The sequence below is a fragment of the Myotis daubentonii genome, chromosome 12 (assembly GCF_963259705.1).
Source record: "Myotis daubentonii chromosome 12, mMyoDau2.1, whole genome shotgun sequence".
Lineage (NCBI taxonomy): Eukaryota > Metazoa > Chordata > Mammalia > Chiroptera > Vespertilionidae > Myotis > Myotis daubentonii.
In genome coordinates, this window is record NC_081851.1 from 61,317,962 (window position 1) to 61,390,050 (window position 72,089).

General features: G+C 44.9%; 2 protein-coding genes across 2 annotated transcripts; both read left to right on the forward strand.

The window, feature by feature from the left end:
- Positions 1 to 42,972: 42,972 nt before the first annotated feature.
- Positions 42,973 to 43,388, forward strand: LOC132213462 (cytochrome c-like). Its single transcript, XM_059660082.1, has one exon. The coding sequence runs from the start codon at positions 42,973 to 42,975 to the stop codon at positions 43,273 to 43,275; it is 303 nt and encodes a 100-aa protein (XP_059516065.1). The 3' UTR covers positions 43,276 to 43,388.
- Positions 43,389 to 53,293: 9,905 nt separating this feature from the next.
- Positions 53,294 to 60,128, forward strand: LOC132213463 (cytochrome P450 1B1). Its single transcript, XM_059660083.1, has 3 exons — positions 53,294 to 54,258; positions 54,688 to 55,731; positions 58,801 to 60,128. Exons 2-3 carry the CDS (start codon positions 54,689 to 54,691, stop codon positions 59,387 to 59,389), a joined length of 1,632 nt encoding a protein of 543 aa, XP_059516066.1. The 5' UTR covers positions 53,294 to 54,258; position 54,688; the 3' UTR covers positions 59,390 to 60,128.
- Positions 60,129 to 72,089: the final 11,961 nt, after the last annotated feature.

Here is a 72,089-nt window from a genome sequence, read left to right on the forward strand (position 1 = left end):
TCCATAGAACTGATCTGTTAATGGCTCATAATGGTTTAATTCTGTTAAAGCAGTTACATTGCATCTGACAGAGCTCATGGGAAAAGTTTAGGCACCACCAGGAGTCACTGAGAAATTTACTTTTGACCAATGGTAGTCATTATCAGTGATATTGCTACTATTTCTTGGAAGCTTATCTCCGCAGTGGTCGACTCAATGTTTTCTGATATTTGAAGAAAAATATGCCAGGAGCTATGTCTCCACAGGTCAAACATAACTTCCATCAACAAAAACCAGTCCAACCAGTAAGCTGAGGAAACTGACCAGATGTTAGCTACTCCGAGGCAAACTGCCCAGCCCATAATGAGCTAGTCAGGATCAAACCAAGATCAGGAGTCCAGGGTTTGTTACAGGCAGCAGAGAGGGGGTCATACCATATTTCCAGGAACAGTATCTTCACTCAGCTTCAGGGGCCACACTTCTCAATCTTTTATTCTTTTCTGTTCTTCTTCCTTCGTGTTTCTGTGAAGAATGCTGTCATCCTGTCTGTCTGTATTCATTTTCTGGGGTTGCCATACAAATGGCTACAACCCAGTGGCTTAAATCAACAAACATTTATTCTCTCACAGTTCTTCAAGCCAGAAGTCTCAAATCATGGTTCCAGCGTGGCTGGTTCTTTTGGAGGTTCTGGGGAAGAATCCATTTTATACTTCTTTCCCTAGTTTCTGGTGGTTGCCGACAATCCTGGTGTTCCTTGGTTTGGGGCTGCATGACTCCAACCTGTACTCTTTGTGGGCTTAGGGGACATGCCTTGTGTCTTTTCCTTGTTGGAATGCACTCTCTTTAGAGGTTAGTATGTGTCTGGGCTGCAGGGACCATGATATCCTCCTCTGGGTCCCAGGTGCCTCCAGCAAGTGCTTGGCTGCCCCACACTAAGTGAATGTTTGATAAAATAAATCTTCGATGGCTCAGTCTAGGTGATATAGGTTCAGCCATGCCAGGTTCCCACTTGACCAAGCAGCTCCCTCTTGGAACCCAAAGTCAAAGCTTTGTGAGGCAATGGATACCATTAGCGTTCAGGGCGTGGCTGGGCCAGCCTGCTCTGCCTCTTGAGAGGCAATTACATACATCTCTTCCAAACTCTGTATTCAGCGACTTCACATTAATAGCTTGGAATCAGACATGGTGGGAGTATTTTCAACACGGATATTGGCAAACCCTACTAATCAGGACTCCCCGCCCCTGGAGAACTAGCTGTTAACCATGTACCTGCACATCACTGTTATGTTGCTAATCCAATGGTCAATTCCCAGCCCTCCTCCTGCCTGACTTCTGGACATGATGGCATAGTTGATCAGTCTCTCTTTTGCGGGACAGTGTCTTTACTCACTTTCCAGGAGACCACACTTCTCGACCTGCTTTGCTCATTCCTTCTCTTTTCTCTGATCTCGTAAGAGGGGGTGCCCCAGGATTTCAATCTTGGACTTCCCTTCCCAACCTACACTTATTCCTTGGTGGTCTCTTTTTCAGTTTAACGTCTCTAAATTTCCCCCATATGCTGAGGACTTCAAAATGTGTATTACCAGCATGGACTTCTCTGAGTTCTAGCTCTGCATTCGCAGTTGCCTACTCTATAGCTCTACTTGAAAATCGAATAGACATCTCAACTTAGAATGTTTAGACTTGAAACCCTCCAAAACATGCTTCATCTATAGTTTCACCCATCTATAGTTTTATAGTTAATGGCAACTTCGTCTGTGCAGCTGCTCAGGCCCAAATCCCTAAAGTCGTGTTTGACTTCACTATTTCTTTTCACTTCACTTTTAACCCTCCAGCAAATTCTGTTAGCTCTGCCTTCAGAACATATCCACAATCTGACCACTTCTCCTAACTGACCACAACCATTCTCCCAGTTTAGATTTTTGCAACAGTCTTCTAACTGTTCTCCTGTTTCCACCTTGTCTGCTTAGTCTCTCACTCGTAGTGGAAGCTCCAGCCATTGCAATGGGCCAGCAGGCCCTTGAGCTGACCTTCCTTACTTCCTAATGACTCCGCTCCAGGCACAGGAGCCCCTCCTGGTTTCTACAACATGTCAGGTATGCTTCCGCCCGAGGCCTGTGTCTGCTTTCTGTTTTCTTTCCCCGAATCTCAGTCTGCATGACTATACCACCATGTGATTAGCCTTCAAGACAAGCAGCGTGACTGCAGCTTATGACATCACCCTTCATCGATCAACTTTTCTTCATAAACAATCTCACTGCACCGGGGGAGGGCTGTGCAAGGATAAATTGTTTCTCAGGCAAAGACTTTCTGGGAAATTCCCAGAGCAGGGAGTCTAGCTGAGAAAAATTCCAGGCCAAAGCCACCTGGCTCTGGTTCTAGGTCAGTGTTGGGTGTGTGTGTCTGGGAAAGGGGCCTGCACAGTTCAGGGAGGCCTTGCTGGTGATGCAGGACCTCCAAAAGGCCGAGGCAGGCCAGGCCGTACCCAGACGCGTGAGTCCAGGGGAGACCAGGTCCTTTCCTGGCAGCTCAGAGGGAACCACCTCTTGCTGGCTCAGCTTAGACTTACACACGAGTCCATCTGGTCAACCCTGGACCTGACAGGCTCAAAGGATGGTCTTTGGGAACAGGAAGTGATCAGAAACCTGGTCAGGCCCCTATCTCTGCAGGCTAGTCCACTTTAGGGAGGTAAATGGGAAAATTTTACTTTTTGGTTCATTTACCTTGATGTGGCACATTATTATTAGGCCAAAGGCCTTCTGAAGTATGCATGTGCTAGATTTTTTAAAAAATTCTCTTTTGTAGAACTGTTAACCATGATTTGGATGCAAGGCAAGATGGTCCACTCTGTGGTACCAGAGGTGGGTGAGAAAAGAGGCTGGGATCCAGCACAAGACTGAAAATCACTGTGGCGACTGACTCCAGAGGGCCAGCTGGGTTGGCTCTGAAGGGGAAGGCTACCTGTTCTGCTTGTGCAGCAGGCAGGAGTCCACAGGGTTCCCATCAGCTGATATTGGGAAAGGGTTTCAGAGGCAGCACTGGGACAGGGAGAGGGAGAGGACAGACTCCTGAGAGGCATGGAGAAGGGTCTCTAGCCATCAGCCTGAGGGTCAGGGAGGGCTGGGGAATAGTGGGGTTAAACAGGTCAGAACAAAGGAGTAGGCACCATACCATGGGTTTGGGGAATGAGAGAGAATAACATCACCAACAGTTCATTTAACATGGAATTAACACAAAATTGAGCTATTTCTTTACCATCCAGGGTAAGTTACCCCAGGCACAGGGAGCAAATAGGGCAGGAATGTTTCTTTTGCTGCCTCAGATGTCTACTTTCAGAGGCCCCATGTAGCTCCCCATTCAAACTTTATCTTACCCCCTCTTCTTTCTCCCTCTTCCTCTCTCTCTTCTTCAAATATTTATTGAACACCCACCCCGTGTCGAGGGTTGAGCAGAAAGTCTCTGATCTCATGGATCTTATAGTCTAGTCTGGAGAGCCATACTACAAACAAACATATAACTGTTAAACACATCAAATGATAATAAAAATCGCTGTAAAGGAAAACACAGTAGGAATAGGGTATATGCAGGGTGTCCAGGAAAGATCTGTCTGCCAAGATGGCATATGAGCAGGGTCCTGAAGTGAGGGCACCAGCCGTGGAGATATGTGGGCCAAGACCAGGAGGCCAAAGGCTGTGAACTAGGCACCTATTTGGCTTTTGAGAATCAGCAAGGAGGCCTGTGTGGCTGCATCCCAGTCAGGAAGAGAAGGGAGTGGGAAGCGATGAAGTCAGATGTAACTACAGGCCAAGATGGTGTGGTAACAGCTAGCTCTCATTCAGCTTCAGGAATTTGTCTACCCAGGATAAATTTTTTACTCAAATTCTGAAGAAGCATTAAAACTTATAGGAATGATTCCGGAGTATCCTTGCAACATCCGGAGGAGAAAGGCTTCAAACCCACCACGAATATCTGCTGCTCACAGCCTTGTTTCCCTTCTCCTCTAAAAATTGCTTCCAGGCTGAGGATGTGGGGGCGGCAGGGGAAGGGGACTTCCTGCAGCAGGAACAGAAAACATCAGACTGTGTTCTCTGGCAATGGGCCTCCTCCCACCCAATGGATGTCTTCGGGGATGACCACAGGGCAGGCGGGAAAGGGGTGAAACACCAGCTTCCCTGTCCTCCTCATGTTGCGTCTCATCTTTAAAACCTCTCACATGTCAACTGGTTCTTCTTCCTAAAGCAAGGTCAAACCTCAGGATTCTGTGAGCCTTAAAAGGAACGTGCTCCCCTAGCTAGTTTGGCTCGGTGGATGGAGCGTCGGCCTACAGACTGAAGGATCCCAGATTTGATTCTGGTCAAGGGCACATGCCGGGGTTGCGGGCTCGATCCCCAGTAGGGGGCATGCAGGAGGCAGCTGATCAATGATTCTCTCTCATCACTGGTGTTTCTGTCTCTCTCTCTCCCTTTCCTCACCTCTCTGAAATCAATAAAAATATATTAAAAAAACAAACAACAACAAAAAGAAAACTTTTAAAAAAATATGCTCACCAAACAGGGGGAAAAAATAAAACTGTATCTAGGATTATAATACTATCAAGTTGTTGGCAAGTAAGGACAAAAAGAAAAAATGTAAAGCAACCAGAGACTAAAAGGCACAGACACACAGAGATAAGAGTAACTCCAGACTTCTCAGTGGAAACAGTGCAAGCTGAAGACTGGTGTAACATGTTTAAAGTGCCGAAAGAAAAATTCTCAGCTCAGAATTCTATGCCCAGGAAAAATAACTTCCAAAAATAAAGGCAAAATAACTGGAATACTACGCTGCTATAAAAAGAAAGGAACTCCTTCCATTTGCAACAGCATGAATGGACCTGGAGAGCATTATGCTAAGCGAAATAAATCAGTTGGAGAAAGATAAATATCACATGATCTCACTCATTTGTGGAATATAATGAACAACATAAACTGATGAACAAAAACAGATGCAGAGACAAAGAATCAACGATCAGAACATCAAACCTCAGAGGGAAGGTAGGGGAGGGTGGGGGGAAAGGGGAGAGCTCAGCCAAAGGACTTGTATCCATGCATATAAGCCTAACCAATGGACACAGACGCTGTGGGGGGAGGGGGGAGGAGGGCACAAGCGGGGTTTCGGGGGTTGGGAGGGCAATGGGGGGATAAGGACAGATATGTAATACCTTAATCAATAAAGAAAAAAACCAACAAGTGTTCATACAAGAGACTTCATTGCCCATAGATATATACTAAAATAAATGTTTAAGCAAAAAATAAGTTCTTAAAGCTGAAGAAAAATGATGCCAAATGAAAATGCATATTCACACAGAGGAATAGAGAGCACTGGAAATAAAAATACATCTGTAAATATAAAAGCCTTTGTGTTTTTTTGTTTGTTTGTTTCTTAACTTATAATTTACTGACCTCCAGGTATGGACCACAATGGTGGCTGCTTGACTTTGAATCACCCCATACAACTTAAAAATAAACCACACAAAACAATCCCAAACCCCCAAACTAAAACCCCATAGACTAAATAAGGAGAGAAAATGGAAAATAACACCATGCTTTCAGCATTACTAAGAATCAGAGAATACTACAAGCTCCAAATTATTATCAGGTAGAAAAATGAACCAAATTCCAACAATCTCAATCCCAGAAAGAGAAAGTCCAGCTAAGTTAAAAAACACTGGACGTGACTTGGAACTTGATAGTTCACAACACCAGCTACAGGGAGGGAAATGGAAATGAGTCAGATAAGATTAGAGCCTTGGAGAAGTGTTGTTTCTTGGAGAGAATGAGGAAAAGCGGTGAAATCCTCTGAAAAATAGCAGTAAAAGGAAAGAAGGAAATACATGGATAAAAAGCAATAATCTTGGGGGAAAAAAGACACATTAAACTCTTTTCTCCTTCCTACTCTCACCATCAACATCGTGGATAAAGGCATCTGAGCAGAAAAAGGCAGAGGTGATAGCAGATGCTATCCTACACTAGAGACCTCCTTCACAAAATGAATAGGAATAAGAACAAGAGATCATATCCGAACAAAATCGTTGTTTAAGAAATGTGAATCAAAGAAATTCAGCTGAGGAAAATATCCTACCCCTCTCAAAAAAACCCACGAAGCTTAGGAAAAGTGTAACAAAATATGCCAATAAAAATTAATTATCTTTTAAAAAGAATGTAGAGATGTATTAAAACCACCTTGAATCACAAATATAAAACCTAACAACTCAAATGGAACAAAAAAGAAAAGAGGGAGAAATGAAATACTTGAATATAGGAAAAGATACAAGAAAAAGACAAAATCGTCACAGAAATGAAAACTAAATTACAAACCCCCAGGAAGAATACATTTAAATAGAGATTTAATCAAAGGCACTGAAAAGCAGGAAAACAACCAAGAGAGTCAAACTGAGATAAAGAAAGAAAAGGGTCAGAGGAAAGTAATTGAAACGGAAGACAGCAAAACACATCCAATCGGAGTCACTGAATGAGAAGATCGAAACAATGGCTCAGAACTAATATTTAAAATTCTAAACCAAGAAAATTTTCTAGAAATAAACCCCAAACTGAATCTACACAGTGAAGAGGCCACTTGATAAAACTGACCTGAAATGGTCATCTCAGAGATATTTCTGGTAAATGTGTGTGGCTTTAAAGAGAAAAGAAAGAAAAAACTCCATAGAGCCTCCCAATGGACACATGAAATAGCTTGAAAGGAGGAGAGGATTAGACTCGCATTAGATTTCTCACCAACAACATACAAAGCTAGACAAGAACAGAGCAGCAGTTTTAAGAAACTTGAAGAAAATGCAAAGCAAGAACTTTAGATACAGCCAGTCTAGTATCAAGGATGTAGGAAAACAGTGGTGTGTGTGTGTGTGTGTGTTTATTGATTTCAAAGAGGGAGGGAGAAATAGGAACATCAATGATGAGAGAGAATCATTGATTGGCTGCCTCCTGCATGCCCCCTCCTGGGGATGGAACCCGCAACCTGGGCATGTGCCCTTGACCTGAATCAAACCCGGGACCCTTCATTCTGCAGGCCGACACTCTACCCACTGAGCCAAACTGGCTGGGGTGGAAAAGAATTTTGAATATGCAAGAACTCAGGAATACTGCGGTCATATACCTTTCCTGATGAATCCTTTCCATCTTCCAAATGTTTCTGGGTGTCAGATTGATGGCAGCGGTAAGGGCATATTCTGAAACCATTTCCCCTCCCAGTAATCTCTGACGTCTAACTTCTTGATGGGATTATACTAAGAGAATATGAACATCCCCTTATAGTATAGGCTGTAGTTCTAAAAAGGCTCACTTCTAAACCATGTTCCCTTGCAGACCAGGAGAAGGGAACAGGAGAAGGCATTGAAAGGGGGTCTCAGAAGAGGCTGGCAGTTGCATCATCTGCAGGACCTCAAGGAGGCCTCATGCCATGTTGTCCTGGAACAAGACACCTGAACGCCGCGCAGCAGGGACCTACATGGCCTAAAATCTGGAGGTCGTCAGCCTTTGGAGGACCTGTTAAATCTGTAGGCAGATTGGCATCCCAGACCGCTCACGTCTGACGTCACCCTGCTTCTTTGGACGCTTAGCACCAACACACATTTCTCAGATACACTGTTGTGTGCACACTGCTCTGCAGACTGAGCTCTGAGGCCCCTGTGGCGTTTTGTCTTGTTCTCCCCGCAAACCCCAGGCCGCTGCACCCTGCCCTGGCCTCCACCCAGCCCCGCTGGAGGCCCCACCACGTCTGCCACAAACCAGACAGACCCCCAGAGTTTGGCAAAGTGTCCTGCACACGCTAGTTTGCGTCAGTGGCGCCTGCCCACGCCCCCCCACGCCCAGCATCTGCAATGTCTTGGAGCTTATTAATGAATTAATGTATCTTACACATGCATAATCCTGGCGAATTCACGGGCTCAAGGAAGCTTAGTGTGTGTGTTTTCCACTGGGCGTTTCACCAGTGCCCTGCTGCAGGCCATTGCATTGACCGTCATCGGTAGGGCGGCTGGCCAGAGCAAGGATGGATCAGTACGTTCCTGTCCTTGGGTTCTGCACAAACAGTTCTGTGAAAGTAAATAATGAACTTAAAAAAAAAAGAACTTAAAAGATGATTTCTACCCCCTTTCATCTCTGTTCTAATGCTACAGAGGTTTGTTGTATTTATCGCATCTCTGAGCATCATTTCTGTGCAGCGGGCCTGGCTTTCATTCATTCAACCTGTTTGAAAAGTAAACACATTGAGGGAGGCCTCTGGCTGAGCTCCTTAGCGCCCTAGCCTCAGGGTCTTCCCTGTAGAAATAGTTGAAACGATTCATTGAAATCTTGCTGAAAATGTTTTGAAATATGGAAGCTTCAAGGACATTCTTTAAAAGAATATATGCCAAACTGGCCTTCATATTGGCTATTTTGTTGCTTTTTTAAAAAGATTTTTTTTTTTTAGAGAGAGAGGAAAGGAGAGGGAGAGAGAGAAACATCCATGTGAGAGCGAGACATCGATTGACTGGCTGCCTCCTGCATGCCCTTTACCAGGGATCAAGCCCGCAACCTGGGCATGTGCCCTGACCTCGAATCAAACCGGAAACCTTTCGGTGCACGAGGCCACGTGACCAACTGAGCCACACCAGCCAGGGCTCTTTTGTTGCTTTTTTGAACTAAGCCCCTGGAAGAGGGATTCCAAACAGGGGGTGATCCCCCAGCCCACATCACAGCGAGGGAGGCAGCCCCTGGTGGAGCCAGGTGTATAGGTCAGAGGCCTCCTGGAGATAAGTGGTGGGAAGAGCAGAGGTCACTGCTGGGCAAAGACAGGTCCAGGCAGGTTGAAGGAGAGATACAAAACAGGACAGCTGCCTGTCTGCCATAAGGTCAAGATCGTGCTCTGAAAATGCTGACACAATCCCAGCTGGCAGGAAGAGGCTCCTGTTGTTTCTCTTTGAGGGAGGATGATAATATACATATGGTGACACAGAGACGTGGGATTTGAAAGTTGCTGAGTGCCACTTAGCACTCTTTCCCCTGTGCTAGACCCGAGCTGAGCACGCACAGTGATTTCTCACCACCCACTGCTACTGCCAGCCCCACCCCAGAGCCAGGGGCCGGCCTGGCAGCGTACCTGTGGCTGCCAGGCTTTCAGTCAGAAAGCTTAGGGGGTTATGACCAGTGGTGCCACTGTGGAGGGTGAGGCTGTGGAGGGCTCTGGGGGCTCCCATTGTCTGACTCTGATTCCCATGACCCTTTTCATTCCGGGGCCAACCTGTGGCTGGCCCCCAAGACCTTCCTGAGGACCAACACGGACACAAGTCATTTAGGAGGCACCCGTTATCAACAGTGTGAGACTTGCCTTCCCTTATTTTCTGGACCAATTTACAAGCAAGGAACTCTCTAGTCCATAAAACTCTCTAGTTCTTGCAGGGACTGACAGCCTATAGCCTGTGGGATATAGGCCAAGTCTGACATTCTCTCTCTCTCTCTCTCTCTCTCTCTCTCTCTCTCTCTATATATATATATATATATATATATATATATATATATATATATATGTATATATTCTGATGACTTCTTGCAAATGGCAGAGTTCAGTAACTATGCCTGAAAGGCCTGAAAATGCAGACATATTTAAAACCTGACCCTTGGCAGAAATAGGTTGCTGGCCTTTACTTTAGAGTAACACCAGTTGTGGGGACTAGGGGTTGTCCTTGCTCTTACCCAATGCCCCTAATAGGGTAGGGGTGGGATAGGGAGTACATGTCTCTAGTTCAGTGGTTCTCAACCTTCCTAATGCTGCGACCCTTTAATACAGTTCCTCATGTTGTGGTGACCCCCAACCATAAAATTATTTTCGTTGCTACTTCATAACTGTAATTTTGCTACTGTTATGAATCATAATGTAAATATCTGATATGCAGGATGTATTTTCATTGTTACAAATTGAACATAATTAAAGCATAGTGATTAATCACAAAAACAATATGTAATTATATATGTGTTTTCCAGTGGTCTTAGGCGACCCCTGTGAAAGGGTCGTTCAACCCCCAAAAGGGTCGCGTCCCACAGGTTGAGAACCGCTGCTCTAGTTGGTTCTCATGAGCAAAACCTGGTGGTCCAACTGGGATGTCTGAACCTTTAATGCTTGGGCCATCAGTGTCCCCAGTCATTCCATGGAGCTGGAATCGAAGATGCTCACAGTAAGGCCCCTTGACTATTTGGAGGCCACTATAACATAAATTCAGTTACCAATACTGTTAAGCTGATTACCAGTCACTTTGACGTGGATACAGCTGTGATCACATTTGGGCACATATGATTTAGAACTTCCGTGGAACAGGCCCGTGCCTTCCATCAGAGGTAGCCCAAAGGACAAAACTGCAACCTTTGCATCTGCCCGGGCTCAGGAGATATCAAAATAACCTTAAACCCTATTGAGCTTCTGCATATTTACTGTGCCTGAACCTTGGTGCAAAACTCCAAACCCAAATCATGGCAGGTAATTGCCATTATCATATGTTTTTCCAAAAGAATCATGTGTTAGAAGAGGATACTTAATATCTCAAAACTCATTGGTACCAATTCCTGTGTTAGCAACAGTGGTCTGGGTCAGTGTTTAGAACTGGCGTGGGAAGATGTTTTCAAACCCAGCTCTGTCTTTGTGGTAATTTGTGTAACAGCTCCAGTATGGAGAGTCACCACAAATGTATGCTCTCCTCTCATGCTGCTGAGGCACTTTATACTCTGGAGGAAGGTGGATGGTTAAAGAAAGGCAAAGTAAAGAGGGGTATTTTAACAAAATTTTTATATTTGTCTCATCGCAGCATGGGGCCTTCATTTTTTCCCCAAAGAGCATTTTAGCAATAAATATTTTTTTGGCGTGCTACAAAGGGGTGTGTTGATTGGATTACTTGTAGGTTATAAATCATGCTGATATAACAACATTAGAGTTCAGTGGGATCTCAAGAGGTCACTGGGCAGTTTCCTCTTTTACAGATAAGGAAACAGAGCATCACAGAGGCTGTGAAACCAATTACGATCATACCACATCCTCCCCTTCCATCTCCTTCCAAATGCTTAGTCTGGTGGAAGAAAATGGAAAAGATTTCTTTCCTTAGGAGTTTACTTCTTAGACTATATTGACTGTATGAACAGGATTCCAGAAGCAACTCTTAGATTCAAACTCTTTTTGCTTATTCCCACCATCGTACTCCGCCAGCCATGTGACAAGAGTAATGTGCAGTCAGTAGGAAGAAAAGATAGAAATGGGTTACAACAGCCTCTCTACACTCTCCTGCCCTCACTCCCTTGGGTGGCCTGCAAGGTGGTGAGTGGCCACACTAGAGAGTACCCCTCTCTCCAGAGGTGCCTGTGGCCAGGATGGCTGGGATTCCTCATCCTTCTCTATCTGTAGCCCGGATTCTTCCCTCTCCCTAACTTCCATGAGAATGCAATTGTAGATCAGAACTTCCCCTAGTGAACAGGACTTCACAGCCCACCCGGAAAAGGTCCTGGGAATGGTGTAAATCCTACCGTGGGCGAAAACCAAATCCAATTAGAGACAGGAAGGGCACACTGGAAGGGAGTGCAGAAGTCACAAAGCAGTGTGGGTGGGGAACTGGACTAGTTACGCCAGTCATTTTCTTCCCACCACATTCCCTTCTTTGAGAACCTGAGGGCAGCCACATGACCGATGCCCTCAGCCATCAGTAACTAAACCAGGAGTAGACATCTGGCCCAAATTAGAACTTGGTGTTGGGACACCCAGAAGCAGGCCTGGTAGTTGTCTGTGAGTGCTGGACTCATATGGTCCTGTGGCAGAATCCTGTGAAGCAGGCAGTCACGTGCAAATGAAGGAAGCTTGATTAGAGGGAGAAGATGGGACAGATGCTCAGAGGCACAGACAATTGAGAGAAGGGGGAGCTCAAGCTCTTCAGTGACTCAGGAATAATTCTCAAAATTGGGTTTCATAATATTCCCTTATAAGTAAATGCACAAGCAATCCCATTTACTTCAGTTAGTCTGAGTGGGTTTCTGGTTGTAGCAACTGAAGCTCCCCCATCCTAAGAGGAAATGTCTGGGGTGGAGGTGTGAGGGCTGGGGGTGAGAGAAGGAGCCAGGAGAAAAGATAACTCTGGTCACTTTTCTGGAGAGAATAAATCTGTGAGTCCAAGTACATGCACAATATGCAGACATTCAAATTTTGAGACAGCCCCCTTTCCAATGTGTTACCTTGCCCAAACTTCTGTTTAGAGAAATAGGATATTTAAATATATAATCTTGGCATTGGAAGGGCCTTTCTAAGTGAGACACAAATCTGGAAACTATAAAAAAAAGGCTGACAGATTAGACTACCCATCTTCACATTTTAAATAACCTTTGACAAAACTCAAAGTGAAGGATCTCCGTGACAGCTGGGAACCCCCTGCACTGGTGTAGATTCCCTCCAGCTGAAGATCAGACACTCCGTCGAGGCTGCTAGATGAGGGTCCACCCATCCGTGGCTTTGTGGTTGCCATGACTACTGAGAGTGTCACAACCATGGGCAGCAAGACTATGATCTCGCACTGTCCCAAAATGAGAAAATGAAAGGGAAGAAGAGGAAATGGAATGTAATGAAAACTGCATGAGAACAACAGGGAGGGGGCAAGAACATTGCGAAAGATGAAAGAAATGAGCGGTTTATCTCTCTTCTGTTCCTGGGCCCTCTCCTTTGTGATTTCATGGTGATGCATTAGCTCACAGAGCTGTTATGTCAGTCATGGGCTCACTGGTCATGCATTAACTCACGGAGCTGTTATCTCAGTCATGGGAGTTGTGGAAACTAGCAGTAACTGAGTGGTTATGGTGGTGGCTTAGGAAGGCAGCCCACTCCATCTGACCCCCAGCCCAAAGGGTAAATTAAATTTATTGATTATCCAAAAGGCTTCTGAACACAATCTTTAGGTCTAACATTTCCTTCCCATTCTTATCATTTCCTCTTCCCCTAAATTCCCTTCAGTCTTACCACCCACCAGAATGGAGAATTGAAATTAGGTTCTTTTACTTAATAGCTTGCCAAACGATAAACAACTCTCTCAAACTAAGCCACATTTCATGTAGGGAGAGGGCAATAAAAATAATGATCTATGTGGTCAAGAGTCCTCTGAGACATTTTTATAGCATCGCAGATGGCTTTCCAAGTTGCAGAGCAGCTTTCTTTCTTTCTGTATATCTCAATTTCTCAGGCGATAATTTGAAAATAATACTAGCTGCCTGCTGCCTATTTCTCGGGTGATTAGATCTTGAGGGTCTCCACATAAAGCACTTTGAATTTTAGAGAGAAGTGGAAAAAAATCATATGGAAGCCTCGTATAAAGAGAAGGCTGGGCACATTGCAATGTTTGGGGGGAAATGATTTGGCCCAGAGAACATTTAACTCCATGCAGCATAAGGTGCTTAAGAAGACTCAAGTCTAAGCAGTGCACTGTCATTTCAGATATGTCTTGGATAGTTTTAGAGCTTCAGTGGTTACAGGAAGCGCCTGTTTAGTAAGAGATGGGTGGGGTGGTAAGAGAAAAGAGATTAGCATTTACACCCAAATCCTATCAGTATTAAAAACAAAGCTGCTTCACTTAGGTTTTCATCTTGGTGACTTTCTGGCGTTGGCTTCTGCACAGAGTCTATGTTCCAATTCAACCCTAGGTCTCCTTATAGCATAGCCTTTCCTTCTCCCCAAACCAAGGGCACTGGGGCCCTGAGCCTTGACAATCCAGATCAGAGGTAGCACCAATAGTGTTGAGAACAGCAGCCCCAGGGAAAGCCTGCTTCTCTGATCTGGTCCATCTCCTCATCTGTAAAATGGGCATGATACTAATAAACACACTCAGGCTATTGGGATAATGACACGAGATAGAGTCCCCCAAATACTTCAGCACACTGCTTGGTGTGATAAACAACAAGCCTAATTTTTATAGGCACATTGTGAAAACCATGGTGGAGATGGGCAGGGTATAAATAACTGAGCCTGGCCGATGTGGCTCAGATGGTTGACCTATGAACCAAGAGATCACAGTTTGATTCCTGATTGGGGCACATGCCCAGGTTGCGGGCTCAATGCCCAGATTTCATGCTCGATTCCCAGTGTGGGGTGTGCAGAAGACAGCCAACCAATGACTCTCTCTCATCATTGATGTTTCTATCTCTCTCTCCTTTTTCCTTTCTCTTAGAAATCAATACAAATATATTAAAAAAATAATTTGAGTTGACCACTGTAGAAAACAGGGTGGCAGTTCCTCAAAAAGTTAAAAATAGTATTACCATAAGATCCAGCAATTCCCCTTCTGGGTATCTACTCAAAAGAACGGGAAGCAGGGTCTCAAGTAAGTGTGTGTGTGCCCATGTTCACAGCAACATTGGAAGCAACCTAAGTGTTCATTGAAGGATGAATGAATAAGCAAAACATAATCGATATATATATATTATTCAGCTCTAAAACATAAGGAAATTCTGACACATGCTACAACATGGATAAGAGGGCATTGTGTTAAATGAAATAAACCAATTGCGAAAACACAAATACTGTATGAAGTACTTAAAGTAGTAAAAACTCATAGAGACAGAAAGCAGAATGTTGATTACCAAGGGCAGTGGGGGAGGGAAGAATAGGCAGTTTTGTTTAATGGGTACAGAGTTTCAGTTTCACAGGATGAAAAGAGTTCTGGAGATAGATGGTGGTGATGGTTGTGCAACAATATGAATATACTTAATGCCACTGAACTGTACACTTAAATGGTTAAGCTGGTAAATTTCAGGTTGTATGTATTTTATCAGAATTAAAAATTTTTGAAAAAATATTGTTAGTGATTCCACAAATGGCATTAAATTTTTTTTTTTTTCTTGCAGGAAATTTGCTCCTTTAAGTTGAGGCCAAACAAAGAATTACTACTCATGGTTTTACAATTTGCATGGCTGAATGAATATACTTTTGATAGTTTTATCATGTTTCTGATTGTTACCAAAAATATTTCTTTTTTTTCTAGGATTCAGGACATTACAGTAGAAAATAGTTATTAAATTGATATATGGCAGAGATCATGGCATATAGCCTCTAAAATCCGTCTCCCCTATGCTTTTATATTATACTAGAGGCCCGATGCATGAAATTCAGAGTGGGTGGAGGAGGTGTCACTCAGCCCAGCCTGCACCCTCTCCAATCTGGGACCCCTCTGGGGATGTCCAACTGCCGGTTTAGGCCCAAAACTGGCAGTCGGACATCCTTCTTACAATCCAGGACTCCTGGTTCCCAACCACTTGCCTGCCTGCCTGCCTGATTACCCCTAACTGCTTCTGCCTGCCAGCCTGATCACCCCCTAACCACTCCCCTGCCAGGCTGATTGACACCTAACTGCTCCCCTGCCGGCCCGATTGCCCCCAACTGCCCTCCCCTGCTGGCCCGATTGTCCCCAACTGCCCTCCCCTGCAGGCCACCTTGTGGCAGCCATCTTGTGCCCACATTGGGGGCGGCCATCTTGCTGTGAGGGCATGATGGTCAATTTGCATATTACTGCTTTCTTATATAGGATTTACATTAACCCATATCTTTGAACTTGGAACAAATCATAAGATCCTCACATCTCAGAGTTCTCAGGAAAAGAACATACTAATTAAATATGTATTGAACATTGTCTGTAGCTGTGTATTGGACTAACTGCTTTCCATGCACTGTCTCATTCAATCCCCAACCCTTTGAGGCAAGTACTATCATTAGCTCCAATTTACAGATGTAAAAACTGAGTCTTAGAAAAGGAATTGCCATAGGTCACACATCTAGGGAATGATGGAGTCAACATTTGCACCAAGGGCATCTCAATGTAGAGCTCATGTTTTAGCACCTTTCTGATGCTTTAATATGGCAGCTGCAGGCCTGCATGGGCTAGCCTTGGGCTCTGAGTTGCTGCCATCCCTCAGTGGTTTACAGGTTCATGTGAGGCCACTGGCAGCTGGTGCCGAACAACCAGGTGCGGTATCTGCTTTGAGTCTGAAGTTGGTATGAAATCAATGGCATGTGGGATAGATGAAGAAAGATTGTATCAGATGGAATGTGCGTGTTCAGAATATATCTATGCATTTAAAAACATACAATGCCTAATTTAAAAAAATTTTTAAATCATCACCTGAGGACATGTTTACTCATTTGAAAGAGAGAGGAAGGGAGAGAAAGAAAGAGAGAAAGAGACACACACAGAGAGAAAAACGTCGATCAGTTGCCTCCCATATGTGTTCCAACTGGGGATTGAACACCAAACCTAGGTTTGTGCCTTGACCTGAAGTCGAACCCACATCCTTTCAGTGTACTCCAACCAGCTGAGCCACACCGGTCAGGGCCAATGCCTAATTTTTAAACAAACTCTACATGCAGAAAAAATGCATGTGGGAACATAAGTTAGCTAATTCATTCCTTTTTCTTGATAAAATGGTTAGAATTTGCTTAGAAATGCCTTTTATCATAAAATAGAAATTGTCAGCATTAACCTTCTCATTCATCACTTACTCTGTTTCTTCTTTGTTTCTTATATTCTCATCCAGTTCTTCTCTTCCTTTGCCTCTTCTCTCACTCTACTCTTCCATACGAATTTAAGCTACTCATTTAAATGTTGAATCAGATGTTCTTCCTCTTGGATAAAGATCACTTCCCTCCCCTCCATGACTGGCTGGGCCTGTTATCCTTGGGTAACAATTTTGCCAGAGATGATGGAGAAACATTTCTACTTAGAAATCCAGCCTGTGTGACATTTATGATCCCACAGTGGCTTTATAGAGGCCTACAGGCTAAGCTTATTGAGCGCTCACTAGTTATTAGACATGGTGTACTTGCTTGCCCAAGGTCACTAGTATGTGGCAGATTCATGTCTGTCTGACTTCAGAGCCTACACTCTTAACCACTACCCTATAGTATTTTTCTAGTCAAGATCAGGCTCCATATATTCCTCTAAGGAAACTTTCTCTAGGTGGGTAGACAGTCATGATAGAGCCACTTGGTGTCACCTGCTTCTGGCTCTTGGAGAAGGCACCAGACTGTGGCTGGGCTTTCTGCTCCTTGGGCAAAAAGAAATGAGGATAATGAGGAAGGTTCTATTTGTACAGGCTGGAGGAGACAGCAATCCCAAGACTTAGGGAGAAGAATGTGTTCAAGTATGTGGAATCTGATCATCGTATTTTAGAGCTGAGCTGGACTTTAGAGACGATCTCTATTTTCAGTTGAGGATGTAGAAGATCTGAGAGGTTAAGTGAATTGTCTAGGGACACACACCCAGTTGGTTAGATGGAGAGCCAAGACCCATTTTTTTAAAAAAATTCAGAATATACTGCTTCTTCCACTCTACCTTCACTCTGCTTGTTATTAAGAAGTCCCAAAGATCAAAAAATTAAATTGCTTTTAGCAATATAATTTCATAGTATACAGTTTTGCTGAAAGTAATTGTAATAATACTTCAAGCAGATCTCCAAATCCACGGGTTCCAAAATGTTTCTGCCTTTTGCTAAGGTAATATATAGAATTCCAAGGCTATATTTATACCACACGAAGTTTCCAAAGAGCTGGGCAATTTCCTATAAAAACTCAGTTGTGTCCTGATTAACTGGAAAACTCAGGGTTTTTTGGCAATTCCCACTCTCCTGGTGCTCAGGGAATGCAAACTCCTCAGCAAACAGACTCTCCTGACTTCCTCCACTGCGGCCCCTTCTGATGTTACTGCTTACCTCTCTCAAGAGCCTACAGTTTTGCCTCAAACACTCGTTAGTTGAATAGCCTTAAATGGTAAATGACTGGGATGAAGGCTTCACATGCCTCTCACACCAGAAGGATTCTTGGACTGGAACTCAGGCAAACTCACTTCCGGTCCTGGTTCAAAATGAATCAGTACTTTCAACTCCCTGGCCCATAGTTTCTTCATGGATAAAACATGGGCAAAAATCCCTACCTATCTACCTTACAGAGTTGTTCTGAAGATTATGAAAATTAGAGATTCCCAGAATCATGGGGACAACTGGAGCCTGCTGAGTCTAGCTGCTCATGTTAGAGGTGAGAACACGAGACTCAGAGGTTCCTCCCTCCCCGCCCCCACACTCAAGGTCACCAAGGATGTGGTTCATGGCAAATCAGGACCAAGCTACAGTCCTCCCCAGATGTTCTTGTACTACTCAGTGCTGCCTGTGATGATAGATATGAAAGCATGCTTATAATTATAAAGCATGAGACTGCCAACATGTAATTATTGAGGTATTAATTAATAGACTGTGTACAGAGTCAGCACTAATCAAAAATTTTTTTCATGCCTTAACAGGGCTGTAGATTGTCAGGAATTTCTAAAGATGGCGAGAACATCGTGTCCAAAGACAATTCCTTCCCCTTCCAGTAAATACAAGAAAACAGCAAGTTTAACCAGAGATATTTACGCTCTACCTCTTCCAACGGCCATCTCTTGTTGCTGTTTAAAAATCTGATATTATTGAGATGAATTCACATACCATAAAATTCACCATTTTAAGGTATACACTTCAGTGGTTTTTAGTGTATTCACAAGGCTGTGTCCCATCACCACTATCGAATTCCAGAACTTTTTCATTATCTTGCTATACTCATCACATGCCAGTCTGGTCGGGTTGAGTGTAGCTTCGCTGACTTGGCTCTTAGATCAGGCGTATAACACCCAGCTGTCGTGTCTGAGGTGATCAGATATCCCAAGCTTGCTCTCTGTTTGGAGAGCTCCGTGTCTGCTAAAGGGCTGACTCCTTAGAGATGGGCCAGGAGTAGGACTGAGGTAAGCACCTAGCCTCCCAATGAGACTTAGCGATGAGTCTCAGGACTTGAAAAGCGAAACTCAGCCATCAAGGCTGATTGCCAGGGTTGAAAAAGAGACCATTTCCCAGGCCTACAGTAGACCCGAAGTGGGAAGAGTGATTGTTTTAAAGATTCAGGGTTCAGGTGGTTCATGCCTCAAGCTTTTATAGGTGCTGAAACATCCGCCTCGATCCCCCTCTTATTACATGATCTAAGCCTCCTGGGATCCCTGAGCACTTCCCCTGCCAGAGCCCTTCTTGCCCTTGTGAAGTGGAATTACCAGCTCACATGTCTGCGTTCCTGAATAGACCATAAGCTTGGAAAGGGAAGAGCTCCTGTCTTTTTTTATTACCTACCCAACCTGTGCTCAGCATCCTCTGGCACCATGCACACAGATATCGTAAACAAACTATTAATTTGTCCACAAACGCAAATCTCTCTTTCTAGCTATACTCCCCTACTACTCAAATTAAAATTGAGTGCCAGGAATGTACCCAAACGTCCCATGATTTTTCAACGTGGACACGCATAGCATTAATGATCCTGGGTCGAAGCGGCCTTCCTGTAATTTTCACTGAGTAGCCCTCATTCCGGTCCAGAGAACAAGAGGGAATAACTCTGCTCTCTTCTCTGTGATAGCACTTCAAACATTTGAAATGAGCTGTCGTGCCCTATCTTTTATTTTCCATTTTAAACACATGTGCTTACATCAACGGTTGAGCATAAAATATGGATGCATTTACACACTCATTCATTTAACAAATATTTCTGAGTGTGTTCCATGCAGGCACTGCGCCAGGGGCAGTGGGTACAAGAGAAGACAAGACACATACCCGGCCCTAAAGGAGTCTGAAGTCCATGCAGGTTGCAACATACTCCCTAGGGTTTCTCTAACAGGTCAGCACCCCTTTCCAAATGTCCAAATGTGGTTTCCACTATTTTATTACTTCATGATAAGGACACTCTGCTTCCAAGAATTTTGATTATTTATATTATCCTTAGGAAGTGCTCATGTGTAGTAATGTAGTGAAAGAGAGAGAGAGGGAGAGAGAGAGAGAGAGAGAGAGAGAGAGAGAGAGAGAGAGAGAACTTTTGTTAAAAATTGTTAACACTGTCTGCTCTTTGTGATTAAAACCAAGTGTGTGGTTGTATTTCTGATGATAAAGTTCAAGTGAAGCACATTCCTATCCTGAAAACACACACACACACACACACACACACACACACACACACACACACACACACAGGAAACACCACCCCAGAGGAATAAGCAGATTGCAATCTTCGTATCAGACTGAACTCATAAGGATGAATGAATTTTTTTTTTTTTTTAAAGAAAAGGACATTTCACACCGTCACTAATGGTCCTTTATGATGTTTCTGAAAATAATTGAAAGGGAAGCATGGACATCTGGCATGCGAATAAAGCTGTTTCCAATTAGGGGGGGCTGTCTGCCTTCAAAGCAGAGCAGACAGTGGGGTACCCTTGGATGTGCTCCTTTAATGATACTAGCTCAGGACCTGGCAGCCTTCCCCAGTCACCTATTTGAAGAATGTGGGGTGGGTGGGCCACTTCATTTTCGCATCTGCGTTTGGTCCTTAAATGCCTTCAGGCTTTGGGATCCCCCCCCCCCACACACACACCCCTTTTTCTTTTGTGTTTTGCTTTGAGGCTGGAAATGTGGGATTTTGGTTGTGCTGTTGCTTGGGTATTTTCCATACGTACAGGACACAGAATCACGGGGGCTAGAAGGTAAACAGAAAAGAAAGTACTTCTCATCTGTGACTACTGGGATGAATGTGGGAGAACGCCACAAGACTTGGGTGGTCAGGAGGCCCAGGAATGATTCCAGAAAAAGCAGAGTGTCTGAGAGTCCTTCAGGCCTCGACCACAATATAATCTGTAGCAGGCGTGGTGCTGAGTCTTTATAAATTGCTAATTTCACCGTTTAATATTTTGAAATCCATTTTCTTGGCCTAACATCTCTCCATTAACTCAGTATTTATTAGGCACTGAATATGTGCCAGGAACTTTATTTTTTTTATTTTATTTATTTATTTATTTATTTATTTATTTTTTATTATTATTTTTTTTTATTGCTTAAAGTATTACAAAGGGTATTGCATATGTATCCATTTTATCCCCCCGCCCTATACAGTCCCCTAGCCTCCCCTATCACCCAGTGTCTTCTGTCCATTGGTTATGCTTATATGCATGCATACAAGTCCTTTAGTTGATCTCTTACCCCACTACCTCCTGCCCCCCAACCCTCCCCGGCCTTCCCGCTGCAGTTTGACAATCTGTTTGAGGCAGCTCTGCCTCTGTATCTATTGTTGTTCAAAAGTTTATAATGGTCTCTATTGTCCATGAATGAGTGAGATCATGTGGTATTTTTCCTTTATTGACTGGCTTATTTCACTTAGCATAATGCTCTCCAGTTCCATCCATGACGTTGCAAATGGTAAGAGTTCCTTCCTTTTTACAGCAGCATAGTATTCCATCGTGTAGATGTACCACAGTTTTCTAATCCATTCATCTACTGATGTGTGCCAGGAACTTTAAACTTCAGAAATAACTGTTGTCATGAGTGTTGCATTAAGAAGAATCTGGAGCATTGTGTTGTCCCCAGGATTCCTATGTAAAGCTCATACCTGTGCCTCGCTCAGGCCACAGATACAGTGACCACTCTTTGATGCAGTTGAGGGTAGAATTTCTAGAATCCTCCCAAGTGATGTTTCTTACCCTAAGATTTCATCAGCATTTAGGATACGTCTGAGGAGGCTGTTGCAGGGGCCATGGTGAGGGCTGTTGCCATTCCCCCTGACTCTGTTTCCAGAAATCTTTCGTGGAACCCTCTGGGACCTGACAGCTACGTCTAAAAATCAGTGTTCTAGTGAAAAGAAATTATTTATTTATTTATTTATTTATTTATTTATTTATTTATTGCTTAAAGTATTACAAAGGGTATTACATATGTGTCCTTTCCCGCCCCCCCCCCCCGGCCCTTGACAGTCCCCTAGCCTCCCCTATCCCCCAGTGTCTTATGTCCATTGGTTATGCTTATATGCATGCATACAAGTCCTTTGGTTGATCTTTTACCCCCTCCCTCCTGCCCCCCAACAAGAAATTATTTAATTTAAAAAATATTTTTACAACTAGCAGACAGTTTTTCTGATTATAATGTTCTCACCAAAGCAATCCTTTGTTATATATTCTCACTGAAGGCATTTGGAAAATAGAAATGAGCACAAAGTAGAAAATTAAAATCATCTATGACTCCACTGTACAAGGATAAGCACCAGAAAAATGTTGGTGTACATATCTCTTCATCTATCCAGGTCTGCTTTTCTTTCACAACACTTTTCTAGCCCAGCCTGCTTTTGTGTAACAATATATTGTGAACATTTTTCCAGGTCACTGCCTTTTCTTCTACAATATAATGGTAACAGCTGCATGATATTCCATTGTATATATCTACTATCATTAGTTTAACTAACTGCATATTACTGGGCTCTTAGATTGTTTCCACTTTTAAGGATAGGTAGGTAGGTAGATAGCTAGCTAGATAGATAGATGGATGGATAGATAGATAGATAGATAGATAGATAGATAGATAGATAGATACTGGAACAAACATTCTTGTCTCTCTTTATTCTTATTTTCCCAATCATTATTTTCTTATAATCATCCTCAGAAATAGACTTTCTGGATAAAAGGATAAGTCAAAATTTTAAACCTTTTGGAATGTACATAGAGAAGCCCTGGGTTCTGAGTAGTAAGGTCTTTGTCCTGAGTTCTAACCCAACTGCGTGACCTTGAGCTTAGTTACCACATCTGTAAAATGGGGAACATGGTCACACATTCCATTGTATTTCAAAAGACAATTTTAAAAAGAATGCGGTTAAGACTTTTGAAATACAGCATACGGTAGGCACACTGATGATTGTCTTCTCAGCAGTCATTCTTACTTCATCATTCCAACAAATCTTGATTTTTTTCCAGGTATTCACCTCTCCCCATTGTAGGCCTTGTACCTTATGGGTAAGCCTAAATTGTCTAGGCATAATGTCATCACACCTGCCAGTGGCAGATTCAGAAACAAGGTGTATAAACCAATTCAGCTTCATGAGACTCAAGGGGAAATTTGCGGGGGCTTCTGGAAAATTCCCCACCCTTAAGAGAGAGAGCCTTAGAAAGGGAGAGTCTCTCTTCTTAGACACTGTCATGTGTCAGTGTCAAGCTTGGCAACATTGCTGCACTAGCCACATCACCCCCAGCCTGAACACAGGCATCATGGGGAAGTGGGGCTGGAGCCCCTGGATTAGTCAACCTTGAAGCCTGCCCCACCTCTAAACTTTCAGTTATGAGCCCCAATTTTAGCGGTGTGCACTCTTGGAATCAGTCCAACTTGAATTATAACTCCAATTCTGATGGCTGTCCTTTTCATTTTGTTCCTTAATTATAGGAAATGTTTTTTAGCGTCTTACAGGTTTCCTCCCCATCCCCATTTTCCAAAAAAAAGAAAAAATTAGGCCTCAAGGGAATGTTTGAGTGAAGAGGATGGTGCTTATGCCAACAATTCAGAAATGACTCATTTCAATCTGCTGAGCTGAAAGAGCCCAACCCTGGCCTTCCAGTTTGGTCATGGAATTCGATTTTCGAGTTGGAAGGAACCTTGGTCCTTAACACGGAAACTGAGGTTTGGAAAGATTTATGATAATTGGTACAAAGTCCATAGCAGCTGATGCTCCCCAGATAGCAGCTGTAGGAAACTTACCGGAGTGCCAGTTTGACTGCTGCTGTGTTTCAGTAGGGAATTCAAGCCAAAACATATCACAAACGGCTCTTCCTACTCTGTGTGTCTTGGGAAATCAAAGTGTCCCATTTGTAGCAAGAACCCAAAGAACAATGCTTCTCTCCACCATATTGGAAATCCAGTCTTTTAAAAAGTCCAATGATTTTTCTAGAAGCCCCAGAAGAGGTCTCATGAATAAATCCAGACTTCTGCATGCAGCTGTACAGTGCCTCTGCTCTTGGTCTTCACCTCTTGCTGCTCTTCTGCTATTTTGACTATTATTTCTCTCTACTTCTGGGTTACAACCCGTTCTTCAGCCAAACTCTCCTGCATGTCATTTTTGTTCGACCCATGAGTCATTGTCCATGCTCTTTTGGACTGTCCCTGGATTGCCAACTACTCCAGTTCTTCTTCCTCTCTAGCCAATAAGACGACTCTTGTGTTTCATGGCTGCTGATTCTGAATGGGTTACCCTCAGAACTGAGATCTCTATTGGGCAGTTCCTTTGCTCTTCTCCTCTTCCTGCTCCTCCCTAGACAACATGTGCACTCTGGGAATGGGTTTGCCAGGGCTGGTCCTGACACATCATCACACTGTGTGTGGGACCACATCTCCCTCCAGCATCCAGCTCTGTTAGGCTGCTTCTTCACATGTAGTGTTTCCCAGAAATATCACTTCCGAATTATGGGGTGGGGCGAGAGCAAGAATTCTCACTCTATGAACTTCGGGGTGGGCATGTGTTGGGCATCCACAAACCCTTTAAAGCTGTATTCAAAATAATATTAGATAAGACAAAAGCCTCTAATTTTTATCAGAGTGCCAAGGGGTCTGTGACTCTATAATGGCGAAGAACCACTGGTCTTCAAACCAGTTGGTCTCTAAAGCTGTTTAAGTTCTACTACTCTGGACCCTGTGATTCCATAACGCAGCCTTGTAGCAAACACAAAATCTTTGGGCCATTATTCCAAATGACTTTATTACATTGCTAAGTGGGTACAAGAGTTTATGAGAGAATTTTTAGCCTTATTTGCACTGGAGATGTTACATTGTTTAAAGATAGTAACAAAGGATTAGGAATTGAAGCTTTTATTAGCAAAGTATTAGTACTCTATCCCATACAAAGGCTATTTATTTTAACCTCAAGTGATATAAATATTGGGAGATCTCGCTTTTCATAGCAGCAAGATCCTGGGAACTGTACTAATTGGAAGAATTGTGGGAAATGGATGGTGCTTGGGATTGCCTACTTTTCCAGGATCTCTTTCCCAGTAAGGAATGGGGGACCTGTTAGCCAGGGGGCCTTCCTCCTTCTCCTCTGCGTGGCCTGTAATTCCACAGTTGACCCCTAGGTGGTGTTCTAAAGGGTCATGGGAACCCCCTTATCGGAGTGCTTGTGGTGAGTGATGGCTGAAACTGTCAATTGGTCATATAATAATAATAAGTGAAATATAGGTGATTTTTAACCATGACTGGAAGACAGAACTGGAAAAGTGACACACAACTCTTCCTAAACTACTTATTTGGAAACAGCCTTAGCCCAGTCATGGAAAATATGATTTAAGTGTGATAGTTAGAGGAACCTGCCAATTTTAAAAATTTTTAAATTGGGCTAAAATACACATAACATCTAATTTGGCATGTTAACCATTTCAAGTGTACAGTTCAGTAGTTGTACAATGTACATTGTACAACCAATCTCCAGAACTCTTTCCACCTTGTAAAACTGAAACTCTATCCCCATTAAACAGCTCCCTATTCTCCCCTCCCTCCAGCCCCTGGCAACCTCCCTTCCACTCCCTGTCTATAAATTTAATCACTCTAGCTACCTCATCTACTAGTAAATGAAATCAGTAGCAAATTTGTCCTTTTCTACTTGCTTCTTCCACTGAGTACAATGTCCTCAAGTGAAACCTGTCAACATTCATATACAAATTATTTTTAGATTTGTAAAGAGAAGTTGGTAATTTAAAAATATGACTGGACTTTGGACTCATGCAGATAGCTAACAGAAAGATGTTCTTGTTCAAACTACTAAAAGTCAAAACATCACCTGCTACACCCACCAGGGTCTTCTAAGGTCCTACCACACATGGAGACTCACAAGACTGCCCTGCCACACTGGGCACCCTTGGACTCAGAGAAGTCAGAGGCCAGGATGCAAAGTATGCCGACAGGGCACATCTGGCTTTGCTCTTCTGCAAGACCTTGAAGTCGGAAGTTATTGTCTTCGGCTCCCAAGTGATGACTCAGGTGTGAAGAAATGCGATTGACATCGGGAGGGTGTGGAAGTCACTCTGGGTTCATACTCCACAGACACTCATATCTTTTGGAGAAACTCCATGGGCATAGCTTCTGTGGTCCACACTGGATCATATCAGCTACAAGAGCCACCATAGTAAGCGAAATCCAAAGATAGGGCTACCAATGTGTATTCACAGTTATCCCAGTCCATATAGAATTCCCTACTTAGGGCTATTTTTATCAGGTTTCTAGGGAAACAGAGCTAGAAAGTTAATAAAAAAATCAAATGGTTATACCGAAAGGGAAAGGGCGTTGTTAATCCTTTACTTGCAGCCCTTCAAATGGTTACATTATAATTTCTGACAAAGCGTCTGGTTAAACAGCAAGGTGTCAGAATGGCAAACTTACATGAAGAACTAATTTACACAATAAAACCTGTCATTTTTATTGATTATGGTTCTGTCCCCCAACTCATAGGTTGATAGGGATGGAGCTAGAATTAGAATTCAGGTCCCTGGCAACATGCCCGTCAAATATCACATTCTTTCCTAAGAGAAGGGAGAGGAAGCATGTGAGAAGGGAAGAAAAGGGATGCTGATCTATGGAGAAGACAGTAGAGAAAGGGAAAGGCACCCAGGCATTTCCTCCTGGCGGTGGTGCTCCTGTCCAGACACCCTCACTCACGAGGGGAGCCCCACAGGGAAAGACGTTTCTGCTTTGTCACCCTAGTCCCTGGAGGTGCTTAGCACTGAGTGAGTTATTCAACACGGCTGAACAAAGGTGGTCGGTAGGGAACACTGCTTGATGCCTCACATTAAGAAACCAGTTTCCCCCCAATTTTTCCAGAATATTCTTAACTTCTGACTCATGGCCCACCAATGAGCCCTGATGTTTTAGTTTAGAAAATGTTCTTGCTCTAGGGATGTAAAGAGCCATGGAGAGGCAGTCATAGGGTCTTTGGGTGGTGAAAACACATGTGGCATTTGAAGGCAGCAGGAATCTCTTGCTGTGTGTGTGTGTGTGTGTGTGTGTGTGTGTGTGTGTGTGTGTGATTGCTCGCACACACAGATCTTCCTGGGACCCTGTTCCATTTGTTGTTTTAGCTCGGTGACATCTGGCAGCGTTCAGTCTCTCCTCCAAGCTAGTGCTCGAAAACACTAAGGTGACCCAGTGTCACTAAATTGCCACCAGCTGTGTCTGGCCTTACGATCTGTTATTAATATCAGAGCTGAATGTTACTTATTAACCAAACACTGCTTATTAATCGTTTGCAGGTATGTGGTGATGGTTAGAGTGGCCCCCGAAGACAACGCCCTGGCAGTTACGGAATTTATGAGCTTTTACAGAGAGAATAACAATGGAACGGCAGTTAAAAGGACGCAAATGGAGAAGGGCATGGGAGAGTCCAACCCTTTGCCTCATACGCTGTGCTATTTAAACTGCCCTTTAAAGGGCTTGCAGAGAGGGAAGGCAGTACCCACTGAGGATAGGAAGCAGTTCAGAGACCCAGGCCTCTGCCACTGCAGGATCAGGCAGTTAGTCCTGGCTTCCTCCCTCTACTGGGCGCCAAGAGCCTGAGGGTGCTGGTCAGGCAGAGTCTCTCTTTTCTCACAGTTTTCGGGGTCAGCTGAGAGGTGTCATCTCTAAAGCCTATAGAATGTGGCACCCGTGAGCCTTTCTGCCAAAGGGCATATAAACAGAGCTGCAGGTCAGCAAATCGTGGTGCTCCTTCTCTTTCCCCTCCTGCATCCCCAGAGAGCGACAGTGGAGACCAGACACAGTCCGTGGGGGCCCTATGGAAGGTGGACTGGGAGTAACCACCTACGAGAAGGTTGGGGGTACAGTACTAGGAGGTTGTCCCTCCAGAAATGTGGTCTGAGGTTACACAGGATTTGAGAGCTAACCAGAGACAAAAAGGATCCTGGTTGAGAAGGAAGGAACAGCCCAGAGCACTGGAACACTCACACACACGCGCGCGCGCACACACACACACACACACACACACACACACACACACCCCGTGTTTTTATACCACCTATGCGTGTGAATGGACATTTGTGGAGAAGTGTTCACAACCAGGGAATCAGCTCATCTGACCAAACTGTGTTCTTGTAGTTCTTGAGTTCTATTGCTCAGATTCCAGTAGGACAGTGATCGGCAAACTGCAGCTCGTGAGCCACATGCGGCTCTTTGGCCCTTTGAGTGTGGCTCTTCCACAAAATACCACATGCGGGCGCGCATGTACAGTGCGATTGAAACTTCATGGCCCATGCGCAGAAGACGGTATTTTGTGGAAGAGCCACACTCAAGGGGCCAAAGAGCTGCATGTGGCTCGCGAGCCACAGTTTGCTGACCATTGCAGTAGGAACATGTGATCATTGTAGAACAAACAAATTAGAAAAGCGCAAAGAAAAAATACACACACACACACACACACTAGGAGAAACATTTGGCTTTTTGTGGCTGGTATTCTGGTCTTTTCATTTGACACACTGAGAGTTCTTTATTTTGTTTTTCAAAATTGGGATCCTGCTCAAATACCGTTTCATTCACGTTAGTGATGTAACTGAAACTATCGGAAGCTCAGGATGTAAAGTGACCATTCCCCATGTTCTCATGAGTTCCAGTGTTGGTTTAGGATTCCATGTCTGGTTGTACCTAACCAGACACTTTAACTACAATCAGGCTACACATGTTTAGTTCTCTTTACCTTGGCTCAAGGCATAGGTAAAAGTGAGTAGCGCTCTCCTCAGGCCCTATAACCTCCAAAGTCCCACAACACCAGTATTTTCCTGAGGGTGGGGTGCAATCTTTCTCATGAGTGTTTCTGGGAAGAGAGATCGTCTTCTTCTCTCCTGTGACTGGATTTGTCTTCTCTCTCTCTCTCTCTCTCTCTCTCGCTCTCTCTCTCTCTCTCTCTCTCTCCCCCCCACCTCTTCACTTGGGGTCTGCTGTTTGCCAGACACGCCCCCAGGGGCACCCTGTCTGTTGTTTTAGCATTTCTGAGTTGTTTAGAGCCATAGGGGTGATGGGGTAGCTTCAGCACTTAGGGAAACACAAAACCTTCCCTCCGAGTGCCTGTCAGTCATTCTGCAGGCATCCTGGGTCTGAAAAGCAGCCTGGCCCTTCCAGAGCTGGTGGCAGGGAATAGCAATAGTGAGCCAGGGCATCCTGGGGGTGGGGGTGGGGGGGGTAGGGGTTGGGAGCCTTCACTCCGCCTCCTATCTGCTACCATTTAGAATCATCTGGGGGCAGGGGGGGGGGGGGGGCGGGTAATTTGCTCAGCCTTCAACTTGTGTGACCACACATGTCCTTTAAAGAGATGTTTACTCGCTTCCCAGGAAAAGAAATTCTCCTTAGAAACGTCCAAGAAAATACTGTTTCCTCCTCTCCCCCTGACCTGACTCTAACAAAAGGAATGTTGGCCTCTGGGACTCTCACCTGGGCTCTGGCTTCTCTCTCCCAACGTCCTCTCCGTCCTCTCCGTGCAGTGAAATTCTGTTGCCCCAGGTGGCTTTGCTTCCTTCCCTGATCTAGTTCCAAGGTTATCCAGGGGCGGGTCTCAGTCCGGGAGAAGGGAGGAAGAGAGGGCTGGAGTCCTTCAGGGGGTCATTCTCCTGACCCTGGCAGTCCAGGCTCCTCAGCCCTGGCCTGGGGGAGGGAGCCCAGATCTCAGCGAGCGGACAGGACCCGCTGCGGAGTGTGCACATGGCCAAGAAAAGCACCAGCCCTCTTCTTTTTTAGAACCAGAACCGGCTTTTCCTTCTTATTTCTCCCCTGTGTCGATGACCCAGGAATAGATAGATGGGGAAAGAGAAAATGTGACTGTTCAGGCCCAAGGAAGGTGAAGACAGGCCGGTTAGGAGCAGATAACATAATGATGAATGACAACACATTGCAGTCCATAGTCCTTGGGTTTACAGAACAATGTCATACCCCTGCTCTCATTAGCTCCTGAAGAGGAATACACAACAGGCATTGCCAGTGTGGTTATCTCTGTAACTATAGACTAGCAACTGCAGGACTGTGATGGATGCTGTGATGTGCCACCCAAGGACCCCTCAGGACAGAGGCCCTCACTCCCATCAGCTGTGGGGAGTGTGGGCTGCTGATGCCACCACTGCGTCCTCTCTGGGGATTGCCCTCCACTGAAGGGATCTGCCCCACTCAAGCTCTCCCTCCCTCCTTGGGCCATCCCAGCTCTAGAATGCCCTTAGGGTCAACTGAGAACTCTGTAGCAACTGCTTCAGAGTTCAACAGAGTGGGTTTTACTCTTTATACTGCTTTTAATACTGCCTTTTTTTTTTTTTACTCAAGTCATCATGTCATCAATCCGTATCAATGAATGTAAATATGTAGTCTTTAATAGCTGCAAAGTATCTCATTATATGGACGTCTCAATTTATTTATCCAATCCCTTATTGTTGAATATTTAGGTATTTTCCAATTACTTGCAATCAATTATAAATACTCTGTTGAACATCTTTGTATATACTTCTTCTCAAACTCATCCACCCATCTTTAGGATGAATTCCTAGAATGGGATTGTTGGGTTGAAGGATATGGCCCTCCAGAAAAGTGGTAACAATTTACATCCCGCCCCCAAGTATTGGAAAAATCACCAAATTCATCTATCTCAATTCACACTGATGATGACAAAACTCAAGTGAAAAGCTTAGCACTGCAATTCTACCATACATCTCTACTGTTTGCTTTTTTCAAGATGATTCTTTTAAATCTCTTTAATTCTCCTTAACTCTGCACTCTGCCTCCAATTCTTCATTGCCCATCTACCTTCTACTGACTCCCAGTGAGTCCCCATCATGGACTCCAACTGCTCTTGTCTAGATCATTGATTCCTTTCATGTTGCAAATCTAATGGACATATTCCGGTCCTCATCTTAATTGATTTTTAGAGGCAGTGGCATTGTCTACAACTGACCACTCTTTTTGAAACACTCCCCCATCTTTCTCCTGAGATAATACACTCTGCTGGTTTTCCTTCTACCTTACAGGTTTCTCCTACTCACACTTGTTTGCTAGTTCCTCCCTTCTACAGGAACCCTGAACCCCAAGGCTCAGTCTTTGGCCCTCTGAGTCCATCCCCTCATTCCCTCACCACTCTTCTCCTTCTCAGTAATTGGCACATAAAACCAAAACCAAAACGTGACACAGAAATCCCAGAGAGAAAAAATAAAGATCAGTGTTGTATCATTTGTTCATTTATTCGACACATATTTATTGAACACTTTCTATGTGGCAGGCACTGAGGGAAGAGAATGGTGAAAAAGACACACAAGATGTCTGTTCTCGAGACTTAAAATCTAGTGACAGAAACAGATACAATCAAGAAACAAGATAAGCATATTGTAATGGATGCCGGCTGGGAAAGAGAGGTGATAGGCTTGATAGCAATGGAGTGGGGTGGGGCCCTGCCCCAGAGAGGAAGGGAAGGAATGATGCGCTGAGAGGACATACATGATGAAGCCAGCCATGCAAAGATCTGGAAGAACTTTTCAGGCAAAAAAGGACAGCAAGACCCAGAACTGTGATGTTTGAGATCCTGTAAGGAGACCAGTTCAGCTGGCTCGTGGTGCATGAAGCAAGGTAACAAGGGTCCAGGTCGGGTAGGCCTTGGTAAGGGGGTGGGATTCTATTGTAAGTCCATTGGGAACACATTAAGGAGTTTAAAACAAGATGGCTTGGAATTTCATTTTTAAAAGATTTGTTGAGCTAACCTGAATTGAATTTTAAGGAAATTCAAACTAATTGGAAAATGGTCTTATTATTATTATTTTTATATTGAGTCATATGGAAATTCAATAATACAATGCTATATTCATTTTTAAAAAATAGGATCCACCTAAAAGGAACATACCATGAAGTGCAAAAAATGATTTAACTACACATGAAGGCCTTTTTCTTTTTATTTAACCATTGGCTTTATTAGGTTTTTTTTTTGTTTTTTTTTTTCAAGGAAAAGGGAAAACCAGGCTTATGCCTCTATAAAAATTTTTGGCACAGGTTCTAAATAAACACACTAAAGATTCTCTAATCTTCTTAGATTCATAAATGAGCTATTTCCTTACTTAAATACAATTAGGAATGGCTTATTTTCTCAATTTTAAGTGAGTTTCTGAAACGTACCATATGACACAGCAGATGAGTGGAAATTAGAAGCTGTTGCTGCTCTTTCTAGGTCATCAATCATACCATTGTGCTTTTCCTCTATGCCTGGCTGCGAATAATGCCTGAAATCTAAGACTACCGCCATGAAGTAACTTACAATTCAGAGTTAAAAGGACATTACCCAACTCAGCACTATGGGTGATTGCTTGTATCATGTGTTTGTGATAAGCTGGGAAATCCTTTGTGTATTTAAGATCCTCCTCTCAGAACATTTGCTGTCCATGTAACCAGTGCTTTAGGATAAAAATGAGATGGGGGTAGGGATTGATCTGGAGCTGTTTTCAGATAACTTCATTCACATTTGCACTAAATACTAGGAACTGTTTTTGAAGTGTCTGATGGTGCGTCATCATGAAGCAAAATTACTTTGCCGTGTGTTCTGGCCCATTCTGGTGGTTTTACGATCAAAGCGTGGTTCAAATTGACTATTTGTTGTTGGTAGCGATCAGTATTAACGGTTTCACCTGGTTTTAGAAGCTCACAATACCACAGCTTCCTGATCCCACCAAATGCAGAGGATTGTCTTCTTCCGAAGCAACTTGGCTTTGCAGTCGATGTTGATGGTTGATCTGGACCAACCCATGATTTTATGCAGTTGGGAGTCTCAAAATAAGTCCACTTTTCATAGCCAGTCACAATTTGATGCAAAAAAGACTTTCTTTTGTGCCGTTGAATCAACATTTTACTGATGACCTTTCGGTTTTCCATTTGTCTTTCATTGTTCAGTTGATGTGGCACCATTTTCCTTCCTTTAAAATCGTTCCCATTGCTTGTAAATGATTGAAAATTGTTTGCTGAGCAACGTTTAATCTTTCTGCAAGTTGTTTTTGAGTTTGACACGCAACTTCATCCAATAATGCTTGTAACTGTTGGTCTTCAAACTTTTTTGGTTGACCTGGACGTTCTTTGTCTTTCACATCGAAATCATCACTTTTAAACCATTTAAACCAGCGTTCACAAGTATCTTGAGATGAAGCATGTTCACCATAAACTTCCCGAAGTATACGATAACTTTCAGCAGCACTTTTCTTCAAAATAAAGTAATGAATTAAAACTTCCTGCAAATGCTCTTTTTTTGGGCACAAAATTCGACATTTTTAAGCGTAAAAATATCTATAATGTTAACACCTTCAGAAAATTTGACATATGAAGTTTTGAAGTTTGTTCTCAATACAACAAAATAGCATACATATCAAATCGCATATATATCAACATATGTGTAACTCCGTCTATTGAAAAAAATCCGCATTATTAACCGATACACCTAGTATGTAGACAAATATCATGTATTTATACATGTATAAATGATTCCACCCCCAAACAGCCACGGTGATGAACGTGTTTGCATGTATGCACACTTAGTCTACTGGCTTTCTGGCTTTATCTTTCCCTTCCCTTCAGACTTTGTGGGGCCCATTGTGTGGACACCTTGACTCATGAATTTTCTAGACTGATTATTCCAGCAGATCCAAGCATTGGGCATTGAGGCTGTGGTCGGTGCTATTCTTTCCCTAATATAAAGATTTTCTCCCATTTCCCTATGCTCAAGGTCTCTATGGAAAGGGTTTTAACTTCAAGAAGTGCCTCCTCCTTCAAACATATTCGAAGAAGAATCTGAAGTTTTTAACTTCAAGAAGTCCTCCTTCTCCCATGTCCCATACACCCTAGCAGCCTCCCATTACTGCAAATTGTTTGGCAGAAATTTGCAGACAGAGCCAATTTCATATAGTGTTGGTGAAACAGACATGTATCTAATGGCATTTTTAGAGCTGAGGCAAGGGACCCTTATGCACACGGTGTCACAATGTTGTAGAGATTATTGTGGGAGGTTATAGGGTCAGATATCACATAAACTGTTGGCATTCCTGGTGGCTTTCCTTTCCCTCGCCCACAAGGAAGTTCCCTCCTCAGATTCAGAAAGGAAAACGACCCCCCTCTCCCCCATGCCCTTTCCCCAAAGTTCTTCTGGCTTCCCCTCTCTGATCTATTGACCTGAACGCTTAGCATCCTTCCACTGGAGCTGGAAGTTCTCGTTCTTCCTCCAGCTTCCTCCAACTACCGGCTTCGAAGTGCCACGGCCTTTCCTATTCCCCTTCTGCCATGTTTGCCATCATTTCTAAGATGTCTTATTAAGAAATAAAAAGTCCCGACCCTTCCGTTTTATCTAAGCCAGCATCCCTGCCTGGCTGGGAGGGGAAAGGTCAGTGTTTAGCTGCCTCACCCCTCTGGGACAGGAGATTTTAGTCATTTCTCCTCCATTTGAGGAATGTTGCTTCTCCAACTCCATTTTTGGTAGCAAACAGGTGTTATCTGCTTTGGGTCTCAAGCATTTATGTAACTTGTCTTGGTCTTCTGTAGCTCTCTTCGTCACTCTCCGAGGATGGTTTGTGAAGTTGCCCGTGCCGTGCTTACCCCAATTATTAGAGAAAAAGGACATAGCTACCATCCATTGGATTCCCAGCGGAGCCTCTCCTGGTCACCCAGCCTCCTCTGGCTCTAGTGAGCCTGGGAGTCAGGAAATTCCCAACTCCCTTTTTACTCTTGACAACTGCATGCTACAACCACACAGATTCTACTTCTTCAAATATCTTTGGTGAGATAATTCACATATTTTAAGAGAAAAAGCACCTCCAAGGACACAGTTTTCTTAGTGAATAGGTCTTTCAATATTTTTACTAAGGTGATCAGCTTTATAATTAATTTGATCCTTTTCGGAAGAAATAGTTCAAAATTTGCAGCATCCATGACAACATCTCTCTTGACAGGGCAACAATCAAAGATGAATTTTAGAATCTGTTTTTGTTTGCTTGTTTGTTTTTGCCACTTTTCATGACAATGTTCTTTTGTTTGCTCCTTTCCACTGAAAAAAGCTTTACTGAACCTAAAATCGCCTTTCCAATAAGATAGCTCTCCCAGTGTGTTTAAAAGCACTTTTCTTCGTTAGGCCCGAGTTTCAAATCCTCATTAGTTTTAAATGAGAATCAAAGTTTTTGCAAAATCTCTACCCAGTAAACATCAGGGAATTTGTTTGAAATTAGAATTTACCTTTAGCAAGAAAAAGACAAGCCCATACAGGGCTTGAGGGCTCCAAACATGACTTTACACCAAAGGCAACAAAGGCATAGATGCATTGAAGGGTCTGCCTTGGGGAAAGGGTAGGGCAAATGGAAATGCTCGTAAGGGAGGTGCCATAGGCGGGAAGGAAGAGCCTGTGACAAATAAACTGAGTAGCAGTTTTTCAAAAAAGTTTCAGAAATCCTCCCAACTAGTGTGAGTTGGGTGCTATTTATAAAACAGGAGGGTCACTGGGCTGTTTCTAAGCCTGGCTAAGGAGAAGAGAACATTTAACTCCTCTTACCAAGTGAGGCTGGACCAACCCTTGCCTACCACTGAAAAGCCATCTTTCTCCAGGACCCCCCAGTGTATGCTCCTGGGACCCCAGAACAGCAGCGCCCCAAGCCCACAGCCTCCTCTGATCACCAGCCTAACAAGGCTGCCTCCAAGGGTGAAGATCAGAGCTGCTCAGCCCTGGCTGTGAACTCCTGAACCAGAGAGCATTCTGATCCCATGTGATGCAATTCACAGGGCCCAAAAATTCAATGCTTCTATGAACAGTGACTGTGTACCAGGTGCTGGGGGAGGGAGAGATGGAGGAGGACAGAGAAGCTGGGTTGTACAGATGACCCAGTCCCCACTTTCCAGGTCCTGAGGGTCTCGTTGAGCAGAGATATATTGGAGAGAAAACAAAAATAACACCAGATAGAATGAAGTCAATGGAATAATAGTGCAAAGGGCTCAAGGGATCCAGAGGAGAAAATTCATTGCACAATCGGGGGAGAAAAGGAAGAGATTTTTCACGGCACAGAAAGGGAGGGGGGATTTGGGACTGCGGGAACAGCTTTGACATGCAGGTGTTTAGAGACCCTTTCGCTGTCCGGCGTGACTATGGGGCTAATTTGATAACTCAGTGAAGAATGAGATGGACACAGAACTCCACCTCAGATCCTTTCCAATTATGTAGGTCTTGTCTCTCTCTCTCTCACTCACTGTGTTTAAAAGCACTTCATCTAAACACTTCTTCATCAGATGAACTTTTCAAATCCTCATTCATTTAAAAACGAGAATCAGGTTTTCTGCAAAAATCTCTACCTAGTAAAAAAAAAAAAAATCAAGCCCTGGCTGGTTTGGCTCAGTGGATAGAGCGTATGCCTGTGGACTGAAGGGTCATGGGTTCGATTCTGGTCAAGGGTACATGCCGGGGTTGCAGGTTCAATCCCCAGCAGGAGGCGTGCAGGAGGCAGCCAATCAATGATTCTCTCTCATCATTGATGTCTCTATCTCTCTCTCCCTCTCCCTTCCTCTCTGAAATCAATAAAAAAAAATATTTAAAAAAATCAAGGAATTTGCTTTAAATTAGAATTTACGTTCAGCAAGATAAAAACAAGCCCACACAGGGAAGGGCTTGAGGAGGGAGTGGGAGTGGTAGGAGGGTGATAGTGGCTAGAATCCTACTTGTGTCACGTGAGTTAAGCAAATAAAAGTATTTTTGAAGAAGAATCTTAAAAGGATTTGCCTGGCCAGCGAAGTCTTTGGGATTATGGCAGAGAATCACAGATAATAATAACAGTCATAGTTATAATAATCGTAGCTGTTATGATCATTATTTTGTCAAACTGGAAGTGATTTGGGACACACATCGTCTTTTAGAGCTGAAGGAACTTGAAAGACCATCTCATTCAACTCGCTTATTTTACCGATGACGAAATTCTCAAATCCACGGCTAGTTAGGGGCAACGCAGGGTTGGAACACAGATCTCTTTCTTTCCACAAATCACTTTCCACGAAACTGTGACCATCTGCACCTCTCCCGGCTGCTTTTCAGAGGAGAAAAAGCAGTGGTTGGAGGTTTAAGAGGTTTGCCTGTAGTCCCAAGCTGAGATGGAATCCAACCCAGGGCATTAGGGAGATCGAGGCAAATTAAACCCATTCACGAGGGACGAAGCGCGAGACAGAAGAGCGAGCGTGCGGTTAAAGCTCACGGTGCGCGTTTCTCTGCTCATGACCTGGGTGAGACACCCCGGGGCGGCCGGGAGTCTGCGTTGCCTCAGCTGCCACCCAGCCTAACGCCGCAGCAGCCAAGCTGCAGGCAGCTCTTTCCTCACCAGAGGCTTAGCTGCAATGTGGTTTAAATTAGACATTTCTTGCCTGAGTAGAACAAATTACTTAGGTTATATGCTGACAAAGAGGGAACAGTCTGCGTGCTTGGAAAGCTTAGGGGGAATTAAATCATGTGCTGTCACTGCCGGGTTGTTCCTCTGTCCTCTCCACCACCACCTCCTCTCAACTGCCCTCAGGAGTCCTGCAGCCTTGCGTGCAAGCCGAGCCATAACCCAAGGCTTAACATAACCGTCGGGCTCACAGGTCATTGGGAAATAACAGGTATATCCGGTTGAGCCTTTTGTACTTGTCTGCACGCAAATGAAAAGCTGGTGCGAAGCTGAACTCCTTAGAGCCTCTGGTTAGGGAGAAGGGAGGATTCCTTGGAAGAGAATTGTCACACGATGTTTGTTTTCTCAGGGAACAAGGGATAAAGCCTGTTTATGGGAAGTTCGCACCTCTGGGAGGCTGAGCTCAGAAGGGGCAGAATGTGGCCTTGGCCTTGTGCCCGATGGTCTGCTGGGAGCGGGGCTCCAAAGGACCCCAAGTCAGACCTTTGAATGGGTGTCATTGTAGACCTTCAGAGAGGGGCTGGAGGTGGCAGTGCCAGTTCCCAAACTTCCTGGCTGCTGGCAGCAATGGTAAGACAGCTTGCAGGACAGAGCTGGTGGGGAGGAACCTGAAACCAAGGGGCCAGGCACTGAGAACTGTCACCTCCCTGAGTCTTGTGCTGATGCCAATACAATTCAGCTCTGAAGTCTTCAGAACACCCTTGGCAAACGAGAGGCGTGTCCACCTTGTCCCCATGTTTCATCCAATGGGAAACAGTAAACCTGAGTTCAAATTTTGGCTGAGCTGCCACAGAAGCTGTGTGGCCTTGGTTAATAACTCCAACTGCTCCTGCCTTGTTTTATGTGTGGAAAAGGGATTATGGTAATAGTTACCTCAAAGGGTTGGTTGTGAGGGATTAATGGCATGATTTACATCGAGTGCTTGGCACGTTGCCTGCCTCAAAGTGCTCAATAAATGGTAGTTCTCCCATTATTTGTGGTGTATGATTATTGTCACCATTGTTATTACTGGCAGAGCAGCCATCCAAATAGCCACTGAGATTTCAGGCTGTGGATCTGATGCTCTCCTGGCCCCAGCCCTGAGCAGGATTCCACCCCCCTCCCCAATCTCTTCCACTGAGTCCGGTTCTCCCAGCCAGCCGCCCCACCCAGACACTGCCTGAGCTCTGGGCAGCAGCAAACTGGGTACCACTCTGTTTGTCTCTTCCTTCTGGCTCGGTTTGAGCGTGAACGTGCATCATCCCAGCCAGACACGTGGAGGTGGCACCCGCACAACGGGGTGGCGGTTCTGTTTGAATGTGTCCACACTTGTCTTGGGGTCTTTGCTCCTAAAATCACTCCCTCTGAAACCTACCCCTACTCCCACCAACTTCCTACATCAAGACTATAGCCCTTTAGATTTATCTTGGCTGGAGAGACTCTCCAAGAGGGAAATCACAGTTTTAAGCTTAGAGAGTGGTACTCAAAGTGTGTTCTAGTGACTCAGGGAGGGTGATCCCTGCGACCCTTTTAAGGGATCCAGAAGGTTAAAACAATGGTCGTAGGCTTTTTTTCCCTCTCTCTCTGTCCTTCTCGCCCAAGTTTACCAGGGGTCTCTCAGGGGCTACATGACATTTGATATTACTACAGATTGCATGCAGAATCAGATATGAGTATTCAGCTGTCTTCTATTAAGTCAGAAATTAAGGAAATTTGTGACAATGTAAAACAATGCCACTCTTACTATTTGTGGTTTCGGAAAATACAATTTTTCATAAAATGCTATGTATGTCAACATGTATTAGGTTTATTATTTTAAATGAATAAATATTTCAAATGTGTTCCATTTTCATTTCTGAAATTGTAAATATTGACAGATGTGAGTTAGGTTAAGCAATAGCTCTCTGGGTTCTACAGTCATCTCTAAGAGTGGAAAGAGGTCTTGAAAACAAAACATTTGAGAAGCATTGAGCTCAGATTTTGGCATGGGGGCCTATGAAATCATCGCTTTGCTCACTTCTAAAAAAAAAATCACAACACCCTATTATTTCTGGGGATTTGGAATAGTGTGAATTTTATAGTCATTTCAATATAATGGGCTTGAGTGGAGCAGATCTGGTCACGAAGCTCGTGTGGAGGAGTCACTCCAATTCTCTGCATGTTGCAGCCACTGTTTTAAAGGAAAAGGTTCTAAACTCTCCCAAGACTGGGTGATAAATTACAGAGATTGAATTGTGCTGGGCAGATACCAGGGTCCTCTCCACTGGGAGGGGAGGGAGGGCATGGGAATCGCATCCTGCAGGGGACCAGCGGCTTTGCCTGTTGGGTGCCTGGCCCCTGGAGGGAGTCAGCTCTCCTGGCTGCGGACAGCCTTGGTCGCCTGGACCCTTAACAGGCATAATGGTACCAGGGAGGCCTATAGTTAGTGTAGATTAGAAGGAGGGGCTTCTGTAAGATTCACGACCACAGGCAATAAGTTAATGAGCATTTACCGGTGTGAAGCAGGTGGGCTTTGGAGTCTGCAGATCTGAGTTCAAATCCCCGTCACTTGCAACTTATGTGACTTTTGGCAAATAGTTCACCATTTCTGAACCTTAATCCCCTTATCTGTATTTAATGGAGGCTACTGGTAAAAACACCCATACTTTTAGGATGATAGGGAGAAATAAATGCAACCAACACTAGGTGTAAAGCATAGAATACAGTGTCTGGCTGATGGCAGGGAATATCAGTCTTTTCCTTCCTTGGTCCTGACTTGCTCTGTGGTGTCAAGCACCCTAAGAAAATGGAGGAGCAACCCCTGGCCTTCTGGAGATAACAGTGCAGAGGCCCATCCTCCCATTATGCTGGGCACAGGGCTCTGCACGGGGCACTCTAAACCAGCGGCTCTCAACCTGTGGGTCGCGACCCCTTTGGGGGTCAAACGACCCTTTCACAGGGGTCGCCTAAGACCATCCTGCATATCAGATATTTACATTACGATTCATAACAGCAGCAACATTACAGTTATGAAGTAGCAACGAAAATAGTTTTATGGTTGGGGGTCACCACAACATGAGGACCTGTATTAAAGGGTTGCGGCATTAGGAAGGTTGAGAACCACCGCTCTGAACTGCCATTCCCTCTGAAGGGACATGTGTAACTAGGTTTTCATCTCTCCGCTCTGCTTCCAGGAGCCCCAGGAAGTGAGCTCAGAGCCCTGCAGGAAAAGAGAACAGAAAGGAGGGCCCCTGCTCGTCCAGACGGGAAGTGGATTTCCATTTTACCCCTTGGCACTGGTGACCTGGGAGCTCAGGGCACAGTCACATCCTTCCGAGGGAGTCCCTGAAAGAGTGGACAGGGAGCAAGGGCCCTGAAGACACAGCGGGTGGTAAGAGGCCCAGCTGCGCCTGAACAGGCCAGGGTGCCACGCTTTCAATGCTCAGACACTGACAGCCCCGCCTTCCTTCTGCATCCAAACCGCTAGAATGAGTGGGCCACCAGGGACCGAGTCAGCACAATGGGATATGCAGAAACGAAGGCTAGTCACCAGCAAGTACAGACAATTGAATTTCACTTTTCATGTTGGGTGGGGGGTATTCTGGACAGTTTCCTCCTGGCCTGTAAGAAGGGAGAGCTGGGAGCCCCTCTGCCTTGCCTCCTGGTCCAGGCTCCCGAGATGGCCTCAGGTCCCTCAGTGGAGCTGTTAGATGTGCCAGAGGCCCCGGGTCCGAGGCCGCAGTGCCCTCTCACCCAGACCTGTCCTGTGGGAAAAGAAGGCGGTGTCTTCTGGGAAGCTGGGCCGCATTGCCTCATGTGTGCAACTCACTGGGAGGTCCCCTGACAGCGCTCCCTGATGTTCCCTCACATTTGCACTGTGTAGCGTGGTGTTGTCTCCACTCCCCTTGGCAGGGCATTGCATGAGCGCTGTCCTGCAGCCTCATTACCGCAGGCCTGGAAAGCTCTCATGAAAGCCGCAGAGGGGCTGGCCCAAAGCCTCGCGTGGAGGAAATTACCCCCGCCTGGCCTCCTCCAGGATCTTTCAGGAACGTGGCACCCTCCTGCCTAAAGAACTGCCTCTGTGCTGAAGGTCCGGAGGGAGCACGTCAGGGCGGGGTAAAGTGAGGTGAGGAAGACGCGCTGCCCGCTACCTTCTGGGAGTCGGAGGAAAACACAAATTGGCTATTGATGTTGAGCCCTTCTGCCAAGAGCAGATGGCTCTGAGGCGACAGCAAATGGCCGTTGAGCCGATGCTGTCTGAGCCCCTATCAGGTGGCGCTGTTCTAACAGCTTTGCGTGCATTAGCTCATTTAGTCCGCACCACTGTGGGTTCTTGGCTTCGTGCAGTAAAGAGTCCAATTCGAGCCGGCATGGAGTTTAAAATAAAAGTGAGATTATTGGTGAAGCAGAGACAGAGAGTGGGCTACTCCACAGGCAGAGCAGCGCCCCCCCACCCCCCACCCTCCAACAGAATTTGCTTCCTTTACTGAGATTTATTTAATCGAGGATGGGGGGAGGGGGGCAGGGGTAGGGCATTCAATGAGGGGGAGGAATAGTCAGGATCTTTCTGGAAAAGAGGTGGAGATTTCTCAGAAGAGCTCCATGGGCCATTTTTGTCCTTATATGGGCTTGCTGTGGTTCTGGGCATGTCGGTTAGCTTGCTGATGTATTACAGTGAGCGCATAATGAGGCTAGGGGTTACCATTGGATGAATTCGTCTCCATATTGGATGGAGCTGGTCTCTGCCAGTTTTAAGCCATAAATCCAGAGGGGGGTGGGTGGGTGGGTGGGTTGTCTTCCTTCTTGACAGCTCCTGTCGATTTTACTGATGGCAGCTGTTCTGCTACATCCCCCATCTCATCGGTATCCTCTCCATTTTACCTGGACCCAGAGAAGTGATCTGCGGCAACTGAAGTCACTCAGTTATGAGTAGTGGAGGCACATTCACACACGCTGGCTGGCTCTGGAGTTGTCTCCATTAACCACTCAAAGAGTCACGGGAAAAGACAAGGAGAAGATGATTGGTGTCACCTTAGGCTCTCAGGAGCCTGCAGGTGGGTAAGGGCGTGTCGCCTTGAGAACCATCACAGTGAACCAAACAGGCCAGGTCTTTATTCCTGTGAGGTCCAAGTCCTTGTGTGACTCTGATTTTACTGGACAGGAATAAGGGCTTAGTAGTAGGAGGAATAATAGTAATGACTGTTATTGAGAGCTCATGCTTTACCATCAACGTCGCTAATTGATTTCCTGACAATATCTCATTTAATCCTCACAACTACCCTCTGAAGTTAGGGTATTATTATTCCTCTTGCATGAATAAGGAAACTTGCGCTCAGGAGAGTTAACTAACAGGGCAAAGGTCACTGCTTTTAAGTTAGAGCTGGGCCTCACAGCCAAGAGTGCCTGCCCCCAGAAGCCAAAATCTTAATGGTTGTGATATGTTGGCTTCATTGCTTTCAATCTCCTCTGGAGGTTTAGATGAACCAGGAAGGCATTTGGGCCTGTGCCCAGGGGCCTGTAAAGAATTGCCATCATCTCAGAGGGGATATCCAGAGCCACTGAGGTCATTCTCCCCGCCCTGGTTCGTGTGATGTGCTCCACAGGGATTTGGAGATCTGGAATGTGCCCCTTCTAAACTCTTACAGACTTAATCTGGGGTTTTCCCTCATCTGTCAAGAAGAGGAGCCGAGAGTGCAGAACATCTGGATTGCGAGTGGGGATCTCAGTGTCACGCACGACTAATAAGCGATTTAAAAATGGGTAATGTTGAGAAGGGCAAGAAGGTTTTTGTTAGAAGCATGCCCAGTGCCATACTGTGGAGAAAGGGAGGCAAGCACAAGACTGGGCCAAATCTCCATGGTCTCTTTCAGGCCCCTGGATTTTCTTATACAGATGCCAACAAGAACAAAGGTATCACCTGGGGAGAGACTACACTGATGGAGTATTTGGAGGCTCCCAAGAAGTGCATCCCTGGAACAAAAGTGATCTTCGCTGGCATTAAGAAGAGTGCACAAAGGGCAGACTTGACAGCTTATCTCAAAAAAGCTACTAATGAGTAATAGTTGGCCACTGCCTTATTTATTATAAATGTCTCAGGACTTTTTCTATATGTACCATATTTAAGTTGATCTCATACACCAGCATTCAGATCATGAATGGCTAATAGAGCATTGATTTCCGGCAGTCCTAACTTACTAATAAATAAGATTGGCTTGTGGTTGAATGAATATGGTCAGCTTCTTGAGCTTTGATGGTGATTTGGGTTCAGCAAGCACTGTCACTGTCCTTCCTTCTAAAAATGTGATTGGACTTGATTCGTAGTGTTCAACTTTTCACAGAGGTGGTGAGTGCCATCTCAAACCTGTAGGAGGTTGGCTGATGTTTAGATTTATATGACTGGTTGTATTACCTTGTTTAAATTCTGAGGGAATCCCTTCACTGTCTCTTAGACCTGCAAGACTTGCTTGTGTTTCAAGTTGTGTTCATTAGCCTGTTAAAAGGCAGGGCTGCAGATGGGCTGGCAGTGACCATTTTATCTCCTTGGTCCCAACTATGCCAATTTAATAAAATTCCCTGTATCTAAACCGTTGCCTTTTACTAAATAAAAGGCATTTTAGTGTGGTTTCTGTATAATCAAATAAAGATTATTTAACACTTCTACATTTTATAGATGATCTTTAAGGTCAGGTGCTTGTAGAACTCAGTGTAATAAGGTATAGTAGCAAACGTTGTGAATTCTTTAAGTCGGACTAAGTTATAATTCAGGATTGTCTTGAATCGCTATTCATTGACTATGTATGTGTGTGATTGGTAATGGTGCTTTTGCCAGTTCACTGGGATTAAAGTAGAGAATAGGTCATCTACACAAAATTGTAAATTATGTCGTCATGTGGCTTAAGATAATTAAAAACAAAGTCGCAGATAAGTAAAAAGAAGAGCCTATCTGAATACAAGCATACCTATTTTTTTAAGTAAGGAATAGGTCTGAAAGACAAGTAATATTTTTGTTTTGTTTTGTTTTCATTCCACATTTGCAAAGTTAAATTAGAGCAACAGTTCTTTAAAGAAGGAAAGGTATTTTGGGCACAGGCTACATGGTACAAAACCCCAGGTTCGTGAGGATGCAAACTGGCATGCCTTTTTGGAAGATAACGAGGTGGTCTCAACACCCTTTAAAATGCATATTCCCTTGGTTCAAGTATCTCTACTGGGGAAACACTTACAAATGTATGTAAAATTGCACAGAAAAGTGAAGTCGTTAGAGTGAAGTTGGAACAGCACATATGATCATCTAAGAGAAATGGTTAAATAAATTGTTATGATCAAATTACACAATAGTTTAAAAGCATGAGGCAGATCTGTACCTTCTGTGTGGACACCAAGGCAATTGTTAAGTTAGGAAAAAAAAGTCACTGAACAATACTTCTAGTGTGATCTCATTTGTATTAAAATACATACATATGTACAAACATATGCACATACATAAATAGAAGGCACATGGTTCCCCTCGTCATGTTTGAGAAGGGCTGGGAGTATGGGTTTCCCCACTTTTCTGCATATTCTTGCATACTGATTGAACCTTTTGCAACAAGAGTCTATTCATATACTATATGTGTGTGTTTTAAGAATTTGTATCTTACCAAAACAGAAAACGATATGTATAATATTGTGGTTATAGAATATAAGCCACAGTCCAAAGATTTTTTTTTGGCTTTTAAGTAGTACAGAATGGCCCGGGGTCACCTGATCACTAGACATGCTTTTTCTATATTGCTTTCCTGCTCCTGTTATGGTCTCTGGCCTTCCATTGGCTTTGACACTGTCCTAAAGCCCCAAGATGCATTTAATAAGAATAAATATAACCAATGTAATGGAAAAAAAGATAAATAAAAAAAATGTAAAATCTCATATTTAGTTTTTTAAAAATCAATGGCCAAAGTCCAATTAAAGACTCAGAATGGTATCAAGTCTTATAATAAACTAGAGGCCCAGTGCACAAAAATTTGTGCACTTGGGAGGGTCCCTCAGCCTGGCCTGTGCCCTCTTGCAGTCGGACACCTCAGGGGATGACCACCTGCTGGCTTAGGCCCGCTCCCCAGGGGATTGGGCCTAAGCTGGCAGTCAAACATCCCTCTGGCAGCCCGGGAGCCCTCGGGGGGTGTCCACTTGCCAGCGGGGAGCAAACCTAAGCTGCAGTCGGACATCCTTAGCGCTGCTGAGGAGGCAGGAGAGGCTCCCACCACCACCACCACTGTACTGGCAGCCATCAGCCTGGCTTGTGGCTGAGCAGAGCTCCCCCTGTGGGAGCACACTGACCACCAGGGGGCAGCTCCTGCATTGAGCATCTGCCCCCTGGTGATCAGTGTGTGTCATAGTGACCAGTCATTCCCAGTCTTTCTGCTGTTAGGGTCAATTTGCATATTACCCTTTTATTATATAGGAAGATGAAGACTTCAGTTGATCACAGGCTTAGTACGGGTACAACAGTGGAATGCAAATATTTTAAAACTAGAGGCCCAGTGCATGAAATTGTGCACGGGTGGGGTCCTTCGGCCTTGCCAGTGATTGGGCTGATCGGAGCCATCTCGCACAGTCCTGATTAGACTGATTGGGGCCAGCCAGCCAGGGGAAGGGACCATGGGAGGTTGGCCAGCCATGGGAGGTTGGCTGTGGGATGCATTGACCACAAGGGGGCAGCTCCTGCATTGAGTGTCTGCCCCCTGGTGGTCAGTGCACATCATAGCTACTGGCCGGTTGTCCAGTTGTAACGGTCGCTTAGGCTTTTATATATATAGATAGTCCAAAAACTTAGTTTGCATGAAAGAAACTCTGTGTGGCTGATGGGAATTAACTACATCCCTCTGGGCTAAGCAAGATGTCACCTTTGGGGTACTGTGCTCAGTTTTAGGTACATACTTAGGCACATTTAAAACTACATGGTCTAGAAGGCACAGAAAGGCTGGATACAGTTCTAGAAAACATGTTATTTAAAGAACTAGAGCATTTCTTAGTTGGTGGGCTGATGGCTCAGCAACAGCACAATAGCCATCTTCAAACATGTGAAGGGCTGTCATGTGAAAGGGAAATTGTCTCGGTCTATGTCACTCCAAATGGTAACTCTAAGTTCAGCAGGAAACAATCACTCCAAATTCTTTCTTAATGTTGGGAAGAACTTCCTAACAACCAGAGCTTTCTAACCAGAGCAGTCCAACCACGGCACAGGCCACAGTTGAGTCATGAACCCTTCCATCATAGAACGGAAAAATCCTGTTGGAGGCTGATGGTCACAAAAACCAGTATATAAATTATCCAGCCCTTGTGTTCTCTTTTGGGAATGTGTAGGGGAGGAATAGCCACTTAAGTTATCACATTACCAATTATTTTCTCAAGCCCTGGCTGTCACTACAGTTTTTGACCTGAGTTTTTGTTCCTTTCTGCAAAGAGAAGAAAACCAGTGATTAGAATACAGACCTACCCCTAAAAGCTAAGAAGTTAACGGAGAAAAAGAAGATTGGAATCTGGATTCTCTACCAAGAACCCATCCCACATCTGGAAAAGGTATCAATCAACATGCCCATGGCTAGGTACTGTGATTTAGCTGAACCTAAATGTGCATTCTGTTTTGTTTTTTATTGTTGTTTGTACTTTACTTCTTGTTGGTTTATGCATTTTCTTGGTAACCTGGTAAATATTTATTTTCAGGAAACAAAAATGAGAAACAATATTCTTCATCTGCCTAAAGATTTTCTGTGCCTGATCAAAGAATTAGGAAAGTAAAGTTTTTCTCTGTTGCCGAAAGTAGTAGACAGAAGGCTCCTGGTTCTATTGTGAGAAAGGTGAATTTCAGGAACCAGATGGGGTGGGAGTCGAAGCACCAGGAACAAACTTACAGAAGCAACTACAGGCCTTTCCCTCCTATGGAATCATCACTGTTCTGAGTTAGTAAGACCTTCAGCTCACACACAAATACTGAGCAGGAGGCACTCATGGACTGACTGTGAGACTAGACTAAAGGATCACCAGTGTTACCTTTGATATTTTGCTCCTTTTTCTTTTCTTGGTTGTTCAATCTCTCTGACCCCTTTTCTACTTTCTTCACTCCCACTCTTCCTTCTCCTCAGCCCCTATTCTTTGCTCTTCTGGGAGAGAGGAAAGGTAAACAGGAGAATGTAGAGAGAACAGGAGAGAAAGGCTAGCAGGGATGGTGGCAGCAGGAGAAAAGAATGGTGGTCTCCTGAGGGTGAGGAAGAGATAAGAAGGTGAGATGCGTGGGAGAGAAGGAGAAGGAAGAAGGAAGAGCCAGGGAAGGAAAGAGGAAGAGGAAGAAGGAAACTAAAGAAAACTCGAAGAAGCCATTAGAGAAACGCACCATTTACTACATTTAGGAAGCACAGGAGACTTTGTGAATCATCTCTTAGAACAGTGGTTCTCAACCTTCCTAATGCCACGACCCTTTAATACAGGTCCTCATGTTGTGGTGACCCCCAAACATAAAATTATTTTCGTCGCTACTTCATAACTGTAATTTTGCTACTGTTATGAATCGTAATGTAAATATCTGATATGCAGGATGTATTTTCTTGTTACAAATTGAACATAATTAAAGCATAGTGATTAATCACAAAAACTATATGTAATTATATATGTGTTTTCCGGTGGTCTCAGGCGACCCCTGTGAAAGGGTCGTTCGACCCCCAAAGGTGTTGCGACCCACAGGTTGAGAACCACTGTCTTAGAATAACACAGTGTAACTGAGGGCAGGTACTCCTTACATAATGAATTTCTTCTATTTTCAAAAGGAATTGCAGGAAGGTTACCATAAAGACCACAGATACATTCAAACCATTCAAAGAGCAAGGTCATATCAGATCCTGCTGGGGGAAACGATTGCAGTTGAACACAAACTTTTTCTCAGCCCTGAACTCATAGTGTTATGAAAATATTTCTCTCTCATGCCCTTAGTTTTTTATTTTTAGTAACTTTTCATTCTGAAATGATTTCGAACTTACAGACAAGTTGCAAGAACATCACGAAGAACTCTCATTTACCTGGATTCTTCAGTTAGGAACCTTTTGTCATGCTTGTTTTATTATTTTCCTCTCTCTAGTTTCCTCCCTTGCTCCCTGTCTTTTTTCCTTGAAACGTTTGAGAGTAAGTTGCAGGCATTGATGTCCTTTGCCTCTATCTATGAATGGAAATATTTGGTGAGAAATTAGAATAATACAGTGTTGCTCTGTGGCTTCCACAAATACCAGATGATATGGAAAGAGCTTGGTGGGCAATCAAGTTGGAGGGGGAGGAGGATTGAGAAACTTGTCTTAGGAAGTGACTATCTTTTTCTTCGCTTTAGTAGTTGATAAAATTAGCAAAATCTTCTAAAGCAGCTTCTACCCACACTTTACACAGGATTGGAAAAACATCAAATAATATTAACGGAAGGGGAGATGGTTTAGGGGGTAACATTCCTGACCCTAATTGCGCCATCTCAGGACCACCGCTGCTTATTGCAAAGGCAGAGGGTCTTGGCTAGCATGCACAGGGCTTCATTCTAAAACACACTTTAAAAACAATATCTTAACATCTTTGAAATCAGAATACGTCTTAAAATCAAAGGCATAATTACAGTTGGCAGCCCCCGGCTTTTATATTAATTAGCATACAAAACAATGGTGCAGCCTCAACCGGTTTGGCTCAGTGGATAGAGCGCGTTGGCCTGCAGACTGAAGGGTCCCGGGTTTGATTCTGTTCAAGGGCACATGGCCGGGTTCAGGGCTCAATCCTCAGTAGGGGGCATGCAGGAGGCAGCCGATCAATGATTCTCTCTCATCATTGGTGTTTCTAGCTCTCTCTCCCTCTTTCTTCCTCTCTGAAATCAATAAAAAACTATATATGTAAAATAATGGTGCATCCTACAAGGATGGTTTCTTAAATTAGATGAAATAAGATCTACTTTTAGCTCTGTGGTTCTCAGCCTTTACATTACCAGTGGGAGGGAAGCAGCAGCAAGTCAGGTGCACACAGGGTTTTGGCACCAGCTCTTAAGAACCCTCTCAATTCCCAGCTTCCTCCTCTGTCATACTCTCGGTCAACTTGGACACTTGGTTTGTCTTCTTGGCCCTGCCTACCAGCATGTGTCTGATTGCTGATTCCTGCCCACCCCACACATCAAGTATTTGCCAGAGATTATGCTTCCACTACACCAAGCATGTCAAACTCAAAGGTTAACACAGGCGAAATAAATGAGGCATGTGGCCCTCGGGTCGCGAGTTTGACCTGCTTGCACTACACTGTCTTTTCAGAGCATGTGCATATGTGTGTTTGAAGGAGGTTCGAAGAGGGGTTTTATTTTTTTACCCATAAAATCAACACAGAGATTATTCTAGAGAGAAAGCCCAGGAATAAAAACAACTTTTTAGCCTGATGACATAAGGGCTGAGCTTTCTTGGTGATTGACTCCAAGAGCAATGCATCTATCTCACTTGCTGATTGAAACTAATAAAAATAATAATAGGTTTGGGCTATCCTCCAACCCCAAAAAGAGCAGTGAACAGAAGTGGGATACGTGTGGACTAATGGAGCTGTTGTCTTTGGCTTCTTAACAAGTTCCCCCCATCCGGTCCCTCTTTTTCTGATACCAGTCCTAGCCTTGGCCCCGACAGGAGTGGCCTGGTGCAGCCTGGTGTGCCCAAATCCTTCCAGGGTGCTACATAATGACTTTGGGAGAAAGATGTTCTCTTTTCCTTGGGGTGGTTCATTTGAGACTGCCCATGGCCAGCTTTCCCACCATGTGGAGAATCTGCAGAACAGAGAGCCCCAGCAGGTACCAACATAGACAGAGGGCAGGGAGAGCAGTCCAGGTCCCTCCATCCTGTGAGGTACCACTGTTATCATTCCCGGCACATGAGCCAGCACATTCCTGACCTGCTTAAACAAGCTTAAGCTGGGTGTCTGTTCTTTGAAATCAATACAATACAAGGCATTTAAAACCTGTACTTTAAGCTCTCTTCCGCTTACCTGCTCTTTTGAAAGTTATTTGGAGCAAGCAATTCAAGTTTCAGATTTAGGAGGGTGAAATCCCCATAGTCTGTGCTGCTGCCTAAAAGCAGATCCATGGATCTTAGATACTGACTTTGGTCGAGAAGTTGTGATGATAAAGGGCTTGGTGTGAATTCTCACTAGAGGGAGGGGACCCACCTTGGGCTGGATCAGGGGTACCCACTGGCCACTCTGGATTTACCCTATCTCTTCATCAGGTACCAGATGGGCCCTGCAATAGAGCTTGGGAGAACCTGGGGCCTGCAGATTCCAAAGAAGGTGCTACCACAGCCAGTTATTTTCGTTTTAGTTTGTCATAACTGATAAGGGCTTATCTTTCTGATAGCATTTCCTTAAAGGGCTCCTCTGCTTTTTTTTTTAAAGCATGTCCTAGTACAAGAGCTAAGCGCAAGGTGCCACAGTAGCATGGAGGCCATGCCTGAATTATGTGCTGTGGCAGGAAGACATGCACTGAGTTTATCTAAAAACTAGAAGACATTATTCAGGAATTACACAAGAGGTCTTAGGGAACAGCCTTGCTTTATACTTTTTAAGACAGGAATTTGCTTGGTTGCAGTGGTTCTCAACCTTCCTAATGCCGTGACCCTTTAATACAGTTCCCCATGTTGTGGTGACCCCCAACCATAAAATTATTTTCGTTGCTATTTTATAACTGTAATTTTGCTACTGTTATGAATCGCAATGTAAATACCTGATATGCAGGATGTATTTAGGCGACCCCTGTGAAAGGGTCATTCGACCTCCAAAGGGGTCGCAACCCACAGGTTGAGAACCGCTGGTAAAGGAACCATCCATCCACTCTGATTCTGGAGGAGACACTGGTAAAGGCTTTCAGGAATGTTGATAGCGCAGAATTGGCATTAGCCTACAGACAATTCCCGTCCACCAAATGAAAGTCTAATGAGAGACTGACACATGCAGAAGCTTGCAAAAGCTGGACATTGTAAGGTCCTTATGAAACTCATTTCAAAGGAGATGTTGGCAAACATGGCTCTGGGAAACCAATGCTATTTAAACAGTTGCTCAACTGATGAATGGAGTGGACCCAGAGACAGGGAAGCATGAAACAGTGCAGACTCTCAGAGGAAAGGTGGGGGACAGTGGGTGGGTGAGAGGTGATCAACCGAAGAATTTGTATGCATTATATGCATAACCCATGGACACAGAAAATAGGGTGGTGAAGGCCTGGGGCAGGGGGTAGGGCCGGCTGGAGGGGGGTCAATGGGAGGAAAAGGGGGACATATGTAATACTTTCAGCAATAAAGATTTTTTAAAAAAATAAACAGTTGCTCAAAAACTAACTTTACCATGGATGTGAGTACTCTACTCTGATTCTGGAGGAGATACTGTGGTAAAGGCTTTCAGGAATGGTGTGTGAAATCATTTCTAGAGGATCTCTCAAAACCTACCAAATAAGCCCCAGCCGGTTTGGCTCAGTGGATAGAGCATCGCCCTGAGGACTGAAAGGTCCCAGGTTTGATTCTGGTCAAGGGCAGGTACCTAGGTTGCAGGCTCAATGCCCTGGCCCTGGTCAGGGTGTGTGTGGGAGGAAACCAATGGATGTGTCTCTCTTACATCAATGTTTCTGTCTCTTCCCCTTTCTTCCACTTTCTCTAAAAATCAATGGAAAAATATCCTCTGGTGAGAATTAACGAACAACAACAACAACAAAAACTACCAAATGAAGACTTTTACAGGAAGGCATTTTCTTATCAGGTCAGATATTTATCATTGGTTTCAGTCTCTCCTGAAGTCTTTTTATTCAAAACCAATTTAATTGCAAAAGATCAGCATACGATTTTTTCTGTGTGACCCTCAGAATCCTCAATTCTCAAAGAAAAACAACTATTAAAAAAATGTCTTCCAGAGCGATCATTTCCTATGGTATATAAATATCTAATCACTATGCTGTACACCTGGAGCTAATATAACATCGTATGCCAGCTGTAATTGAAAAATAAAAATTTTAAAAATTCTTCCAGCTAATGGGAGAGCAGACAGGCAAGAAGGCATTTGTGCCTTTTATCTGAGGATTTCCTTTCACATAAACTTGTATGGTGGATCTGGAGTGTGACTTCGTGGGTTCAAATTCTGACGCCACCCCAGTTTAGCTGTGCTACCTTGAGTAAGTCACATAACCTCTCTGAACCCCAGATTCCTCCTCTGTAATCGGGAAACAGATACTCGAAGCTCCAGTAAAATTCCAAAACACAGGGTTGTCACATGGTAAACGAACACCTTTTACATTTACGCTTGACGACCTTGGAGGCCCAGAGGTACACTTCCTCCCTGATGAACTAAGACATCCCACCTTTCCCACGGGCTTGCCCTCCCCCCGGCCTTGCTGCGAAGACCTTTCCTCCCCAAAATACTTTGTACCAGCCGGTAGGAGCAGGTGCCGCCAGCCCGAGGCCAGCGCTGGCTCCCGCGCCTCCTGCCTGCGGCTGCCCCTTTGAAAGAAGCGTTCCCACCTCCAGCGCACGCACCCAGACCCGGCCTTCGGGTGGCGGCCCAACCTCGCGGGCCCGGCGGGCGCGGCTGTGCGTGCGCTGCGGAGGGTGGTGGCGGCCAGCACCCCGCCCTCAGCCGCCACCCCCGTCGCCGCCCCAGCGTGTCAGGTGCCGTGAGAAGCGCCGAGGGATATGACTGGAGCCGGCTTTCCAGAAGCGACGCACGCAAGGCACAGCTCTGCACGCAAGGGGGAGGCGGCAGCGGAGGAACTTTTCAACCCGATCAAGTTCTCCGTCGCGGGGCTCTTTGCCTCCCCCTCCCCTACCCCCTCCTCGTCCCCCTCCTTCCTCCGGGAACCTTCAGAGAGCTTCCTCCCCCTCCTCTCCAGCCCCCACGGTTTGCCCCAGCTTGGCTCTGGGCCCAGTGCTCCAGGACTGCAGACAAGGCCTGCGCGGCCCCGCGCCCTCCAGTGGGCAGCGCCACCGGAGGAGTTTCCCCACGGGAAACCTCGGGGCCAGCGGCGCCCCGCCCCTGCTGCCAGGGACAGTCGAGGCCGGGAGCAGGGGGGCGGCGTCGCTCCGGGATTCTTGATATCCCTGCGCGCGGAGAACTTTGCGCGCACGCAAAAGGGCTTCCTTGGAGGGCCATCTGCTTACGCGAACGTTAAGATAAAATAACCAGGGAGGCTGTCGGGCAAACCGCACCACAAACCACACTTTCCTTTTTTCCAGACGGACAGGTTTCCCTTCCTGGCCGGGGCGCCCAAGTACCCGGAGCAGTGTTCTCTGGGCCCGCAGCTGAAATCACTGGAAGGGAAGGGAGTTTCGGGGAGCGCTCAGCCTGTAGGGGCAGATTCTGGCCGCAGCGCGTCCCACGGAAACCGTGCGGGGGTGACTGGGATGAAGAGCGGTTTTCGGGTGCGCGAAAAGCTCAGACAGCCGCTACTAGTCAAATCACCAGCCCCTTCTCCAAGGCCGTCGGGGCGCGCCGGGGCCGCCTCGCGTGACCACCTGCGTGCGGCGACTCCAGCCAGAGTCCGAGCCTCGGGGACCGTCCCCGCGCGCCCCGCCCGCTGGCGCGCCCCGCCCCCGCCAGGTCCAGCTGCCTCCTCCCTCGACTCAGACCTTAAAAACGGATGGCGCGTTTGGACTCTGCAGAGTGGCTGTGGGCAAACGGGCCACGCCTCTGAGACTCCAGCCGTCGGAGCCACCAGCTCGGGGGGTCGTGAGAGCTGGGCATTGCCTCCACTCAGGCACCCCTAACCCCAATCCCCACGCTGTTAGGAAACCCCGGCTCTGCCGAGGCGTCACGTGCAGCGGGGCTCGGCCAAGGAGCCACCTTTCTCGGTCCCCATCCCCATCCCAGCGCCCCGAGCTCTGACTGCGCCTCCTGGCTCCAGAGTGAGCGCGAAGGCTCCGGCAGCAGGTGTCCGCGGCGGGCGTCCCACTTTCTGGAGACGCTCGGGCTGTCGTCTTGCCCCCGCCCCTTCTCGGAGCCCGCGGTCGCTCGCCGCTGGAAACCGTGCCTCTTTGCAGGTCAGTGTGTCCGCAGAGCTGCCTTCCCGCGGCCTCTCCTGTTGGGTTCTCGCAGATGGGGGGAGGGGGGGCAGATCGGGGAGGCGCAGGGCTGGGGTGATAGTCACTTAGAGAGAACTGAGCGCCCCCGCCTCGATGCCCGCCGTGTTGTCCCCGAATCGCAGGGACCGTTAGGCGGCCGCGGAGGGACTGGGAGGCTGAGTGCGGGAGCAGCAGAAACACGCCCCCTTCCTTTTCCTGCGGGGAGTGGGTTTGGGATGGGAAAGGGCATCTTCAGCTGCTTCTCCAGTGAGGCAGCCCTTCCTAACCCACCCGCGGCCTCCCTCCCCGACAGCTTAGGGTTTAGCCCGAGGCCGCGGACAGGGGCACGGGGCGCCCGCCCCTCTCTCCTCACACCTGCACGTCACGCCTTTGCCTTTCTCTCTTCAGCATGGCCACCAGGCTCAGCCTCGACGACCCCCTGCTGCCCATCGCGCTGTCCGCACAGCAAGCCACGCTCCTGCTGCTCCTCTCGGTGCTGGCCGCCGTGCACGTGGGCCAGTGGCTGCTGCGGCAGCGGCGGCGCCAGCCAGGGTCCGCGCCCCCGGGGCCCTTTGCGTGGCCGCTGATCGGCAACGCCGCGGCGATAGGCCCCGCGCCGCATCTCTCCTTCGAGCGCCTGGCGCGGCGCTACGGCGACGTCTTCCAGATCCGCCTGGGCAGCTGCCCGGTGGTGGTGCTGAACGGCGAGCGCGCCATTCGCCAGGCCCTGGTGCAGCAGGCCACCGCCTTCGCCGACCGGCCGCCCTTCGCCTCCTTCCGCGTGGTGTCGGGCGGCCGCAGCCTGGCGTTCAGCCAGTACTCGGAGCGCTGGAAGGCGCAGCGGCGCGCGGCGCAGGGCACCATGCGCGCCTTCTCCCCGCGCCAGCCGCGCAGCCGCCGCGTCCTCGAGGGCCACGTGCTGGGCGAGGCGCGCGAGCTGGTGGAGCTGCTGGTGCGCGGCAGCGCGGGCGGCGCCTTCCTCGACCCGCGGCCGCTGACCTTGGTGGCCGTGGCCAACGTCATGAGCGCCGTGTGCTTCGGCTGTCGCTACGGCCACGAGGACGCCGAGTTCCGCGAGCTGCTCAGCCACAACGAGGAGTTCGGGCGCACGGTGGGCGCGGGCAGCCTGGTGGACGTGCTGCCCTGGCTGCTGCGCTTCCCGAACCCGGTGCGCACAACCTTCCGAGAGTTCCAGCAGCTCAACCGCAACTTCAGCAACTTCGTCCTCGACAAGTTCCTGCGGCACCGCGAAAGCTTCCGTCCCGGGGCCGCCCCCCGCGACCTGATGGACGCCTGCATCCTCTCGGTGGGAAAGGAGGCGGCCGAGGGCTCGGGCGACAGCGCCGCGCGGCTGGACGAAGACTACGTGCCGTCCACTGTCACCGACATCTTTGGCGCCAGCCAGGACACGCTCTCCACCGCGCTGCAGTGGCTGCTCATCCTTTTCACCAGGTAAAGCCTCCAGGAGGCGTGGGTCGGGCCTCCCTCTCCTCCTATAAAGTGAGTGAGTGAGTGAGTGAGTGAGTGTGTGTGTGTGTGTGTGTGGCGGGCGAGGGTTGGGGGGCAATGGGGAGATAAGAACACATATGTAATACCTTAATAAAATAAAATAAAATAATAAAACAAACAAACCAAAAAGGGTGCAGTGAGACCAGCATAGGCTGAGATCGCGACCAGCGCGCAAGGAGGGTTTGAGGTTTCGCGCAAGGAGGGTTTGAGGTTTCGCATCAGGCCACCACCTCTCCAATCTGATGTCACGCCCTCAAACCGCCAGGCAGGCAACAGGGGGGGGGGGGGTAGAGACACGCGAGCGGGCACGCCCCACCCAGCGGGACCTCTCCGAATCTCTGATCTTGTCGCTGCGTCTCCAAGTAGGCACACATTTTGTGAGAAACCCCCTGGAAAAACAAGACTTTTTTAAGTGCCCGCAGATCAGTCCAGATCTCTTCTCCTGCCACAGGAGAAGCGTCATTGGAACGGTTCGGAAAGAAGGGGTAACGCGGTAGGTACGGTAAACAAACACGTTAAACAAACACAGCAGCCTCATCCGCTCCGCCAGTCCGCGCAGATCTGAGGCCTCCCAGGCCGGGCGCTAAAAGCCAGCCGCCAGTCCGGGCTTTGTTCCCCCGGAAAGGAACCCTCGGAGGCCGGTCGGAGGCCCTCAGACTTGGCCCCGGGTTGGTTAGCCCACGTGGAAGTTTTAGGAGGGAGGTCAGGCACCAGCGGTTTGTGCTGGATTTTGTGAAGCAGCCGCGCTAGGAGTAAGAGAAGTGTCTTCCGGGTAAAGAACTGGAGAAGCAGTCACTTTTACCCAGCGCAGAACAGCATCCACAAAGGCAATCAGGGCACGCAGGAGGCCTCTGCGGACCTCCTGGCCCCTGGGCCCCTCTTGGTCGGTTAACTGGTCCCCAGAGACCACCTTGATTAAGGTCTCAGACAAGCTCCGTCAACGCACGAATCAGACAAGTTCCAGGTATCACTTGGTGCCAGATTTAGCAAATAAAAAATAAATTTTACATAGGACATACTTATTCTAAAAGATTAGCCATTGTTTATCTGCACTTCAGATTTAACTGGGTGGCCTGTAGCTTGTCTGGCAACTCGACCCCAAGGGGCAAATGTCTGGCTCAAGGTGAGTCTTGATGGCCTGGAGAGACCAGAAATCCTGGTTGTGACATTTCTTGGTGGCACAAGTTAGCTGTGGGGAATGCTGAATTTTCTGGTGCCTCAGATACTGAAAGGCAAAGACAGCTTTTTACTAGAATCCACTGCAACCCTTAGATACTGTACGGCCACTTTCACAAATTGAATATTTTGTATATTTAAAATCGCTTCTCCGTATTATGATCACAGAAACTCACAGTGGGGGCAGGTAGGTCAGAAAGAAAACATCCCAAAAGGGGATCAGTAGATCTTTAGCATTCTCAAATAAACATGTTATCTTTTGAAACAGACTTTCTTTTTCACTCAGAAACAGATTGGGCAGAGAAAGGAAATAAAACAATGTTGGGGTCACTTTCAATTCAATATAGCTGATAAGTACATTTTTCTTCTTTTGGGTGAAAAGACAATATGATGGGTTGGCACATTACACTAGCCATTTCTGTATATAGGTTTTATCAAAAGGAAGAAAATACATTTACCTATTAGCTATGGCCGCTTTCATACTACAGCACGGGCAGAGTTGAATAACTGGGACACAGAGGGTTTGATCTGCAAAACCTAAGATATTTACTCTCTGGCCCGTTATGAAAAAGCTTGCAGACCCCTGAAGTAGAGTGCTAACAAAGCAATATTTTCAAATCACCCCAGATTTCATCACATACATGCTTATATATTTTTTTCAGGGCTGCAATAATTATTTACTTTTTTTTTTTTTTTTTACTCCTGACATTTCCTCTTATTGTAATGGCTATTTCCCCATCTTTTAAACTTTATTTTGACAACTTAAAAAAATCGTATTGATAGATTGCTAACATGTCCACTTTAGTAATTTTTGATGGTTACATAATATTTTGCCATAGTAATATAATCATTGTATATAACCATTGCTTGAGCTTTACAGTTGTCATTTACATTTTAAAAATTTCAGCCATTGTTGTGGTTATATGTTTTTGTATTTGTTATTTCCTGAAAATACATTGCAAGGAGGATTACCGGGTTTACAAACAGTGGGGAGAGGTTACCCTTTTGGAACTTGCTTTGTAGTAAGATTTTGTTTTCCAAAAGGATTATGCTAGTTTATGTCACCAACAGTGAATATGTATTACAATTGGTACCATAATCTCATGAACATGGGGAATTTGCTTTCACATTTTAGAAGCCATGTTGCTTTACCTATCAGCATACCAATCACCTTTGTACAGATGAGAACAGTAGGGAAATGGCGGGGGGCTAGAGCGGGGGGGTGGGGGGTGGGGGGGGAATGATCTTCTTTCAGGGCTACATTTTAACTTTTATGGGCCTTCGGTGCTTTTGTCTTTGTAGATACCTTACTCCATGAAAAATAAAATTATATTTTATGACTATATTGGCATAAAGATAAATATATTAAAATTATATGCTAAAACATTTTCTTTGACCGAAAAGTTCATTTTTTTCCTCTTCTGATTTAAAAAAAAAAAAAAGAAGAAGAAAGAAAACATTTCTTGGGCCTCTGAAAAGTATTGTGAGTCCTAAGCATTGTGCCTGCTTCCTCTATTGGAGAAGTTGGCCTTGTCCGTTATCCTCCTTTCTCAGGCTGAGAAAACTTAGACATATTTTGACTTATGACAGGAAAGAGAGCATTAGCCATGTGAGGCCTATTCCAGGAAATGTAACCACCAACTTATCCATCTTGCAATTTAGTGAGAAATTAAGAAATTGTTTTAGATTATTTTGGGGGGAGGCACGGAAAAGTTAAGTCAGTCCCTGATTCAGATAAAGAAAGTGGGATTAAAACAAATTGTAATGTGCTTTCTTCGTGAAAGAAGAATGAGTTTTCCTCACTCGTTTTCTCCCTCTGCCTTAAAAACCAAACAGGTACCCTGACGTGCAGGCTCGGGTGCAGGCAGAACTGGATCAAGTCGTGGGTCGAGACCGCCTGCCCTGCCTGGACGACCAGCCCAAACTGCCCTACATCATGGCCTTTCTTTACGAAGCCATGCGCTTCTCCAGCTTCGTGCCCATCACCATTCCTCACGCCACCACTGCCAACGCCTCTGTCTTGGGCTACCACATTCCCAAGGACACGGTGGTGTTTGTTAACCAGTGGTCCGTGAATCATGACCCCGTGAAGTGGCCTAACCCAGAGGACTTCGATCCCACCCGGTTCTTGGACCAGGACGGCTTCATCAACAAGGACCTGGCCAGCAGCGTGATGATTTTTTCAATGGGCAAACGGCGCTGCATCGGGGAAGAGATTTCCAAGACACAGCTGTTTCTCTTCATTTCCATCCTGGCTCACCAGTGCAATTTCAAGGCCAATCCCGACGAGCCCGCAAAAATGGATTTTAATTACGGCCTGACCATTAAACCCAAGTCATTTAAAATCAACGTCACTCTCAGAGAGTCCATGGAGCTCCTCGACAGGGCTGTCCAAACGTTGCAAGCCGAGGAAGACTGCCAGTGAGAAGCCAGAAGCAAGCTGGAATTTTAGAAGGTCTCAAGTTTTGGGGGATGGGGAGTAAAATTTTCCAGCTCCTCTGTGCAACTTTCTCAGTTCGCCTCTAAAGTGAGCCCAGATCCTCACTGGGCTGTGCAGGAGCTCTGGGAAGATTTCTTTTCATTCCAAGAGTGAAGAGGCCCAAAGAAGTTTTATACATACATCGAATGCTGGTAATAACTTCTCCAGAGAGCATTCTTTGGAGATAAAACACATTTGGGCACACATGCAGAACTACCTGATGAAGAGGTACTTCCAATTCCATGCTTTCGTGGGTGGGATCGCAGGTGGATGTTGTGTGTGCTGAACAGCAGTAGAAAACCGTATTGAGCAAAGTTTTAGAATATATTGTTGAATATGCAAAGGCACATAATTTCAGTGTAAGACATGTGATTGAGGGTGAGAGGGAAAAGATTCAGACCCGAAAGTTCCTTCTCACCTTGTCAATACAATAGCTTAGTTAGGCTCTGGTATCTGTGGATGGATTTATGTTTTGGCCTACTGATGTGCTTTCTCATATTATTTTGGATGATTCATAAAGTCATTTGCTGAAAAGGAAATTAATAGTAGTTGGTTTAATGATTATAATGGGTTTCAGTGATTTATCATTAATTATAAAATGTAAATTGTTAAATTGTAAAACATTCCAACCTGTGTTGATTGCCAAAGTACAGAATTTCAATTATAAGCAATATCCACGCCCCCGCCCCCGAAAGAAAGCAAGATTTACCAGCCCAGCTAAGCTTTAAATTATGTAATTGCAATGCACTGAGTTCAATAATTAGCATAGCTTTAAAAAAAATCACCCAATTGTACTCAGTATGTATACATATATAATTATTCATAAGCAATATGTATTAGTTATTTTATTATTAAATTCTTAGTATTAATTATTTTGGTCAGGAAAAGGTTGTATAACATATATCTTTTATATTGTCATAGAAAATTGAAAAGTATAACCAATTCAACTAATTCTGGCTCAAATACATGAAATGAGTTAGATTAATTTCCTATTTTTGACATGGAAACCAAGTTGAAGCAGTCTTGTCTTTCATCCAAAACACAAAAATCTAAAAATTGGGTCTGCAAGATGTCTTCCTTATTACTTTACAATATATTTATAAAAATTCTATTCATAATACAGAATCTCTTTTAAAAATTGATCAAGTTAATATGTTATAATTCCCAAACTCTTGGCATGCTTAAATTTTAATTTAATTTTAAAGACATTCTGATTATTGAGAACCAGTTGAAGTTACTGGAAATCTCACCATTAGCCATTGGAATGCAGAGAAATTTCATCTGTGTTTCCTGATGAACAGCGAACAATGCAACAAATTACCTGAATGTTATCTTTATTAAGAAAGAAGAGGGAAAATTTCCATTATAACAGACCTAGTTTTCCTTTTAAATTATTAAAAAAAAATAACAGTACTATCAGTGTTTTGGAAAGTCAGAGTCAGAAGGTAGTCTCAGGGGGCTGTTTTGAGGACTGCATTGTGTGTCACTGAAGCTGATCGGATAAACTGTGTTGTCTAAGATGGGCAACCCAGTGAGCCGTCCCTTTGGTAACTGTGAAAACATAAAGCTTGAACAAAATGCATACATTTAGTTTATACGAATAATCTAAAAACCTTAAAAAAAAGTGAGGGAAGATTGTAAGAGTACAAAATGAAGTTTGAAGATTTAACTTTCATCAAAATTACAAAGGAAGGACTGTATCATGGTTGTGTGTGTAGGGGTGGAAAGAGAAAAGAGTGAAAAATTGAAAAGGAAGAAAGATGGTTAAACCACTCATTCCAAATTAATTAATTTGAAATAATGAATATTTAGAAAAAAGTTGTTTTTCATGTACCTATATTAAATCTCAAGTAGACTTAAAAATCCACAACATATTAGATCTATTTTATAACTCAAAATTCTTTTTAATCCTCACCTGAGGATATGTTTTTATTGATTTTTCTTTAGTGAGAGGGGAAGGGAGAGAGAGAGAGAGAGAGAGAAAGAGAGAAACATCAGTATGAGAGAGAGACATCGATCGGTTGCCTCCCATATGCACCCTGACCAGACTGAACCCACAACCTAGTTACGTGTCCTGACCGGGAATCAAACTCACAACCTTTTGGTGTACAGGACGATGCTCCAACCAACTGAGACACCCGGCCAAAGCTGTAATTTGAAATTTTTTATTAGTCAAAATGTCACATAATTTTAATTATAAAATCTCATAGTCGTTCATCTTGAATATGAAAAACTGTTTGTGCCAGTATTTTTAAAGGCTCTAAAGTCAACTATAGAAATGAGGCTTACCAATACATTTAACATTTTTTGGTACTGGCAATTCCAAAATATGATTACCTTCTCCCCTCCCCCCTCCTCCCTCCCCCCTCCCTCTAGCAGGGCTGAGAAATTGACTTTGGGCTGCCTTATCCTACTTATGCTGGGAGGTGTGTGGCAGCACAGTAATCACGTACTAATCTGGATGCCTCGCTAAGTAAACCAGATCCAGATGTGCTTTAATCTGTTTTTATGCAGTTTTTATGTACGTGGGCTCAGTTAATGTGGTGCTTTCAGCAGTGGGAAAGCTGTGCTTATATAGAAGAAAGTAAGGTGGATGCTTAGAGGTTAGCTGATTTATTTAATATGTTTCTAACCTAGTTAAAGGAAGGAAAGCAAACCCCAAACCAAATAAAAATAATCAAACTTGGGGGCTATAGTAATCATGTTACTGGCTAATCAGAAAACCTCATTTTATTTCTGCCAGAGGAAAAAAGGCACTGGCTGGTCACCATTATAGTCAGAACGTCTACTCCAGGTAATTGCAGTAAAGTATAGTTAATATATAAATGCTGCATTTATATATTAAAGCTTTGACTTTGTAAGAAAATTGCTTGTTTTCCAAAACAAAAAGAAGGTGTCTCAGGTTTGTTTTGTGGGTTATCTAAAAGCCTTCATGTCTCAGAACTTAGCCTTTACCTGTGAAATACTTTTATAGCCTTAATGTTTTCATATTACATCTATATTAAATCAGATATTTGCATAGCATTATACATTCATTTGTGTGTTTTTAGGGATGAAACAAATGTGTAATAAAAAGCTATACTTCATTAGATGTTTATAACTCAAGGATAACTTCTTATTTAACCTTTTATTATTTTTGTATTTTATCATGTATGCTTTTTATCTGTACATAGTGACTATAATGCATCGTTGTACCTAAAATAGGTTTTGGGGACACAGCATCAATATGTAGCTTCTACTGTTCAATATACCAAGTTAAAAATTCTGTATCTGTAATTACCTATAATAGGACAACATTACAGAAATAATAAAAAGCACTTTCATAATCTTGTTATGAAGTTTTACTTTATGTTGTAGCAGATATAGCCTAATGCATCTATTCATTTCAACTACTATTTTTTAAAATATATTTTTATTAATTTCAGAGGGAAAGGGAGAGGGAGATAGAAACATCAATGATGAGAGAGAATCATCAATTGGCTGCCTCCTGCATAGCCCACACTGGGGATCCAGAATCGAACCATGACCTCCAGGTTCATAGGTCGATGCTCAACCACTGAGCCATGCTGGTCAGGCCTTCCTATCAACTATTATTTTTAAGTGCTTGACTTAAAATGTTGCATTGTAAGCATTTTATTTGGTCATTCTACATTTTAGGTTGCTTCCTTCCTTTCCTTTTTAAAATAGGCTTGCAGCATTCAGTTTCCTACCAAATTCCTGACTTCGATATTTCTGAATTTGTAAGAACCAACACAGATGTTCAGTTTGGCAAACAACAATACCAAAGTCAAAATTAATGGGAATTCATTTTAATTTTGAAAGATTGAATAGAGTGGGACTGTAAGACTCTGGCCTTATATTTCTGCTTCATCTAAAAAATGCAGGGCACATTTTTTCTTTGCAACAGCACATCAATCTTTTCCTTGAGTATTTCATTCATTTCTTTTTTTTTTTAACATGTTTTATTTGGCTGATACACATTCATTCATTCATTTTTAAAATACATATATATTAATAAGTGCAATTAATGTCCAATAAAATAGAATGGCTGAGCGTATTCTGTAATGCAATAAATGATGCCTTATTTACCTGGGGAAAGACTTGGCTTCACAGGGCCCCTCTGTGGTCTCCAGGCCTTCACTGCCCCATCCTCCCCGATGGCAGCACTGTGCAGTGCCAAGGGCTCTGATTTCTTCCAGACTTTAGCTCCCATTACTGTGAAAACAAGAAGAGAAATTGTGAAGTAAAATTGCACACCATGTTACTGATACACTGGCTTGAGAACATGACTTTAGCAGCCAAGGGTATGGCTATGAATTGGTTTAACAGAATATTCACTTATTTTCCAGATGTACTAACACAGGATCTTGGAAATGGTCATAAAGTTTCAGGACAATTGAAGTAAATATTTTCAAAGGAAAACATTTCTTTAACAAAATCATAATTGGGGTCAGGTGTTGACAAAAATGTCAAGCAGAGTTGGGTTCTACCCAATCAATGCGCTAGAATAGCAGACTGGAGCTCAGGGTAGGGAATGAATGCAGCTTGGGACATAAGACAGGCGTGGTTGTCGCAAACTCATCAAGGTCATTTCTATAACCTCGAAGTCCGTCCATTGGTCTGCACAAGGGCTACAGAAGTTTTGGCTGCTAACTCTCCCTTACTTTGGTTCAATGACTCACATAATCTCTGCTCTCCAGTTCTGACCTATAAGTTATAATTCTTAGAGGGGAAAAAAGGAAATTGATACATTCAAATACATTCGGAAGCAATTATTTTGAATGCAGAAGACTGGAGAAAAATAATCTAGTTTAAATAGGTATGGGTAAGCTATAGGCAAACAACAGCCTGTGTGTGTGGCTCCTTTATTCACTCACTCGTGTAGGCTTCATGAACACTCTTCAGTATGTGTCAGGTATGAGGGGAAGAAATGGAACTAACATATATTGAGCGCTTACTATGTACGAATCACCATGCTGATCCATGGAATGCATGCCACACAATCCTGTGAGGAGGCAGGAATGGATCATGCCAAAAGTATACATTTAGAAGTGGCAATGTTGGGATTTTCCCTAGAGATGAACTGACTCCAATGCTGCTGTCTTCCTGCTATATAGCTGCTCACTCCCCAGTCTGCCCATGTTGAGTACATAGTCTAGTTGGTCTCTTTTATAATCCCTATGATCCTTGGAGTTTCACAAGCGATGTGCCTCCTTGGTGTAGGGCGCATTCCACACCACACTCAGGGAGTAAGTGACATTGTGAAGTGCCAGAAAGATTCACAACACTCATCTCTTCTGAGAAAAGCATCATCAAGTTGTTCCTTATGCAAAAAGAAAAGAAAAGAAAGGATCATGCTTTATCTTAGAATCCCCAAACCTCTGTCCTATAATCCATCTGGGCTAGGGAGCCTTGCTCGAGCCAAAGACCTTCCATAGGTTGGATCAGTTGCCTGTGAAGTGGCCTGATACAAGAACCCTCTCTGATAGGACGGCACCATGCTGGGTACTGTCTCATGTGACCAATCAGAGCCTCGTGCTCGCAGAGGCCTTCAGTAGGGTAAAGGCTGAGAGCATGGGCCAGAGAGAAAGAGACAGGACCAAGGCATGAATGAAAGAAGCGAGTTGACAGGAAGCCTGCCTCTGAAAAAGTGTAACTGGAGCCCCTGGAACTGATGTTGGACCACTTGCAATACGTGATCAACTGGCCAAATAAACTAAATATTATACTAAATACACACACAGTGTTACAAATGACACAGTATTACAGCACAAACCCAACAGCCACTGAGATCCCTGCAGGTCAGGGCTAAGATTCTCTCCGCAACCCAGAAAAACCTTCCAGCCTCTTTTTACAATTTTTAATTCTGTTTTTTTTTTTTAGTTATTTCTAAAAATTAAAACAAATTCTATTTTGTTTCACTCCTTCTCCCTCCCAATAGTTTCTGTTCCTCCCAATAAGTGCTCAATATGTACTTATTATTTGTATGTGTTCCAGCAAAATTTGTAGTATTGTTTTGTATACATGTGTTTTTAATTTGTACAAATGCTGTACATAGCTCATCCTGACGTTTCATCTTCTCTTCACACAATATTTGAAAGTCCCATTGCTTTAAATCTCTTGGCTTCTAATTGCTGCCTCCTGCCCCATGGTATTCATCTATCACTTTTCCTCCATCCACTCTGTTGGGAATGGGCACCCAGATGACCTCCAATTTTATGCATCCCCAACTAATGCTGCCAGGAGCATTCTTGTACGTGTTGTTTATAATCACCCAAAACTGGAAACAACCTAAGTGTCCTTCAACAAGAGGTTGTCTAAACAACCGTGATACATCCATACAAAGAAATGACACTCAGCAATAAAAAAGTAAACTATTGATCCATGCAACAACTTGGATGAGTCTCATGGGAATAATGTTGAACAAAAGAAGCCAGCCTCAATCAGTTATATGCTACATGAATCCAGTGATATGGTAGTCTCTAAAAAATAAAACTAAAGTGATAGAGAGCAGATTGCTGGTTGCCAAGGGTTAGGGGTGGAGGGAGAGTATAACTACAAAGCGTGATGAAGTTTTGGGGGTTTTCTGGTTATAATTAGCTAGTTATTAATAACTAGAGGCCTGGTGCATGAATTCGTGCACTGGTGGGGTTCCCTTGGCCTGGCCTGCACCCTCTCACAATCCGGGAACCCTCGGGGGATGTCAGAAAGCCAGTTTTAGCCCAATACCTGCAGGCCAAGCTGAGGGACCCAACCAGTGCATGGGGACCTCTAGTATGCATATAAGATCTTTGGTTAATCTCTTTCCATCCTCCACCCTCCTCCCTTCCCTCTAAGATTCATCATTCTATTCCATGTTTCCATGCCTGTGGTTTCTGCTCCTGCATTGAGTGTCTTCCCCCTGGTGGTCAGTGCACATCATAGCTACCAGCCAATCGGCTGGTTGCTTAGGTTTTTATATATATAGACTAGGGGCCCGGTGCATGGAATTCATGCACTGGGGGGGGGGGGTCCCTCAGCCCAGCCTGCCCCCTCTCACATACTGGGAGCCCTCAGGGGATGTCCTAGTGATGGCTTAGGCCCGCTCCCTGCTCCCTTTGGGGAGCGGGCCTAAGCCACAGTCTGGCCTCCCTTTGTGGGAGGTGACCGGGCTGATCAGGGGAAGGCACCAGCCCCATCACCCTGCTGCTGCAGCCACTGCCAGTCACCGCAGCCAGCAAGGTTTTTTCATCAACACGGGCTCCAGTCCCTTCACCATGAAAAAATGACAACTTTCTTTAGGCACTTTCAAGATGTCTCTTTCATATAATAATAATTTCTTTATTATTTTTTATCCTCACCTGAGGATATGTTTCCATTGATTTTTAGAGAATGTGGAAGAGAAAGGGAAAGACAGAGAGAAACATCAAAGTGAGAGGAATACTTTGATTGGTTGCCTCCTGCATGAGCCCTGACCTGGGCCCCGGCCAGGGAGGAGCCTGCAACCTAGGTACATGCTCTTGGTCAGAATTGAACTCAGACCCTGCCATCGGTAGGCCAAGGCATTATCCACTGAGCCAAATCAGCTAGGGCAGGATATGACATTTCTTAGCCCTCCAGCAGCGGCCTTCATTTTTTTCGCCAGGAGTATGGTGAAAAACCCTAGATCACCTTTTTGGATTCTTATTACCTGAGTTACTAAGAATATTACCAGTGGCATACAGGGAGCTTAGCCAATGAGCGGTCAGAAAAGGTGTTTCCTCTGTAGTTCACACCAATCGCAGGCTTGGGCTCCACCCCCACCCCCCAGGCCTGATGCCTCTGGCCCAGGCTTCAGGCTTGGGCAGGGGACCCCCATATTCCCCCGATCGCCGGCTTGGTCCCCCCACCCAGGTCTGATGCCTCTCGCTGAGGCGTCAGGCCTGGGCAGGCGACCCCCAGACCCCTCTGATTGCCGGCTCCACCCCCCACCCAGGCCTGACACCTCGGCCAGAGGCATCGACCTCTATCACCCTCCGATCCCGGGATCGGCCCCTTACCCAGGCCTAATGCCTCCACCAGAGGCCTGGGCAGGGGACCCCCATCTTCCCCCGATCACCGGCTTCTGGGCGGCTTCTGGGGCTTCTGGGGCCAGGCTGCGGCCCAGGATGGCAGCTTGCACTGGTGGCTGCGCTGTCCCACCCTGCCTGCAGTATGCAAATTAGCCACCATCTTTGTTGGTGGTTAATTTGCATATCATGCTGATTAGCCAATGGGAGGTGTAGCAAAGGTATGGTCAATTACCATGTTTGTCTATTATTAGATAGGATAGGAGAGAAGTAAAAGGAAGGCCAGACATTATAGGCATATCACTTGGGCAGCTTCACCAGGAAGCTGCAATTTTGCACTCCCCAGGGAATCACAAAGGGAAGATAGATGCATGTCTAGTAAAGTTAGGGTGATATAGGGAAGGTACTTGTCTGTCAAGCATACCTAGGAACAGAGATCATTGGCCAGAATTGGCGTGGCCATTGCAAGTGTGAAAATTTGGGAATACATAATCTTCCATATAAAAAGGAGTTCGTTCTCTTAGCTCGTGGCTCACGCTTAGCTTCCTTGCATTTGCCCGTGTTTCCTTCATAGCCATGTGGCCCTGTGGACCCCACAAACAATGGAATAATGGATATCAGTGGGAAACATAAGCTAAACTAGCCAGATGCTGACTAGGACATGAAAAAGAAACTTTGGACACTGTCTCTGATTTTAGTTCTACTGAATCCCCAGCTACACTTCTTCTATGATTGGACTAAGGGAAATGGAAACTCAGAAATTTAATTCCATGCACATAAAAATCATTCATTCTCCTGTACAAGTCTCAGAAAATTCCTTTTCTTAGGATATGGCAAGAATTCCACTCCCACTAGCAACCAGGGGAGACAAGGCTGTCTCCTGTCCATAAACAGTTACATGGATCAAAATTCATATAACTGTGTGTTAAAATTCATATAACTGTATATTAAAGTAGACTGAAAAATACTTTTTCAAGGAGAGTTGATACAAATGAGCTTAATTAAAGCTGAATTAAGGTTGGCAGATAATACAGCAGTTGCTGGCAGACAGAGAAAAACTGAACAAAGAAGGTCAAGCCCAGATGTGTGAACCAAGGTCATGGCCTGTGATCAGTCTGGCAGGCAGAAGCGGTTAGGGGCAATCAGGCAGGCAGGCAGGCAGGCAGGCAAGCACTTGGGAGCCAGCAGTCCTGGGTTGTGAGAGGGATGTCTGACTGCCGGTTTAGGCCCCATCCCAGGGATCCCAGAATGAAGAGGATGCAGGCTGGGGACACCCCCGTCCCCAGTGCATGAATTTTGTGCACCAAGCCTCTAGTATAACAATCAACAAGGCAACCAGCTCTTAGAACTGATATTCTAGTGGGGTGGGTGGAGAGAGAGAAAATTAAGAAATAAGATTTTAGTTCATTCTAAGTGTGCTATCTGTAAAGACAATAAAACAGAGTGAGGTGTGTGTGTGTGTGTGTGTGTGTGTGTGTGTTTTGCGGGGGGACTCTAGAATGAGTAGTCAGGGAAGACTTTCTGAAGGAGGTGACATGAAGGGGCAGGATTAGGGACAAGCATCCTCTTCCTCCCTCCCTATGTGAAATAAATAGGAGCACTGAGTTATCAGACAATAAATTAGTTACCTGAAGAAAAACAAAGCTGGTTGTAAGTCATTACATTTAATTTATGGTCACTAATGAGTCACAGACCACAGTCTAAAGTAAAATAATCTCAGCACACCCAATGACAGATGTTCTAGGCAGGCCCTCAATTCACCCTGGCTTTTGGTTTTGCCAAATGGCATCGGTATGGTCCAGACTGTTTCCTGCCTGAGACTCTCAAGTTCATTCCGGATCATGTTCCCCTGGGAGCGATGAAACCATTCCTGAAGAATTATGAGAAGACAGGCTCTCTATGCCCCAAAGTATGCTGGATACAAGTTAAAATGGCCTGCTGAGTCCTTAATTTTACATGCACCAAAGGACTTCAAATTGATTCTTTGAAACTCATAACAGATCTTCTTCTGGAATACTTTATCAGTCTGCCTCTGGCCCTTGAACGGGACATTTATGATGTCTGATTAAAAGGATTTCTGCCCTCGTCTCGGTGGGGTTGCTGAGCAGCCTTGGGTTACTGTTTCTGGGCTTCCAATCCCTGGTGCTCTATGGCTGGTGCAAAAATGCTTGCCTTGCTGTGCCTTGGTTTACTCTTTTGCCACATTTATGACAGCTGTTGCTGTCATGTAGGCCTTGGGACACCAGGGCTGGAGTCACACCCGGCTTTGAGAGAGCCACACAGTTCCATCCCCTCATGTAGAGGAAGCTGCTAGCGCTGCCCTGTGTCTGCCAGGCTCTGTACCCACCCTCCTGACGCGTCCTCTGGTGTTTACTCCCCCTGCTCACATTTCATTGCTGCTCAACTTCAGGCCAGAGGGCACTTTGGTCCTCTCACTGCCCTTCCCAGCAATCACCATTTTAATCTAAGACTCTGCTTCTGCAATTTCCACAGCCCCCAAGCAAATCCAGTTGGCACTTGCTTTCCTACGTTTGGCACTGACCTTGAGGAAAGAAGTGGGGAAATACAGGCTGGACAAAGAGGTGGAAGAATAAAGTTGATTTTTTACTGTTGTGTTTTCCAACGTGGTTTCCAGAAACTTACTGCAATAAAAAAGGAGAACGGGCCTGCCTGCCACTTAGTTTTAATGTCCAATTTCAAGAGATGGTTCTGGAAACATCTACCGTGGCTTTGTTAACAAAATCAACAAAACTGTCCTCCTTCCTCAGTGCCCCACAGGTTCATTTTCTTTATGACAACGTGTCAGTGAGTTCAGTTCATGATATAGACCTGCCACCGGCTCTGCGGAGCCCAGCATCTTTCTCATGGTCTTTGCCCCTCGCCCCACCTCCCTCTAGTCTGAGCTCAGATCCCAACTTATTGATGAAGCCTCTCTTGACCACTCTGTTTAACATTCAGTCTGCCCAGCACCCCCTCCTCACGTCTGTCCCACCCCAGCACTCTCAACTTGCTTTGCCTTGCTCTGCTTTTTCGGTTTTTCTTCCTGTCTGCCCCACTTCCCATAACATACCTCCTTTTAATCTCACATAAATTTAAACTTTTAATCTTGTGTATGGTTTCTTGTCTGTCCCTACCAGACTTAGCTCCCAGAATATAAACACCACAGGGGTGAGTATCTTTCTGATGCTTGATAACTAGAATATCCAATCATCCTGCTGGATTTTCTACACAATATCCAACAACTGGTTTGCATTATATTTTCAATTCACATGGTTTGAATTCACTGCCCAAAAAAACAATCCACTCACAAAAGAAATTAATTATTTGCCCTAGAGCCATGTGCTATCCGACAAGGTAGTCATTAGTCACACATGGCTATTGAAATGTAAAGTAATTAAGATTAAATAAAATTAAAAGTGCAGTTCCTTAGTCACACTAGCCATATTCCAGTGGCTACTGTTGTGGGCAGCACAGATCTAACCCACTTCCATCATAGCAGAACATTCTGCTGGACTGGACAGTCTGCTATAGGTGAATCAGTCTGTCAGCTTACTGGATTTTTTTGTCAATTTACTGAATTTTTTTATTTGACTGGAAACTCTGTATTTAGCATCTACTTAATTAGAAATGTGAGCTGTGCAGGGAGGACTCAGAGACTTTGCTTCTTTCAGCAAGTGGGTCTGTAGATACAGATAATATGAAGATAGGAACCAGGAACCTTGAGGTAAATACAGATAAAGTGCTGGAGAAATTCAAAGGAAGGAGAGACTTGTGTTTTCCAGTTCAAGATAGATAATCAAGGTAGGCTTCTTGGAGGAGGTGGATCTGAAACAGAAAACTGCCCATTATCTCAGTTCTGAAGCAGAGAACACTCAACACCTGATAACTGAAGGAGAGAAACTGTATAAAGTAATAATCTGGTGGGAAGGTTAACTCCAAACAAGGAGACTCAAAGTTGTGGTTCCCAGGGCTCAGTTGGAGCTCTGATTTTAACCTCTCTGCCTTGGGCTCATTCACTCCTTCCCCTGAGCCTGACCTCATTGACCTGCCCTTCACCCAGAGTTGAAGAATCCAATGCTCCCAGTGGAAAATAAACACAAGTTGAAGAAACAAGACATGTGAGGAGAACAATTATTTTCAAAGAAAAATATTAAATATCCAAGAGCTAGTGTGGCTTTCTAATACCACTAATACAAGTTGACTATTTCCTGAGTATTTATTCTGATACTGTTCAGATGGACTCAATGAGCTCCAATGCTACCAACCATCTCGGTTGGTGAATCTTCTATGGTTTACACCAGAGGTCCATGAGCTATGGGCCAAATATACATTTTTATTGGTTTGAGAGAGGAAGGGAGAGGGAGAGAGAGATAGAAACATCAGCGATGAGAGAGAATCATTGATTGGCTGCCTCCAGCACGCCCCCACACTGGGGATGAACCTGCAACCTGGGCATGTGCCCTGACCGGGAATTGAACCATGACCTACTGGTTCTTAGGTCAATACTCAACCACGGAGCCACACCAGTCAGGCCAAATTTCAGTATCTTTAAGTAAAGTTATGTGGGAACACAACCATACTGACTTATTGTCCATGACAGCTTTCCTGCTACAGTGGCA

What these genes read in the sequence shown, in the direction of transcription:
- LOC132213462 (XM_059660082.1), top strand. Translation starts at nt 42,973, where the DNA reads ATGGGTAATGTTGAGAAGGGCAAGAAGGTTTTTGTTAGAAGCATGCCC.
- LOC132213463 (XM_059660083.1), top strand. Translation starts at nt 54,689, where the DNA reads ATGGCCACCAGGCTCAGCCTCGACGACCCCCTGCTGCCCATCGCGCTG. An exon ending in CTGCTCATCCTTTTCACCAG is followed by an intron (nt 55,732 to 58,800) that starts GTAAAGCCTCCA and finishes AAAACCAAACAG; the next exon opens with GTACCCTGACGTGCAGGCTC.